Genomic DNA, 72,089 nt, shown 5'->3' on the forward strand with positions numbered 1-72,089 from the left:
AGACCACCAGATTTCTCTGATGGCAAACCCTGGAATATGGGAATGCTCTTTGGCTTGTTGGTGTACATGTTCTCTGAATAATCTTCTCATATAAATAAACTATCTGGACTTTGAGTCATTCAGGAGCTTATCTATGTAATGCAGAAGAGGCAGAGCAGGCAATGGAGGTCCTTGTCCTTGTACATGAGAGCAGGAGACCTAGCGTCCTTCTGAGGCTTCGGTGGAGCCATCTATGGACAAGAGATTAAAAGACTTTGGGTGGTTTAAAGTTAATCTTTTTATTTTAAACTCTTGGGCCTAGTTTGGGGGATTTTGGAGTTTTTTTTGTTGTTTTTTTTTTTTTTCTGGTGGAGTTGCTTTTTCAGGGTGGCGGTGTTTTTCTGTTTGTTTCCTTTTAAAGGACAGGCAGGCTCACAGGGATGAAGCAGCGCCCCGAGCGCGCCACCAGCCCCTCGCCGAGGGCGCCACAAAGCCAGAGTGCCCGAGTGCAGGCTCCCAGCTCAGCCTGCCCGGGGCGGTGCATCGATCAAGCGGGGCCCGCGGCTTCTCTGTGTCCCATCCGAGAGCGGCGGGGAGCCGGGCTACCGCGCACAGGGTCCGGCCCGGAGGGCACGGGGAAGACGGGCGCTGAGGACATCGCTCCTGCAGCTCTCCGGATCTCGCTGTCCCGCCGGTGCCCCGCGCCCCGGGGAGCCGGGAGGGCCGGCCGTGCCCGCGGCGGCGGGCGGTCGGAAGCAGCAGCGGCAGCCCCGGGTAATCCGCGGGGCCGGGGCGCGGCGAGTGGGTGGTCCGGGCGGCCGGAGGCGCGGGCTGTCCCCCTGCCCCGGCGCCGGGCCCGGCCCGCTCCCGCTCCCGCAGCTGGGCCGGAGGCGGCCCGCAGACCGCTCTCGGCACATTTCTTCATTTCTCACTTGAGTGCCCTTCTTTAGTTCCTTTTCAACTGCCCACTTTATATCGGCTTCATTACACCACCGCTCCATTTGTGATGTAAATCGGGAAACTCAGGGAAGTTTTTCTTTTGGCCTTGTCTACGGAAGAATACCGAGAGGTATTCAAAACGTATTAACACAAATCAATGGCACCAATAAAAGCAAAATCTCCTTAGCAACATAATCTTGATTGCAAAAGGAGAACTGAGAGCATTTAGCAGAACAGTGGCCCACATGGAATACGCATTTGTCTAGAAGAATGCAGCACAAAGCCTAAAAGAGAGATGCTGAAAAAATCCAAAATTAACTCACACTGAACAGTTACTCTTTTTTTCAAAAGTACACAATTGGCTACATTAAATCTATCGTGCGCTTTTCTGCTCAGCAACATTGTATCTACCGCTTTGCAAGCCCACATTACAACACCCGGAATGCTTCACAGCGCCGGGCAGGAGCACCCCTCCCCACCCGCACGTTGGGACATGGGCATGTCTGACACACCTCTCATACATGCTAGAGACATTATACACACGCACTTTATAAAGAACTGTCAAGACTTCCATACTAGAGTAACCAATGAGCTTAAAACATTTAATGCAAGGAAAAGCTGCCGGCTGATGAGAACCAAGGCCAGCCTCAGCATGGCGGAGAGCACAGACTTAGTTTTTGTTCATAAGGTTCAGGTTAACCAGCATTTCATATTGAATGGTCTGAAAAACACGTGAATTGCATGGATGAGAATGATTCCTTTCTGAATAGCTGGCGTTAGCCTCAACTAGATGGAAACACTATCTTGTTTGAGAACACACGCGAATAAAACATAAAAGCTTCAAAAAAAGACACAGCTTCAAAAATCACCATTCAACCATAATGATAGCACATTTAATAAATCCTACTATCATTAGGGCTTGAAAAGCTTAAAGAACTCCAAATGCAAACTTAATGAAAAACCAGTCTGAAACACAGCAGGCAATGCCTGTAAATTGGTAACTCCAGTCCTAGAATCACCTAAATTACCCAAATCGTTTTCTCTCCCCTCTCACCCACCCCTCCATTTAGACTAAAAGTATCAACAGGAAGTAAGATGAGACCACTGCACAATATAGTAGTTTTTCAAGTTTTTCCTTTTCTTCCTCTCCCTACCACACCCTCCCTCCAACACAGATGAAAAACTGTAAGGCTTAGAAGATAGGTTAAACAATTATTTTATTAGTTTATAATACATACAACTTAATAAATGCTTTTAAAAAAGTTATATTGGAGTCCTTTCCAATTCTGGGTCAGGTCAGGAAAAACCAATGTCAATGTATTAAATATTATTCTATAATTCAACAATAGATTAGCCTCAGTAATTTAGCAGACACGGTTAAATATTCTTAAATATGCATATATACAACTGTGCAGCCTTAAAAAAGTCCTTTTATTCCTATCTTCTCCTCCCAAAGCAGTGCACCCTGTAAACACAGTGCTGGCTTCTAAGCTTTGAGTCTCTCACCTGGACTTAGGATACTTGAAGAGGAATGTTACAATAGTGGAAATCACAGCAAACCTATCTTTCTAAACTCTTTGTGAGAGGAGAGATGCCCAACAGGCAAAATTAACATCAAGTCTCTCTATAAGTAGCAGCTTCTTTAATTTCCAGTTTTAGGTTAAATTATTGCTTACACATTTTCTGCTTGAAATGGATTTTTAACATACTCCAAAATATTGAGTTTTAAGTTTTCCCTCTTGATGGCAACATTTTTTCAGTAACTTATTCACCATTACTGCTTCATACCTTTAATAGGTCTTTCCTAAAGACATGCAGTCCAATGCAATTCTCTGCAAATTCTTTTAATGCAACATGAGTTACACATGGTCTGATTTAGCACACAACATTTAGGCACTATTTTGTAGTTTACTATTCTCTTTCAAATTTATGTTTGTAATAAGTTCATATTCTGGTTGCCAGACTCCATCCTTCATGAAAACAAGAATCTGGGTTACACTTTTCAAATCAGTGTACTTTCACATTCCCTGTTATCTCACTGAACCAAACTGTTCATTGACAATATTAACCAGTAGGTACACTGCATATCCTAACAAGTTAGAAAGCCTATTGCTAGCATAAAAGGATCAGAGATACACACTTGGAGTGGATGAGTTAGATATTTATATCAGCACAATGAAACCAGTTTAAATATACAGCCACTAAAAATATCAGTTACATTGCATCAGGATATGACTTTTTGAAACATTTCTAACTGTGACTTAAAAAATGTTTTCATAAACTTAAAATACTGTAACAAAAAAAAAAAAAAGAATCTTCAGCTGACTACTAAGTCTAGTTTTCAACATGAAGCAAAGTAACTTTCATTTATTAAGCTATAAATGAGGAGCAAACAACAAGAAAAAAGCATGTTTCAATAAACATTATAAAAATCTATTTGTTCTCTCAAAGTGAGCAATTGTCAGTGGTTCCCTTCTCCATAAAAACTACAATTAACTACAAAAGTCTTACTTACCTGAACATAAATTGTACTAACTGGATCCTACATATGGGCCTTAGATATACTGTCACATGACAGGAACTGTCTGGACAGGTCAAGAATTTTCTTTGGAAACAATTAGTCATGCATTACAGGCTCCAGCTTAGGAAAAGACTGCTCTGCACTCAGCGCTGCTCTCATCAGCAATTCCATTTTGGTCTGGCCATTTAAAATTAAGAGATGCTGAGTTTAGAAGAAGTTTACCTTCTGCATTATTATTCTGCATGATAACAGAATTGTCTTATAAACTAGAGCATAACCAAAATAAATCAATCACACACCAAAATAAAAAAGTGAACAGAAGTTGATACACAGTCTACATAACTACTGAAATGGACTGCTAGCTTTTGCTTAACTTGCAACATTCAATACCATTTCATTCAGTTCAAAACTATTTTCTGTCATACTCACAGAACTCTAAACCTAATCCTCAAATCCAATCTTTTGATTGTTGCTTCTCCTAGTTCCTATGTTTCACCTTTTGCCTCACTATATTGTTCCTACTGGTCTGTTGTATTTTGAAGAGCCAAGCATTTATGAAGCCTTTTTCAAGAAAATAAATCTTAATGAAATATTAATGAGCTAAACAAACCAGAAGACTTTTTTTAAAGGACAACTTTCATGAAACCAGTAAAATGTCATTTCATAAATATGTATGTTACCCAGGTGTTATGTGGTAGGGATACGTACATACATCAGCACAAGTGTCAACATATTTCATGCAAGGAATTGGGGGTTTTAATTTTTCAAACATGGTTTCTAATTCAGCCTACACTGACTGATATATCAGAGAGATGATAGTACAAAAAGTAATTAACTGCAAAGTACTGTTACCAACAAAACAGTCCAAATAGATATCTAATTAAGAATAAATGCATGGTTTTAGCAGTGTCTTTTCTTCACTTCTAGAGTACTCTTCACCCCTTGAAAGTATTCTACTTCCTTAAGAAGAATGATACTGTTTTCTTAGAACACCAGTATCCCCTGATTCACCCAGCCTACAGAGAAAACTTGACAAAGAATAAACACAGGAGTTAAGGTAGCACCATTAGAAATAATCACTCCATCCAAATCAGAAAAAAACCCCTTCATTTATCCTTATCCAACATACTTTGACATTCAGCAGCCTGGTAATACAGGGTAAAAGAAGCTCTCATAACTTTATATTGATAACATTCATAATGGTCATGCATATTACAATCAAGTTTCCAGGGTGACATTTGCAAAGTAAGCCTTCATGCAGACAGGCATTGAGCTCATTAATTCCAAGTTCGTATTTCCTATTAGTCCCTGAGAAGTTAATATTTCTACCGACAATATGGCTATTAAAGGCATTATAATGATCATACACTTAGCTGTTTGTCATGGAAATGCAACATGGCTATAGGGAGAAGCACAGAAATTACAGCAAATTAGCAGTGATGAATACAGATTTCTGAAATGCTTTCTTTTCATAAGCAAGGTTGCTGAAGAGCAACATAAATTATTTTAGTCACAGGTACAAAACTAGCCAGAGCCACTTATCCTTAATAAGTCACTACTATGAATCCAAGACATTTGAGGCTCTGAGACCTTTCTAATTGAGTGTTTCCTTTACACAAAATCATCGGGATTTTGACCTAATGCAGGGTCATCATGATCTTTATTTTAATTACTCAACAGCAATGCTGGGAGATTTTAAAAGAACCACGGATATTTTTGCTTAACAACTCTTTCACCTCTTCAAATTAAAGTGATCTCTTTCAACTGTGCAGAATTCAAATGGGGGTTTAGGTGGACAATTAGCATTATTGCCAGCTGCTCAAAACCCATAAACTAGGGCTCCAAAACAAGGGGACCAATTTAAAATTAAGACTTTGGGGTGGAGGGTGGACGGAAGGGAAAAAATATGAGTTCTTTTTCGTTGGCTCCTGGCTTCTAAGCAAGTACAGATTGCATTTTAAAGCTCTTCCCACAATCTTTGGGGCTAAAAAATGACTTTCAGAAAAAAAAAAAAACAAACAAAAACTGACTTTTTGCCTGTGTCTGAGAGACAGTGTATTACATTTAAACATCATCATCTTGAGAATTACAAAAACATATAATTTAACAAATTGATTCAGAGATTATAATTTACATCTAAGTACTGTAAAAAGCTTTTACAAACTATTTTTCTGGGGTTTAAGTATCATGGGAATTTGTGGATTTGCATAAATAGTTTATTAAAATTGCTCTTACTGACCTATTACAAAAAATTTACTGACTTCCTCTATCTCCATAAACATTTTCCTTTCTGGTGAAGTTTGTCAATCCCAATATAAACTTCAAGTCACAACTATTTAACAACAGATGAGCTCTTCAGAATTCTTCATGTAGGCCCAGAGAGAAAGTCCTTCTCCCTCAGAACTTATTTCCACCTATGACTAAAAAATTTAAAATAATTTGTTTCTATTATATTACAGTAAGTAAGAAATCTTTATTCACCAGTTAAAGGCAACTATATCTAAAACTAATAATTAGCTCTCACAGGGATTCATTGATGCCTTCACCATTAGTTCAGCAGGCTAAAGATGAAACAGGCATAATTTGCTAAATTATTATTATCAACTTGATACTTAACTATTCAAGGAAATTTGAAATTGATAAGATTATTTGTAGGAACTACGGAGTTGCAAGAAGCTAAACAAGTTAGTATAATGTAATAGTTATTTTAGCAAAGAGTAGGCTGTGCCCTGGAAGTCCTACTATAGCTTCTGGTCTGCTCAAACTGTGCAATTTCGTTCTTTGCCAAGTGACAGAAAAGGTAATATATGTCTTCTTACTAGCAATCAAAATAAATAGATTTAGTATTTCAGAAGCAACATCAAAAGAAAATCCTAACAACTGCCGCAGGCATTAAACAGTTGATTAAAGCTCCTGCCATCTTCTATTTCCATCACTAATGAATTGAAAGGGATTGTATGAAAATGTTTTGCAACATTCATACTAGGTGAGTGTACTACTTCTTCAGGAGAGTACCACTTCTGAGATAAAATCCATCTCTCAATATAGGCATTTTCTCAAATTTCCTGATTATATTTTAAGTCAGAGACATTGTATTAATAAAATTTCCAAAATACTTTTTGAGGGAGTAAGTCTGGCCTCCTTACAAAGGGATTTAGCTTTTTAGTTGCTCAGAGCTCTACTTTGGACCTCTATTTTATTTTTTAAAGAGAAAGTCACAGGTAAAATATAGAACTGCCTGCTAACCAAGCCTATGCTGATGCACCTTGAAGTAGACAAGATCTTAAGCAGCACTACTGGTGATGTGGAAGTTTTACTGATGGGATACTCTGTAAACCTGTAAGCCACGCTCTCTTCACTGCTCTGGTCTCAGCACACATCACACCCGAAGCAGCTTTACTGTCCCTGGGTGCTGCTGGCAAGGTAGCTGTGGATGTGGACAGAACATACTATGGGAAGTTTGATAAATAAACTAAGGCAAATAGCTGCTATGAATGTATCAGAAGCCATATCCTCCACTAGAGTGAAGGGATAGGTTTTCACATCAGTGGAAAACTGCATCCATGACACAACTTATCTCTATAGAAAAATGAAATTTTTTATAAAATTTTGGCCTCATATGATCCAATATTCATTTTGTTGAAAGCTGACACAAAAGAAATCAATTATATTTCTGGTCATAAGTAGTTATCACCAGTTATCACTTCTGTTCAATTCCAACCTCTCCTCTGCACGTCCAATCTCCCCCATCTCTGCTGCCGTCAGTGTTAGGTTTCTGTATCCCCACAGGCTGAAACTAGTCCGAGGTTCTAATTGATACTTCTGGGTGAGAGTGCAGCAGACCCAGATTTGTACTGAAGAAGAGGTTGAAATTGATTTTTAGAAAATTATAAGCAGTTACTTTGTAGAGAAAGCATGGGTGGCACTCAGAAGACTGAGGCCAGCACAAAACTGGTATTTGTTAATGAAAAATCATATTCTGTCAAGTCAAAGAAACACCCGTGTAGGCTTGTATGAAAAGCATAGCTGAGCTATTCTAAAAGTGAACAGCAGGAATCCATAGATGAAAGCTGTGCAAAAGATGAATTTTGGGAACAGATACAGAAGACTTAGAATTAAGAAAACTTAAAACTTTCTAGACCACTCCCACTATGAACAATTTAAGAATATAATACTCACTAGGGAATATTTGACAGAGAATAAATATTTTGAAGACATAGAAAAATAGTTCACAGCATCAAGGTACCTGTAATACATTACCTTGAAATAAAACTTGTATTTAAAAGATTAAAAAGAGAAGACTATTCTTGTAGTGGTATCAACTTTTCATTCATACAAATATTAAGCAGAGTATATCTGTATTTTTAATATATTCACATTATTGCTTGCTAACACAACTGTACAAGGAACATGTTCTTAACTTACATCAATTTTGTGTACAGTAATTTTAGACACCTAAGTAAATTTTACAGTTATGAGAGTTGCAAGTAAAAAACCCCAAAAGCTATGTGTGAAGATATGTAAAAACTAAAGTATAATCAGAAGAAACTAAATACAACTGGCCTGACCCAAGCATACATCATATATCCAGTTAAAAAAAAAAGTCTTACACTTGTGCAGAAAATAAACTTTGTAAACCAAAATGAGCAAAAGAAAGGGTGCAATAAATAACTGCCTAACACATTTAAACATACACTGTTGCCCAGTGCACCCTGCTTTGATTACTTTAATACATGGTATTTGCATATGGAACTGCACTGCTCAAGAATTCAATAACTTTTTTCCTGCGTATGTGGCCTTAAAATAAACAAAAACAACCATGAAAGGTTTTCTTGGGCAATTAAGTTTTACTAAAACAAGTCCTTCTGCACCCTGTGTACAAGATCTGGTAAACAGTATGAATAAAGCTGGCACATGGCAATTGACTGAATTAAAACAGCTACATTATAAAATGCAATAACAATATACTTTTGTGATCTTGAGTTCTACTAACCAGATGCATGCAATGCTATCGGTGATTCTTCTAGTCTGAGCATAATAATTCCACTTGACTGCCTTATTTTTTTAAATTTTTTAAAGCCAAACTTTTTCAGAACCAGTTGACAGGACTTCTTCATGAAAAGCATAGAGATTTCTACTAACAATATCTGGATTCCAAAAATCACAGTTTCAAAAAGAACTTTGTCTCCTTCTTTTGCTGGAAGAGACTAGTCAATATCCCAAAAAGAAATAAAAGTATTTACAATTGACTAGTCACTGACAGAAGCTTCCAAATATCTTAGAAGGAACTTAAGCAACTTCAGAATGACTGAAGGAATTTACGCAAGGTACAGTCAACCAGTTGTATCATATAGGGATAAAAAAATACCTGTTCACTTGTATATTATTTTCAGCTGTGTATTTATATAATATATATATGTACACACGCGCGCGCACACATATAAAAGACTCCTTTGAAAATCAAGATACATTAATAAACAGAAGTAGCAAAAGTAAAAATAACTTAAGTAGTAATTAACATTTGTATGAAATTACTTTGCAGAGTTTGACCAAATACACTTAGAACATACTCTTATTTTAAAAAAAAACACAAAAAACAACTAACCAACAAAAAATAAACCAAAACAAACAAACATGAAAACCCAAAACAAACAAACAAAAACCAAATTAAACCACCACAAGATTCTGTAGAACCAAAGTTATGTCACTACCAGGAGAGCACCAAGCAAGGCACCATTGGAAAGACAACATACTTGAATAAGTCTCTATAAATAAATTGAATGCTAATCCGGTCGAAAAATCGGTGTCTTTGGTAAAAATTCTATAAGGATGACCTGTATAAAAAGAAAACATATGTATTAAAGATGGCAGCAATCCTATTATCTATCACAATTATAATTCACATGGGTTTGGGTTTGGTTTTTTTTTTTAGTATAGCAAGTTGTGATGAAAAACAAAAATCATGGCATCTGTCTCAGGTAGGAGACCATCAGAAAAGTCATGTATGATAATTGGTTTGGGGTTGAAAACCAATACTCATGGAATAAAATTCAACTGGAAAAGTTTGCCTACTGATATGAAACACATAAACTGAAGTAAGCTAATTATGTTAAAAAATTATTATGCAGTATTTATTGGGAAAAAATTACAAAAGAGATAAATGCACTCTTTAAAAAAATAAACTAACAAACCTCCTGAATGCACAATGCATGAAAAGTTAATTTTCAATTGCAATTTCACTTACTTCAGAATTGTTGCCACTTAATACAGGATTCTAAATCATGTTTATAGTTCAATACCCGTATAAAAAAGCGTATCAACTTTTGCAAAGCTCCCATATCTACAAATGTTCAAGTAGTTAACAAGAACTTGACTGATAGTTTTGTTCTTATGGTCTCAATTCAAATTTAAACTGCATTTTTCTCAGCTAAGTACACTATAGGGTCCACTCCAGAACGCAATCCAAATCTTTAAATAGGAAGCTTGAAGAAAATGTTGACTTGTGCACGTTCTTTCTTTGGAGACAGTCATAACACAGAAGCATGATCTGATTTATAAACAAATAAATGCATCTGGTACATAAATAAGGATTTTATTTACTTGTAAGGGAAACTCACCTGTTTAAAAAGTTAAAAATTATTTCTCAATGTTTGTAATTGTAAAGGAGACTACAACTTAGCTGCTTAGAAAATAAAGACTTCTATCTCTGCAAACTAATGAAGCCTCAGAATATAAAAGTCTCCAATCTTATTTCTAAGGCAAGTACTTTTGGAATTACAAATCCTGACATTAGGTAGACAGGTTTATTTTTGAGATCTTCAGAAGTAATGCAAACTGCTCAAAATCCACTGATCACTGACCTGAGTCAACCACTGGATTCTGTAGAGATACCAGGGCTTCTGATTTTCTGGCAAGTTTTCAAAAAGGGAGCAAGAAGTAAAGCTAAACCACTGTTTTTATGCCAAAGGTAAAATACTATCTTGTCTTTCTTAATTCAATTAATTATTTATTTAATTTATCATCTACTACAGTGGATTTCAAACCTCAGTTTGGACAAGTACCAAGTTTTGGGTACAAGAGTCTAATTTTAATCATCTATTTAGCAAAAGTTCAGGATAGGCATCTATTATTTAAATTTAAATCACAATCATATTAGAGGCAGTTTTTAAAGACACCAGCAAATCAGTTCACTGAAAGCGAGAAAATGTCACTCTGAGGTTTTGTAAAAATTTTCTCATTAATATACCCAAAGATAACACCCGACATTTCACAAATTGAAAATAAAATCTTGGACCTTTATCCTGTGAAACTATATGCCCATGCATATATTATTATAGTAAGCAGGGTCAACTGATTTGAAGTTATATTTGAGAGAATGAATATTCATCTGTAAATGTTGGTGGGCCATAGTATTTACAAACTCACAATATGTTTTTTCCAATTGAATCTGCAGAACACTGAATTTGACAATGTTTCCTGCAGAAAAATAAAGTTTTCAGCAAAATACAAACATTTCCTTTGGGCAAAGCTTAGGTCTATTTTCTGAAATTTGATTTATTCCATTTTCAGTCACACCCATATATCTAACCTAAAAGATTCAGTAGAATAAATTTTACAACAAAGTACTTATTCAGTGAACTGAACAGAGCCATTCTGTAAAAAATGCTTTTTGAAGACCTTTTATCTCAAGCAAGAGATAAGATCTAGTGGAGGGACAGGGAAAAGGAGAGGACTAAAAGATAAAGATAATATAATTTTGAATTTTGAATCACATTAAAAATTTTTATAGATATTATAGATTTGTTATTTTATAGAACAGACAAAGTGCTGTGTAATGGAAGATCACAGATAAGTTAGACCTAATGCAGTAGATATTTCTCCAAAGCTAATCTTTATTTTTAAAACGCTAACCTTCCTACAGCCTTTAGTAACTACTAAAGCATTAAAAGAAATTATGGAAATTCTAATGTTGTTTACATTTTATCAGAATAATTTCATCCTATCCTATGTTCTTCCAAGTTATATTGAAAATGGAAATAAGAACAGGACCAAAAAGAAAAAGTTGCAAGCTAAACAAACTGAAATCTTACACAGGACATCATTCATTTTAAACCACGTAACTTCTCACTGTATATTTCTAAGACGGGTTTTTGGAGTCTCAGCCAAAGACTAAAGTAGATTAAAACTCCAGAGACTGACTTAAAAATATTTTAGTGACACCAATTGGAGATAAAGATACTTTCAAGATAGTTGAGGTAAGGGGCAGTTAAAATCTAAAAAAGGTTTAAAGGTTAAAATCTAAAAAAGGAGCTAAAGGTTTCTTAAGCTCCAACAGCTTAGTTGAAAGGTCTTCTTCCATACTTTTGGACTTGATTAGCATTATATAAAATAGCCATATCTGACTTGCTGCGTAACCAAAGTTGTGGTTATTCTTTATACAGCATCTAAAATTTCACACTCCATCAGCACATGTTCAAGCTATTTTATCTTGGCAATTAATTTATTATTTTTCAGAACACAGTGAAGCGTTGTTTTCAAGTCATTCATAACTTTATAAATCAGTCCTGCACATGAAACCATGCATCTGTGAACCGTAGAAAATCCTTGCACTCAGGCGATTAAGCTCCTGACACCTTTACTGATTAATAATCATGAAAAGAATAAGATCAGAAGCAAAATAAATGATCATTTAATAGAGAAACTCACAAAACAGCCCTTTAACTTACATATTCCATCATGTTATTCGTTTCACATTTCCTTTTGCTTAGTCTCCAATGCAAGCACAGCTAGACAAGGAGGAAAGAAAAAGAAGAAAAATGAGCTGTATTTTATTGCAGCACACAGACTAGCCCATTTGTTCACCTTTCATATTTTTCGTTCAACAAAAGCATCTGTTTCCATACTGTGCAATTCAAACTCCAACAGTACGAAGCTGCTCCCTGCAGCACTCACCTTGTGGTATAACCTATTGTTTTCCCATTCTAATAACTTCTCAATCGATCTTCGTGTCTGGAAGACAAATGAGAAAGAATTTTACTCTTGACTGGTTTTAGAAAAACTTTGTTTTGCAGCTGCTTTTGTGTGAAAAGGAGAGAGGTACAGGACAGTGACTGAGTACAAGGTGGTCTGTAGTACGATCAAAACTTGTCTGGTATTAAACAGTATCTTGAACAGAAACAACTTTTTGTGATAGCTGAGTAAGTACCTTCAATCACTTTGGAACAAAAACTATTGATATGTATGCTCTCTAGTTCTTATGGCAGTTTTAACTTTAAAATCACAGAAATTGCAAAGTGATCTAAGTGTAAAAAGCAGGAACACTGCTCTCCCAGGATCAGTGATCTAAATGTACTGCTTCTAAAGTCAGCATATAAACTCACAAACGTTGCAAACTATTTTGCAGTGCTGTAGGTCAAGTGCAAATACACAATACTCTAATGAGGAATTTTTGTTACATTTACATCCAGATTTTAGAGAGTGAAAAAACAAATGCAGAAAGTTACAGTGAATTCTGCAAATAAGCATTACTAAGTTTGTGATCTGTATAGAGAGCAAACCCAATATTTAGGATTCTAAAGGAAAGGTTTATGGCCTGCGTCATCGACACTTGACATTTCAGATAGAGAATCCTGAAAGCTGTTCTGCACAGCATTTTAAGATTACGCATGCTAAATTAAAGGACATTCTGTGCTGCAAAGTTTCACAGTATTTTGAATATAATTATTCAGTCATATTTACATTTGGGAAATACATACTGACATTTATGGTCATTTGACTGCCAGAATATATATTGCTTAGCTCTAAAAGGGATTTGCTACAGACAGTGAATAAAAAGAGGATAATTCATGGTGCCAGGTGTTAAGATGAGACCAACAGAACTGCAGGTGCAAAAGGACGGAGCAATGACAAGGATCAAATACAACTTAGTGCAGCTGCAGCTTCCTCACAAGGCGGAGAGGGGTCAGGGGAAAGGATGAGAAAGCATCTTGCTGTTTTTGCTACAAAATACTAATACAGTAAATGGACCTTAACAAACCAAACTAAATGCTGTCATGAGAAACAAAAATGTCTGAGTAAAATAAAAATTAGACAACAAATTGCTCATTTCCCCACAAATATTAACATCTTGGTTTTCAAACATCCTCTAGTTCAATACTGAAGCAGTTGTGGGGAAACCCAGCTAAGCATGTACTGTGGTCACATGATTAAAAATTAGATCATTGCTATCAGTATTCATAACAGCAATTTTTTTATTATGTTTTATTTTAAAATCACAAGCCAAGGAATTATCAAAAGGTGGACATACCAGTGACTAATTTATCACATCAATTGGAAATTGAGTATTTTTGGGGTTATTCTTATTATTATGTTTTTAAAGACAGTGCCCTTTAACAATAATCAGTAGACCTCACTTGTTTCTTTGTAAAGATAGCCTTTTAGAGTCTGCTCTCCTTTTAAATGAAAATAGGGCAGCAGTTATGGTCACACTTTTGTTAATTTAGTTGCCAGTCAGCTCCAAATCAAAAGAAAATAAGGCTGCAGAGTGTAATTAACATTCAGTTCAGTCGTTTTGTCCCTTGTCTAGCCCCCAAGCTTTGTTAAAATTGCCATCTGAATGCTGAAGGCTGTAGGGAAATCGATTTGATTCTAATCGCACCATGAAAAGAACATGATCTAACTGCTTTCAGCCCTCCGTAAATCTGTACTAGGTCTTTAGCACAATGCAACTTCCAATTTAAAAAGCACTGAATGTCTCGTCAATGACTTTGTGAAGAAAAAAGAACAAGGAGCAGACATAAAAATTCCAATAGTTGTTTAAGCATTAAAGTTCATTTGCATCACAGCAAACCTGAAAAGGGCTGACCTCTCAAACCGCCTCTCAGGTCTATGAAGTTGTAGCCTTGACAAGCTCACATTGACAGAGCTCATTGACTCTGAAAGGCTACTCTATCAATGGTGAAAAATGGCAATAGGTTCTACTCTGAGCAGGCATCTGCCTGCCCACCCGCTGCTAAACCAATGGCAAAACTGATTCAAAACCTGAATCTACCTTGTAATCTTCCTTTCCAGGACCTTTTAATAATAGATTAAGATCACTATACAATTTAATTTCATTGTTTGCCCTAAAGACTGTGAAAAACATGCAAGCTTTTCAAATTCCAATAAAATTACATCTATATTACAATACATAAATATAAATAAGAAATTGATAGCTACTATTAATTGGTTTATTCAAACAAGAAGACAGCTTAAAGTCATTTGACTAGCATGAGATAAAAATACATGCAGACTCGAGACCATGATTCTTTATCTTCCCAGGGCCTTAAATATTACTTACCCTTCCTATAGTATAATCTGGAATAGTCATTGCTCCCAAACACACCATATCACTAATACAGAAATGTTAATGAAAATTAGACCGTAAAATATTTCTGCAAACCTCAGAGCTTGGAATAAAAAAGAAATTCATTAAACAGCATCACACAATTCACTATAGTAAGTTTTCTTCCTACTTGACAGGTGAAAAAAAGCACTTGCACGTGCAGCTTAATTAATCACTGCTCTTGACATCTCAATGATTTACAGTGAGGAGCAGGTGAGGATATACAAAACCAGAAAGGAACACTTGATTTGAGTGTAGCATTTCCAGCACACTAGGATGACAAGCTTGTATATTCTATCAATGGTGTACAGAAAAACCCATACAGCAAATTATTTGTTAGCCACAACAAAAGCACAAATTAAGTGGAAGAGAGACTTGCTTATTAGGAAGATTTAATACTATCCAGCTTTTCATTTTTTTTTCTTAGAACCCAGTCCAATATTTAAGCAAAGAAAAAACCTGCAATTCAAGTACACTTTTCAGCATACCAAGGATAAGAAAATAAACTTTGTAATATATTTTACGAAAAAAATCAGAGTCCTCAATGCTATCCACAGAATTTTGTGAATCAGACCTCTTTGACTATCTAGATGCAATGCTTAATGAAATATTTTTGCAAAATAACTGATTCTTTAAGATATTAATCTCTAACAGTGTCTTATGAAGAACCAGACTCCCAAAAAACTCTAGCACAGAGTACATGTTCACTAATGCTTATCACTCCTGATTCAGTAAAATAAAGTTTTTCCCTCAAACATGGAAGAAAAAAAAATCTAAGCCTAAATATGAACTTTCCATGCAAAAACAAGGATAGCACTGAATATATTACTAACTGCAAGACATTTCTGTTACGCCTTTGCAGTGTCTATCCAGTCAACTCCAGATGGAATTATGATATGGACAGGAAGGCTGTGCAGCAACAGGACCCCTCTGGCAGTGCATGGCCAGGAACACGCACACTGCACTAAACTGCACTAGCAAATGGGCCAAGGGCCCCTCAAGTCCTGCTGTAAATCAGTGAATGACTAGTACAATATTAAACAAAAGGATCTTACATGACTCCCAAAATGGTGCTAATTTGAGAACCTCCCTTTGTCTTTATTATGTGGGAAAACAACATGGATAGCAACAACATGATCCTCCACCAACAATTGTATTTGTAGTTGTTTGGGAAAAACCAAAGACTCTCTATGTGCATTTGATCTTTGACTTCTCATCTGAAAACATACATATGTATATTTTGTGCCCTATTAGCCCAATAAATAGCATGAGATTTTCAAACTCCTTCATACAAAACTTTACCACAATCAAGTATTATTGGTTTTGAATATCACCCTGAACAAATATACCTTATTCTTAAATTTCAAAACACAAAGAGATAACACTAGGCAGACTTTTGTTAGCTTCTCGAATGGCCAGAATTTGTATTATACACCACAGAAAAAAGTCAATGGATCCTGACAGAGGTTGGAACTATAGTATCACCATATTACACTCACTCAAAGAGAGAAATTGCAGAAGCAGGAATTTCTATTAATTCTGACTACAAAATTTATATCCAAATAATTTAGCTATCACTACAAATGGTGAAATAGAAAGTTAGATGATAACTGAGTCACATATGCTCAATTTCAACATGCCAGAACATCCCCCAAGCCAATTTTGAGCCCCATACTGGTACCACAAAAATGCCAAAGCTGTACACAAAACACACTTAACTGAATGATGTACATCTGTGCTGAGAATGTTCTCATCTTTGAGACTATATCTCAAGTAAACCAATATAAACTGCAAATTGGTAAGACTGCCATGTTGCTAAGGAATTCTCCATTTGTGAAGGGAGAAAATCACAAAGGTGAAACCTGAGTTGATTTCAGATCCTGACATCCTGGACTATCTTCTTTAGTGCACAGTAGTTTGAAAAGGTGTCTGTTCTACTACATAGGTGGAGATCTTTAATAACTTCTCCTATTAGTAGCTAGGATATTTCTTATTTAGACTCTGGGAGTCCTCATCCCAGAAGCCCCTTCAGCATCCATGCAAGTAAGCAAGTGAAATCTATACTAAACAGAATGAAGAATATCTGGAAATAAATGCAGCAGTCTGGTGCTTTTTACAGGATCTTGAAAAACTGTCTTGTCCAACAAGATTGCTATTGCTGCATTTGCCTTACTAGATCGATTACTTTGTGCAGAAGGTGAGTCAGCCTAAAGCACAGATCAAAACTCCACATCACACAGGGAGAAATACAATCAATAGAATTCTGGAGCAGGAGAACTGATGACATAGAGTTGACTTCATGAAACTTCACATTGTGGAAGACAGCCCTGAGGATATGGTCTCACAGGATCCATAAACTAACTCATTTGTACAGGTCTCAACTGTGGGTTGGTACATCACAAACTTAAAATTTAGTGAACCAAATCACACCAATTACTTTCTGGAAAGGTCTCTTCCACCAAACTATTTGCTGATATAAAGAGAAGCTCAGTGTTATTTCACACTACTGCAGGTAACAGTTTTTAATATCTAAACTCAAGATGATTCCTCAGTTACCCTTGTTGCCTTGATTGTCAAATTCCTGGAGTGTATAAGAAAGCAGTAAAGCCATTAAACATGTGCAGGATAGAGAAGGTGTGCAGAAACATACAGCCTATGTATATTACCCAGGAGTAAAATGAAGAGGATATTGAATTATCACCAACGTACTAACTGACAGATACTGAACAAGTATTTTCCAAAGGCATTTTGGTTTGCAGTAGAAACATTCAGCAGAGAGAAACTATCAAAGAAAGTTCCTAGGAGCTGATTCAAGTCTTCTGTAAGTTACCTCTCAAATACACAAAATCCTAAAGATTCAATATGCTAACTGATATTTTAGCCACTGGATATTTTAGCTGTCCTACAAGAGCTAAGTCACCAACTAAGTGATGCTAGCTACTTTCAGTAAGGAAGTAACATTGACTAGAGGCATCCATTTGCGAAAGTTTCATAATATGGAGAAGCCTTGTAGCAGAAATAGTCTTGACGTTGGCAAAAATAACACACTTCCCTTAAGAAGGTCTTAAAATGTGGTGAAAAATACATTTCACAGGCAGACAGGTGTTCAACTGATCCATGAAGCATCATGACTACACTTCATGCTGTTACTTGAACTTTTAAATAAAGATTTGCTTGTAAATGTAATTCGTTCATTCTAGGATTAAATTCTAGCTCTGATTCTGTCATCATAACGCAACAAAACCCATGAAGCTCTGATCCCACCAAGGAAATTATTCAAATCTAGCCATGACAATCTAAAGCATCCACCTCCTGCTGAAGGACATTCCCACCGAAAAGGCCACAGAAAATGAACATGTAAAATGGAATTGGCTGTAACAGGATGAAAATGGGATCAAATCTCCACCAAGTAACTCATCAGGTGTCATTCTCTGTGGGAAATTTTACACTGAACATGAATGAAAATTCCACCTCCATCTCCTCTTTTAAGGTTAGAGAGATGTTAATTTTGGTCCCTGTCATTTATTTCCAAAATATCCAGGAGTATGCCACAGAAAATAGTTCAAGGCCAATGTAGGCTGAGAAGCTAAAGGATCTCTGGTTACATCTCTATTAAGAAATGAAACTGTGCCCAGAAACACTCCCATTCATTTCAAGCCAGCTGGCAGGGAACAGCTTACATCTCTATCAGTAAGTTTTCGTAACCTCCAAACCACTCATAGTGCCTGAAGCATTCTGATAATGCCTATGAATTGTTACACAATACAGACCCAGAGCCTGCCAGGGACCCTCCTAAAAATACAAATTATAAAGCACCAAGTCCTAGAAACATTCCCAGGTTTAGTACATAGGAATCCTTAGATTCCTGCTGTTAGTAGTGACTAAGGACAGTGGCCAAGAATGGGAGGGAAGCCTCATGGCCAGAAAGACTGAAAGGCAGCACGACTTGACAAAACTCCATAGAAGACTGTAAAATCCATCACTTCACCAGTCTGCATGCTGAAGAGAATGATCCCTTTTAAAGGGACAGCTCCTACAGTCCTTTGTACATCTGAGGCTGAATCAGAAAAACACTGGCTGATCCTGTAGCTACTTTACCAATTTAGAAAAAAATAAATCTGGCAACTTAGTATTTCCCATTATCACTATTGTTCTAGATTCAGTCATTTATTCCAAAATTCAGCAAAAAATATTTTTAGAAGCTACAAAATTAGAAGTACCTGGTAACTTCACACTTTACATGTGTTTGGTATGGTACAAGATTTATTAACTCCTTCACTCTTCTACTTTGTAGAACTGCCCCCCTCATCCTCCCAACTGTTGTATCAGCAGTAATGGATCATGAACTACTGTTTTCTTCATTAAATAACTTTCTTTATATATAGTGCTTGAGTTATTGAGAATGCTACACTTCAACATAAATAACATTTTACTGTGATTTGTTTTAATAAAGTGTAAAAGTGAATACTTTCCAGACCTAGGGTACTTTGAGAAAAAAATCTAGAGGAGAGGCACAGAAGTGTGTCACTACTTCTCATTTGCCAGAACTCCATTCTGGTTTTCTGTTTTACAGTAACAACCCAACAAGTTATTGCTCTGTCAAGTGCTTTCTACTTAGTTTAATTTTATCATATAAATTTCAGGTAATTTTGTGTTCTACTTCTTTGCTCAACAGTGTTTGCATATGTTCCTTATTTGGGATTATCTTTAAGTTGCTAAAGACAGAACCCTAAAAATGTTCCTTTCTAAACTGGTTTCCAAATCTTACAACTAACTAGACCATTTTAGCATGCTCTTTCAAAATAGCTCTATGCAAATTTCACCCAACTCATGCTTGCAGTTTCAGGAACACATCAACATGGACAGGAAAAGCAATATCAAAAGCAACACTAAACCCAAGTACCGGCACGATCTCTTTATATACCTTAGCCATCCTTAACCATCATAACATAGAAGAGGCTATAATACAGAAATGTTAATTATACCCAGATTGTTTTGATTAATATTAAAATGTTCAGAGACATAATTCTAATTACAAGTGCAATTAAATTTTAAATACCATTTAGAATATTCACGATACATCCCAGAGATACTCTATATTTAGGATTTATATAAAATCAAGAAAAAACAAAATCACAAATTTAACTTCAGAATACATATTTTTGAACTACTAAAAGGTTTGTATTCGATCCATAAAGAACCAAACTAGTATTCTGTGATCTCCTTTTATCTGTAAGTATGCTTCATGCCAATCTTATTGCCCTGTCCTCCACCAAGCAAGTCTGCAAATTAAAAGACATGGTAAAACTAGCTGCTCCCACACTCCATTGTGCACCAGATCTCTATTATAACCTTTAGGAAAGCACATTAAATATCTGGTAAGCTTTTGTAGGTTGCTGAGAAGGAAATGAAATCTGATTTCAGATATAGAAAAAAAAAACATACAGGTATAAACATGATGATTTTACATTTATTTGTTCTACAAGTTGAGCTGCTTGAGCATATGAATAACTTAGTGACTCTTCTGACAAAAATTATAGTGAATAACATCTAAAGCAAAATATACCAGGCCTGAATCTTATGATTTTTTGAAGCTTCCTTTCATAGTTAATACTTAAAAAAAAACCCCTCCAAATACATTTGAAAACAATGGTCAAGAATGCATATTTGATACATACAAGTTCCACTTAAAAAAAAAGTTATATTAAGTTGACTAGAGCCAACACAGAAATTCTATGTGTTCTGTTTTGGATAACCATAATAAATGCATTACAATTTTAAAGATTCTTCTAAATTGAACTATAATATAAACTGTCTAAACACTTCAAAAACAAGGCACCTTTTGTCTTAAGTAATTGCCTTGTGGAACTCCTCAGAAAAGCATTATGCCATTAAGAGTACCACCAGTCCAAAGTCCCTGGCAGATGGGCATAGGAGAAAAACATACATTTTCTTCAGTTTTGATAATAAATGTAATGTATTGATAAATTCAATAAACTGATCTAATGTGGTCTAACATTAGTATCATCCACTGACAAACAAGACTATAAAATTTAAGAAAATTCATTCCAGTTCCTCCACCACATATTTAATTTATACTTTGGAAGTTGTAATTAGCTATGTTTATACAGCACTCTGAAGATGTGAACTGCTATGAAAGTGACAACTAATGATGAGGCTCAAGCAGCATTCATCAGCTTTGTGTAAATTCACAAACAAACAAATCACTCTTGAAAGTATTAGTCCAGATCACACGGTTAAATATCTAATTCTATTCATTTTAAGAGACTGCCCATGAAGCATTTGAAACATGCAATTTACTTGTGCAATACCAGCTTTTAAGAAATCTAGCAGTACTGCAATGCTATCATAGCTTTCATTGTTACTGTTTCTGTTGAAATTATATATCCTATTTACCCATCAGGAACTACAGCATTTAGTTAATAGTGAAAATAAGTGCCAATTCATTTGAAAAAGTGGCTTCAAATGGGCACCTCAGCCTGCAGTGCTTTTTGAATTATAATTCACTATGCCATTCTTTTTATTTAAATAACAACAACTTAAAGACTAAATGTTCATTTGTACAACCTGGAATTTGTCCCAGAAAAGACGGTGAATTCTACGAGTAAAACTGCTTAAGATCATTTATGATCTAGATCTGCAAATGAGGGACTGTACTTCCTGCAACTTTCTTGAAGCTTTTATTCATTAAAATAGAATCAAGACCACATAAAAGGAGAGAAGCAATAAGATACTGAATCAAATAAAACACTTATTTTACTGCTCAAGAGTAGAAGGCTTCTTCCAAATATCTCAGTGCAAACAGAGAAAGGAAACAACAAAGACTCCAAAACCAGCACTGAAAAGAAAAATTCAGTGAAGGGAAAGCTTTCACTGCATGGAAACACATTAAAATTATGTAATTAACAATTCAACTTATAAACATTTGTTGCTTAATTAATTCCTAGTTTGAAGCACCTGCTGATTTAAGGGGACAAAACACTACCTTATTTTTCACTACATGAAAAGAAGCATGTATTCCCATTATACACAAACTTTCAATAATTACACAATTTGTACTTAGATTTGTGATAACTTTCTCATGTTAGAGCTTTAAAAGTCAATGAAAGGCAGTAAAAATACAGAATGTAGAGAACCACTAAGAAAATTATTCTAACTCTGAAGCTGCAATTGACATTTTGTCCACATGAACCATTAAAAAAAAACCCTTCTCTGAAAAAGAGCAGTAAACTATACCAGCAATTCAAGACCAGGGTTGACTGGTTCACTCATTAAAACAGACGTTTCTGAGAAAAATTCCTCTTCTATATTAAAACTGTTGTTTCATTTACTAAAATCCTTGAGAAACCCTCCCACTTATTAGCTCACTATATCTGCAATTCAACAAAGCATATTTATTAGTCTTCTATTTCAGTAGAAAAGGGCAAATATGAAAACTTGTATATTTTTGTTATGCAATTAAAACATGATCTGCACAAATTTCAGGATGGGAACACTCCCATCATGCTTTCAGAAATCAACCTCTCTAATAGTAAAGTCTTGGGAGTCTATCGTGATCACTGCAGCAAAGGATATAACACAAGTCAGCTCCAAGTAACTCTCCTTTCACTGGGAATCACTCAGAACAGGGTTGAGCTAGCAAAGCTCTCAGGGTAACACTTCTTAGACAAGTGAAAGTAATGCAAAAGAAGCTGCCTTTTATTTATTGATCATTTGTTATACTTGTTTTACAGTATGAGTACAAGTGGGAAATAATTCATTGTATCTAGAAATTAAAGGGAAGAAATAAGCATACATCATCCATACACCATCCATACAGAATCCTGGCTGTTGTGACTATACTTGTGGCTGAGACCAGCCAGGGAAAGGATAGCTAAAGAAGCCAAAGCATGGAAGATAATTTGATCAGCACCAACCTCTTCCAAGACACAGGTAAAGTCTGACGCAAGCAGTTTGAGAGGTCAAATGTGAGCAGCCCACACCAAATACGTTAGTCTTATGTATCAGCAAAACCACAGCACTAGCAGCAAACCAACGTGGTAGTGGGAGAATATGAACTTGCTTCTTGTCACAGTTCTACTGGAATCTACTGAGCAAATAACAGACTGGAACCCAGATGAACCAGGTATTTTTTACAACTGCTGTTTTTGTTGAGCAGCTCCAGGTAATTCACAATGCAGTTTCTCTTACTTTCTACACTTCTAGGAAAGCACATACTGTTAGTTTCCTGCACTTGTCACAGCACTTTGACATAAACTGATGGAAAGTCCTAAGATTTTTCCTTTATGCAGAAGCTTGTAGATACAATTCAATACTGATTGGATTATTATTACAGGGTTCAAACCCTGTAATTCCAGGTAAAAGAGATTTGTATTACTTCGTATTTTCCTGCTCTAGATCTACCAAGACCAAGTTCACCAATATCTATACAAGCAACCCAAGTGGCAGTAACTTTTCACCATTTTTCTGTAAGTAAAAGTAATAGCTCTGACTAGAATCATTAAAAATTCTTCTGCTTGTTTCCTACGCTAGAATTTCCAAACATGTCCTTGAAAAATATTCCACAGTTTTCCCCCTTAACTCCTCCACCACAGAAAAATGTTCCTTCTCAGCTTTTTCCAGGATTAAGAGTTAGGAGCTTGGGAAAGCAGACTCCCTCCTTTCCCTTTGTCTTTTAGAACACAAGTTAATTCTCTATATACATTCTTCAGATGTCCAACAGGCACCAAGTTCTGAGTTTTCTATCTGAGAAACAACCCTGTAAGGAAACATTCATTTGGCAAGCTGCTGACATGGACAAGTGATGCTGATCTGAAATCTCCACATTGATTTAAATTACTTTTACTCTGGAAGAATAATCAAACTGTCATCAGTGTCTAGTGCCACTGCACCACCTACAGTGGCATGATATACTCTGTTTAGGCAGCTGAGTCCTAAGTTGCACTAATGCTGGACGTCCAAGTGCAGAAAAAGATGCAAAGATCCATACATGTCTTCTGGTACCAACCTTAACAGGAAAAATGCAACATTTACTGATAGTCTGAGCCACACTCTAGGATGACTTAGACAAGTCTGTGTCCATGCTCCTGCTGTTCATAGTCTTTCCAGGACTCTTCTCTCATTATGCATTCTACATTACAGCAACAATGACACCATTATCCTCCTTCCAGCCTCCTCTGACCAAAGTATCTGTGGTTGGGGCTTTTTTTTCCCAGATTTATCCTTTTGGAAGGAGCTTACCATTTTACCTTATCCCACACCTTCTCTAACGGTGGCTTGACCAGGTTCCCACACAGAACCTCTCTCCTCAGCTTCAAACTGTTTTCTGACTCCAGATGCTAGAAGCCTTTGTATTTTTTCTGACACTGTTTGACACTGTATAAAAGGTTGATTATAGGACCCAGTCTAGAAGATGAGAGCTTGTGCCATCAGCCCCTACCAAGTTACATCCTGTTATCATTTCCTCCTACAACACAGTACGTGAGAAAACTGGGTCAAACTTCATACCAGCAGAAGCATTCACATTTAGAAGTTAAACATGGACAGTAAAAATGGATGCTTCTCTTGTGTTTTTACCTACAGTGCTAGGCCTTGAATGGTAAGAGTCTTCTCTGCAAGCTAATGAAGTCACCTGCTTATCTGTTGAAGCAATCACCAGATTCCAATTTCTTCTAGCAGATTTTTGGGCTACGGATATATGATCATGCTACAGGATACTTACCAGCTTGCAACAGCTTGAAGATAAAAAACTTAGGGTTTGATATAATTCACACTGACACGAATATTTTTGTTTTGGTTAGTTTCTCCACAGACTCCAACATCACCAGGAGGCTTTTCTACTTCATTTTGTGTACAATTAAAATTAGCCTTAAGTAATCTCTTGAGGGGACTAAGCATTAAGATCTTAACACAGATAGTCAGATGATACAAAAACGCATACTGGTTTTGCTATAATCAATGTTCATCCCATAAATCTTTTTTTAGAATGCCTTTACTTATTAAGTCTAAAAAATGATGATTTTGATAAAGAAAATCATGACAATGTTCATATACCGAATTGTACACAAGTTGTAGCATTAAGAGGTATAACACAAGAGAGAACATATACAAGGCATGATATGAAATGGAAAGATGAACAGTACTAAATAGTGAGGAGGCACAGAGACTTCTTGCAAAGTAGTGAAATAGAACTAGCCAAAGACAATTTTTACACAGACAGAAGAGGTGGGAGGATAGTCTAATTAACTGCACTGAGAAAAGGAGGTGAAAACCAGGCATGTGTAATGAGCTTCTGTTGTGAACAATGCCCTAAGTGCCAAGTGTACATAGACAAAAGTATTTTCAAGTTCTCCATGTTAAAAAAAAAGCATCTTACTCATCTAAGCTTGGAAGAAAAATTCAAAAAGAAAAATCAACTATTCTTTTTTAAAACTGCTCTTTTAACAAAAAACCATGTTTTTCTTTGGGGCCATAGTTTAATCAGATGCTCCTCAAAAACAAACTGCCACTCATTCACTCATTCATCTCAAGGTATCACAGAAAAGATGCAGCTATTAAAGAGTATATTGAAAGTTGGTTCAATAACAATAGTAGCTTTACAAATGGTTCTAAGAGGCATTCAGCTATACTACCTCTCATTGAGTTACAAGCTCAAAGTCCTGACTGGTATCTCCTGTAACTTTTGTAACTTTCAGTACAGCTGACAACTGACACCAAAATGTAAAAAATAAAAGTGATTTAAGTAAGTTCCAGCAACAGTTTTTAATGGTGAAGGAGGGAAAAAAAAAGAAAACCAAATTGAGAGCAAAACCAGTACAATTCTAAGTATCAAAAATTATATTAGTAATTCAACTTACTCTTTTACTGAGGCAGATAACTGGCCACATACTACAACCTAAAGTGCAGCAGCAGCAAAGGCATCCACATAGTAGCCATCGCACATTAACTGGAAGATTCTTCTTAAGACAACTGTTAACTCTACTGATGCTGGCTTTGAATTCTTCAGGTGCAACCTACAAGGGAAATGAAAAAGAAGAAACAAACTAGGACTGCAGCACTGTACTTTTGCTTTTACAGTACCCTATACTTGGAACGCTTGTTTTTGTAATAAAACCTGAACTCTGAATCAAACTTCTAATCAAAGATACTCACCTTTCCAGTTAAAGATGAAGGAAATTCCGCTTCAAATTTGTTACTTAGTCCAAACCTGCAAAAACAAAATTTAGATTGTAGCAAAATTATGAATAACCCTAATCCATGCCACAAATTACAAGCACCTCATAATACTCTCAGGGTCTGTATCAGTAACAGCATTAATTTCAGGAAAACACTACTTGTTATTAAGAGAAATTCTTAAAATTATACTAACAAACAAAAATATACCATTGTACACAGATTGAAAACCATCTTGCCCATAGTATCTTCTTATAGTTCTCTTGATATTACTGACTCTTCCCCAAAGTCAGCAAAACCTATAAGTAATAGTGGCAAACGAGGTAAGTGAAGTACTTCAGGGGAAAGGGAAACAACTTAAGGCCACAGTTGGAACTACCTCTCTCCTGCACCAGTACAGATGTACCTTGAAGAAAAGCTCATCTAGTGCTAAATAACTGTTCTAAGCATAAAAATGGAATAAACACCAGCTTGATTTTCAGAAAACAAATACATAAGCTTCAAAACATAAAGTGCTAAGTAACAAATTAAGGCGTAAACAATAACTAACTATAAATGTAAAGTTGTGAAGCAGTTTGAAATGAGCTGGAGTTATTGAATCTACTGGTTTTCATAAGATTTAAAGGTCAGAAGAGTGTCAGCTTATCTATTAAAAATGTTTTCTACTGTACAGTTGTTTGGTTGGGTTAACAAATAGATGAAACTCAAAGAAAATCTGCTTATTTTCTGGCATCTGGGCTGGACAATAACTTCAAGTAGAGACTATACAGACTATAAAATCATTAATGTGACTGGCTACTAATTTGGTATACAGCAGTCAGTGCAAAATTTAAGTTGTAATTTTAAAAATTCTGAATTTAAATAGAGCAGTCTATCAGATACTACAAACAAAAATCAGACACTAAACTGCTCAAGACTTGAAATATTGGCAGCAACACCTATCACACATTGCTGCATTGTATGCAGAAAAGCTTAGCTGAGCCTTGACAGCTGAAGATTTTAAACACATAATTTGCTTTCACAATATGCTATCGAGCTGCTAGGTACTTCCCAGAGTTTTAAAGTTGTTTTTCTTTTTCCCACTGAATGGAATGATCTGCATGCCAATGGAGAACTTTGTCCAAGTAATCAAATAGGCAGTTATATGGTAAGCTACTGTGGAAATCTCATAAAAGCCATTGGACAAAAAGTGGCAGGTGAGTTTCTTTGTAGATATATAAAAGGTGGTGAATTTTGAGTTTTGAGATTCCTAAACTATGCTTATGTGACACTCCACTAAAGTTTGACAGGTACAGCTCACAGGACAGATCTTTTATCACCACTCATTCTCTTAAACATCACCTCAATGCAAGCACCAGTCACCAGAAATAGCAATAAAATACTGGGCACCACTGGGAGATGATTAATGTAATTTTGACTCTCCATGAAACCCACATATTCAGTACTGGGTGCAGCTCTGGTATCAACATTTCATGAATGATTTGGAGTTAGAAAAGGCAGAGAGAAGGAAAGCTAGTATAATAAAGGGAATAAAGCAGCTGCCTCAATAGACTAAGACTGACATTAAGCTGGAAAAGAGAAGGCTGAGAGGGATTAAAGTGCAAAGTTTCAGGAAGGCAATGGTAAGGGTTCATCCACAAATCCCACAACAGAGAGCACTGACTGAAATTAGTCAGAAATTGGTTTAAAAGAGAAAGTGCAGCTAAAAATGAAGTGCAAGTAGATAAGTTCTGGGTTTGTTTCCACTTGACACTACCGATGCTAACAGCGCCAAAAGATTTGAAGCAAGATTACACAAGTTCCCTGACAAACACACTAAAGCAAAGACAATGCTGAAGTATACATCACTCACATAGCTGCAGATGCCAGAGAGTACAAGATGGACACCAGGAACAGCCAGACTTACATGCAATCCATACACAGCAATACCCATTGCCAAAGTTTGCCGCAGCACACTGGGCTACGTAGTTTGAGGATGTAGGTGACTTTTTCATAGGGCCGTAAGGCAAAGTAAGCAGATAATTTTCCTATCACTGATTACAGGCAGTAGAATCATATAAATATAAAATTATTTGTTTGGAAGGAACCAAAAATCATCTAGTCTTATCTCCCTGTCACTAGATCAGGCTGCTCAAAGCTGCATCCAACCAACACTTCCAATGAACCAAGTGTTCCATCAAACATTTCCAATGATGGCACATCCACACCTTCTCTGGGCAACCTGTTCCAGTGTCTCATCACCTTCATCCTTATATCCAAACTAAACCTATGCTCTTTCTGTTTAAAACTATTCCCCATAGTACTGTGACCATAGGCCCAGGCAAAAAGTCTTTCTCCACCTTTCTTATAAGCCTCCTTTGCATACTGAAAGGTTGCAGTAAGATCTCACAGGAAACCCTACTAACACGGAAGTTATCTACCATATCTCTGTATTTCTAGCTAGAATTGTGGCTCTGCAAGTGTGTAGGTCTCTCAAAACTGGTGATATAACAAATGAGAATTGTTACACAGAAACACATATGGCAAGATTACTACTTCAACATAGAACAAAGGAAACTTAACTTACTGGAAACATCGCTACCATTGAAAATCTTGCTGAATGCTCCATGACAGGAGGACCATTCACCCTTTCTGCAAACTGCTGAGTGAAACTAAGGGCTGAGGCAAAAGTTATATAAATGTCAGAGTCATGCCCTATCAGTTAAGTGTCATGCCCTACTTAAAATTGCCAGTAAGTTGAAGTGGAAACCAAAGTCTGAAAAAACGCTTGGATTCACATACATTTTAGAAGCAGCCAAGCCTGGAGAATGACTCCAAGCTCAAGATACACAGGTGCCATCACAAGTCTCAAAACCGAAAGGTAACACCACTTTACTATATAATCAGTTTATTAAATCAGTATTTGTGAAGTATTCAAATGTTGACAGCTCCACCAAACACAAACAAATATTCATAAAGCTCACAAAAGTTATGCCTGACAAAAGCAACTCCCACTGGAAAAGCTCTACAGCTATCTGAAATTATAAACACTGAGACAGAGTGAGGCACAGAAACTTCAAACCTATGAAGTTACACTTGGTTGAAGTTGCAAGCAAAGAGACTGAGAGCCTGTACTCAAGGCTTGTGGTAATGTTTAATACACGGCAGGGTAGCTAAGCTGAAGCTAACTCAAACAGTTACCAGCATAATTTTGAGCTTGACACGTCAGAGTCTTGTCATCATATGCAGGTAGTAAAAAAGGGTGACTCCATACATTAAAAGCATACCATTCATTGTAAGTAGTTATGTGATCTCAGAATTTTCACTCTTGACTGCAAGCTGAAACTTGGAAATTAAAGTATTAGAAACTCCACAGAACACTCCTACATGTGCAATGTAAATACATAACTGCTCTGACCAAAAAAATAGCCAAAGTAAGCCTTAAAATAAAATATTGGAAATCAATGCTTTGGAGATGCATTTTCTCAGACAGCTGTCCTATTAGCTTTCTTTAGTAAAATACTGCATACTGCATCTCCAGCAACACACACCCTTCTCTGCTTGCTCTATGCCTTTCCACTTTACATCATGTCTTCAACAGATCCATGCTCACCTCATGCATGAGTACTTTCCTTACTCTTCCTAGACCTGAACAAGCATTTCTGAAACCCTACTCCACTTCAAAGGTACAGATAAATTCCTGCCCTTGTATACAGTGGAGCAAGAAATGGTGAGAAGTGGAAACTTTAAAGTACAGAAGTTTACAGTATATGACACAGACAATTTGGAACCTTTTCCATGCATGCAGCTCTGATCACCCTAACAAAAAAAATCGACACATGCAATCCTCTTGCTCCTTGTCCTCTCTTATGGAGCCACTAAACCATTTTTTCACTGCCTAAACTCTACTCTTTAGGTCCACATGTTCCCAACCCTTAAAAAAAAAATATATATTTTACAAATCTTAACATGCTTCATGATTCTCACACAGCCCTGTGTTCACTCATATGTCCTTGATACAGAGTCAGGTTGAAAAATACATTAGCAGACTTTAGTTTAATAATAAAGAAACTTACTTGGATAAATATACCTTTTATAAGTCCTTTCCCCCCCCCTCAAAAAGATATCTTGCATTAAGATATAAGGTGCTGTAACAACAGAACAGAAAGGCATTCATCAGCACATCCCAATGGCTCGCCACCATTCCAGCACTGCAAGAATAAATCCAGTATTACTAGTTAATACAGTCTACTATACATACGATACATGTCTCAACTGGTCGAGGAACAGGAAAACAATCACTGGGAAACAGACTGGAAAACACTATCAGGCACCTATCATAAATATTCTCTTCATCACGTCAAACACATCATGTACCTCTACTCCTACCATAATACAGATTTCAGAAACAAACATAAAACACCTTGGACTTTCAGTTCAGTTGTAAGAATCTCTATTTTCACAGTGCTTTCAAATTTTTGCCATTACAAGAGAGAACCTAAATTTTCAGCATGTGATGTTACTCCTGTCTACCAAGCTATCAAAACTCTGCTGGTGTGAAAACAGTTTAAATGAATATTTAAAAAACAATGTTAAAAAAAATATTAGCATTGCCAGCTGCTGGCTTTAAACAGTGAGTTTAAGGAGAAAATTTAGTGCTAAGCAAAAGTTCTACATCCTCAAAAAGCAAAGACTTCATGTGTTTTATTTGGATAACATTTAACTGCTTTCCTTTAACTGATTTTAATTACTCAGCTTAGAAAAGACTCACACACTTCCATTCTCTGTTGGATGAAATCAAGTAATGGTAAATGTCTTTCTGATGTTAATATGTAGTCATGGAATTGACAAATTTCAAACTCAACATTATGACTCCTATGTAAGATCAGAAAGGATATGACAACAGACTATGAAAAGAGAGCTTCTGTTTAAATACACACAGCAGAAGCAGTCAGCAACTCTTCAAATTGCAGAGCCAGGGAGAGATCAACCCAGTATTTGCTTAACTGCTGATCATTTTTGTCAGACCTTCAAAATGCACACATGCTTTTAGAGTGGCAAGACTAATTCATCATGAACACAGGACTAGACCTATTCCTATAGTCACCAAATGAATGTTCTGAAAGGGATCTAACTTTTAATAATAAGCTTCTGGATCAATGACCAAAAAAGTTATAGGCTGTACAAAGGTAAAATGGCTGATGCTATGTAGTTTACTGTTAACACTTGGCACAGTAAAGAAAGTAGATGAAGATCAATTGCCTCATTTTGGAGGCACCACTGGTATTTCATTCTCATTCAAAACCTAAAGAACAAGTACTTTAAGGAAGATCTTAAAGTAATAATGAGCTAGTAACTATTAATGAACAATTATCAAGTTAGCTGTCCTTCAACCACAAGGCCCTTACTAGTCCCAGCCAATGTTTCACAAGCTTCCCCAACATTCCACTAACGGGCCCTCATCGTGTCTTGCACAACTTACCTTCAAGTATTGAAGAAGAAACCAGTGTTTGCCTCTGTTTCAGTTATTTGTACTTTCATTTGCTAATATGCAAACTATTTAATTGTGGTTTTGCTCTGCTTTTCAGAAACAGACTAGGCTACTGGCTTATTTTCTGTGAATCACTGGTACAGCTTCTGTTCACAATAAACAGCCGTAAGTTGAACACACTGACTACATGCTTTTACTCTTTCACAGGGCCTCCTTGGCCTCCAGCCCCATCTATGTCCTTCTAACTTTCCAAATCTCTCTCAGTCTATCCATAACTTCCATTTTTAACTAGACAGCTAACTGCACTGCCCAGCTATTAGCATTTGTGTCAACCTAATAATAAGGCAACAATATACCCTAGTGCCAAAAAACTTGTCAAGTCAGTATCTGAAAATCAATAGAGTTTATGAGACTCAGAGAAGTAGACCACAGTATCTTCAGCTTTTATGTCTGCACTACAAACCTAGTTCTGCTGAACACTGAATACAAAAGAAACCAAAAGTTTGTACTACTGTGCCTTGTCTCCAGGTTTGTATTTCAGCTTCTGACATTATACATTGTAACTGACAACTACTACACTTCAACAGAGCGAGCCTGACAAAACTGATGGAAGGAATGATACCCTCATCTCTTACATTATGGAGAAGTACTACACGAGCTCATGGTCACTTGCTGCTAGATGCAGATACCAAAACAAAACAAAGTTGCTTCCATGTCAAACACAGTGAAACAACAGACACCAATCACAACATAATTTTACAGATAGCTATCTGAATAACTGATGCCTCCTCTTTGTTAAAGTCCTCAGAAGTATATTAGCAGCCACAAGTTAAATGGGAGTGGGTAACTGGCACATAAACAACCATGTTCAATAGTCCAGCCGGTCATGTGCTGGCACATACCTGTTACACAGAGGAACTGAGGCACCTTACTTCCTGACAGCTCATCATTTTGGACAAATACTTCACATTCCTCTGCCAGTCACTGCCCAAGCCAGTCTTGTTTCCTCAGCGCCTAGTTAGTGGTTTGCACCGCCTGCGAGTTTCCAGGCGGCTCCCAGCTGCCCAGTGGGGCCGACAAGAGCCCTCTAGCAGCTTCACGGACGTAGGGGAAGGGCAGCAGCCCCGGCCCGGTGCCGCCCACGCCTACCCCCCGACCTGCCCCAAGTTGTACCCACGAGCTTGGCGCTCCCAGCCGCCCCCGTCCCGCCGCCCGGGCCTCCTCCACCGCCCTCCCCGGCCGCGCAGGCCCCGGCGCGGCCCTTACACGGTGACATGGCCAGAGCCGCGCACCACCACCGGGTCGGGGGAGTACTTCAGGAGCTGCTCCTCCAGCGCCCGTTCCTCGTCCTCCTCCTCTTCGTAGATCTCATCGAAGTCCGCCATGGCCGGGCCGGGGCGTCCGATGAGCCAGAGGAGCCGGGGCGACGCGACGGGAGCCGGCCAGGGAGACACGCAGGAGGGTCCGGCGGGGGCGCCCCGGGGCCGGGCCGGGCCGGGCCGGGCGGCAGCGGGGCCACGGCAGCGGCTGAAGCGGCGGCGGCTCCGGGCGGGGAAGCGCCCGTCACCCTCCGCGGGGGGAGGGGGCGAGGGGCGGGGACGGAACAACAACAACAACATCCGGCCCCGGCCCCGCCCCGCCCCGCTCGCAGCCGCGCCGGCCGGGGCGGGCCGTGGGCGGGCTGGCGGCCGCCGCGGTGTGGGGGGCGTCCGGGAGCGCGGCGCTCCCGGGGGCACGGAGCGACTGCGAGCGACCGCAGCGGTCATCGGGTCCAACCCCCTGCTCGAGCAGGGTCTTCCTAGAGCACAGGGCATATGATTGTGTCCAGAGGGTTCCTGAGTATCTCCGGTGATGCAGACTCCACAGCCTCTCTGGACAATCTGTTCTGGAGTGTGATCACCTGCACAGTAATGAAGTTCTTCTTCCTTCCACACTGCGGTAGAACTTCCTATACATCAGTTTCTGGCCGTTGTCCCTTTTCCTATTGCTTGGCACACCTGAGAAGAACCTGACTCCATCCTCTGACATCCTCCCTCCAGATTCTGATAGATACTGATTAGGTCCCCTCTCAGACATCTCTCCTCAATGCTGAACAGGCCCAGCTCCCTCAACCTTTCCTCACAAGAGGGAGGAATCCCTCTGCAAACCCTTACTCATCTTTGCTGCCCTCCACTGGACCTGCCCCAGGATCTCCATGTCTCTCTTGCCCTGAGGAGCCCAGAGCTGGGCACAGCACTCCTGATGTGGCCTCACCAGGGCTCAGCAGAGGGGCAGGATCAGCTCCCTCAACATGCCCTTCCCAATGCAGCCTAGAATAGCGTAGGCCTTCTTGACCACAAGAATTTAACCCTTTTTGGGGCATCCATGAAGCCCACAGCTGAGTGTGGGGGTTGGTGTGGATGGTGTGTTCGGACATCTGCTGTGAGCTGAGGGCTTGCCCACTGGTCCCTCTGGCTCAGCGCAGGGAGATGTGGGGAAAGGCTGACCTGCTCACAGGAAGGCTGAGATCAGGTAGTCTGCATTTCCTTTAGTGCTGTCAGTTCCTGGATCTGCCATTCCTGTGGCAGCCTTGAATCCTCCACGGAAAGCAGCATGCTAAGGCCACTGTTTGCCGAGCAGATGAACAATGAATTTGCAGAGGAACAGCCCCTTTAGGACTACATTGATGAATGCTAAGTAGAAAACCCTAAAAATGGCAGGGATTCTTCTTCTCTCTTGGCAGTTTTGGTATTTTTCATAACCTAAACTTAAAACAAACACTGGAAAATGCCAGTGTGAGCATAATGGCCTTAGCAACAGGTAGGCTGTCAGCTGTTGTGACAACAGTGGAAGGCAGTGTGACACGGGATATAGCACTAGTAGGATGACATTTTAAAAAGGGGGAGAGGATCTTTTTTATTTGACAGAGTGGACTGGTGGATTATGTACTTGCAGCAGTATCTAATATATAATGTCAAAGGGTTCAGCCTGAAACAGTTAAAAAAAAAAAAAAAAGGCAAATCTGCTTATCATAGAATGCCTTGGGTTAGACAGGACATTAAAGATCATCAAGTTCCACCCTGCCCTGCTGTGGGCAGAGACACCTTCCACTAGACCAGGTTGCTCAAGGCCTTATCCAGCCTGGCCTTGGACATTTCCAAAGATGAAGCATCTACAGCTTCTCCAGGCAACCTGTTCCAACGTCTCATCCTCACAGAAAATGTAAAAACTGTGTCTTTCCCTCACGGTAAATAATTTCTTGCTAATGTCTAATACATGTCCTTGTAGAAGTCCCTCTTCATCTTTCATGTAGGCCTCCTTCAGGTATGCAAGGCCACATTCAGGTCACCTGGAAGCTTTCTCTTCTCCAGGCTGAACAACCCCAATTCTCTCACCTTTTCCTCCTAGCAGAGGTTCTCCACCCCTCTAGGGTGGGGAAGGCCCTCTGGCCCTTCTCTGGACTCACTCCAGCAGGTCCATGTCCTTCCTGTGTTGGGGACCCCAGAGCTGGATCCAGGGTTTCCTTCCAGGTGGGGTCTCACCAGAGCAGAGGGGCAGAATCCCCTCCCTCCCCTGCTGCCCACAGGGCTCTGGATGCAGCCCAGGACACGTTTGGCTTTCTGGGCTGTGAGTGCACATGGCTGGATCATGTCCAGCCTCTCATCCACCAGCACCCCCAGGTCCCTCTCAGCAGGGCTGTTCTGGATCTGTTCATCCCCAGCCTGTGTTCATACTGGGGCTGCCCCAACCCAGGTGCAGCACCTTGTGCTTGGTCTTGTTAAACATCTGGAGATTCCCATATGCCCACTTCTAATGCTTGTTCATGTCCCTCTGGATGGAATCCCACACTTCTCAGCTTAGTGTCACCTGCAAATTTGCTGGAGGTGCATTAGATCCCTTTGTCTACGTCATTGATGAAGATATTAAACAGTGCTGGTCCCAATACGGACCCCTGAGGGAAATCACCACTGATGTCCATGGGTGACCTCCACCCTCTGGGTGCAACCATCCAACCACTTTCGTATCCATCTCACAGCCTACCCCTTAAATTATCTCTCTCCAATTAAAAGAAAAGGATGTTGTGGGCTTTTACAGGCTTTACAGAAGTCCAGATAAATTACATCTGTAGCACACCCCTTGTCCACTTTCATGAGTGTGAAGGGAATTATACATTCCCTTTTACTTTCCTTGTACTTCATATACCTTTTTTACAATAGCCTCCTTTTCACTAATCTTTCATCTGAAACCTGCAGTTCTTTTTTCCTGGCTTGTTTCAGTATATCATAGAATCATAGAATGGTTGAGTCAAAAAGGTCCATAAAGATCATCCAATTCTCCTGCCATAGGCAGGGAAACTTCCACTAGACCAGATCACTCAAAGACCCATGCAAACTGCCCTTGAACACTTCCAAAGAGAGAGTATCCACAACCTCTCAGGGCAACACATTCCACTGCTTCACTACCCTCACAGGAAAGAATTTCTTCCTAATATGCAATCCAAGCCTATCATGTTTCAATTTAAGGCCATTTCCCCTTCTCCTATCACTACACTGTAAAACCATCCTCTCCAGCCTTTTGTAGGCTCCCTTTAGGTACTGGAAGGCTGCTGTGAGGTCTCTACAGAGCATTCTCCAAGCTGAACTCCAACTCTCCTAACCTACTTTCAATGGAGAGATGCTCGATCCCTCCAGTCATCTTTGTGGCCCTCCCCTGGATTCATTATACTGATCAGTTTATTTTCTGAAAGACTACGTTGCCACTTATTCTCCATTACTCATAAAGATCCTCATGGTGTATTTCTCAGGTGTCAAGTGTATACAAAGATGTGATGATGCTTACTGCTCTGTGTAAAACCAGTGTAGAAACAGTGTGGTTGTGAAAGAATCCATGACACTGGCTTTGCTGCAAAGGAGAAAGCAACATTTTGTGCTGTCACACTGGAGAAGTGTGACAATATTTCTATCATGAGCTTCTTGTAACAGGTTTCATTTTATAAATAACAGAATTCTACAGAGTAACACAGAATTTGCCTGAGTAATAATGCACTTTCGTACTAGTACACAAAGCTCATGGGGTTTTAGTTACTCTTCTTACATGTCTCCCACAGAAATTGCATTTAGCAGGATTGATGGCTCATTAGTTCTGTCGAACAGTCCTGAAATTGAGTAAGTGGACTAAATGTGGACAAAGTGTAATACTGGCAAAAGCAAAGGGAAACCCAGTGGTTTCAGTGAAGCTATGCCTCCTTGTTCTACCTCACTCTAATGATTAATTTGGTAACCAGTTTGTTTTCAGATACCTGTTTCACAGTAGCAGATGGATAATCAAGGTTAATGTTGTGCAGCACAGCAGCACCATACTGAAAGTCTTGGAAATTATATTGATGACTTACCTACATCCCACTTCAGCCCTTGGAGCAGTGCTGCAGGGACCAGCAAATGTTTGAGGTCCCAGATCCCTGTGCTTTGTGGCATGACAGGCTTGGTTAGCTCACTTGATGGATTTGAAATAAGATAAAGAGAAAGAAAGTCCCAAGCCTCCCAATCTCAATTTAGGTGTACATTACTTGCCTAACAAAGGCCAGTTCCACAGTCTGCAGTTTCCAATTGTTCGGTAAGTAGCAGCATTTTATATATGAAGACCTATGGCAGGTAGGATGTGGAAGTTCTAAGGTTCTAGACTGAGGTGCCCATGATGCTTCAGCGTGTGTTCACAGCACCTAGTGTGCTCGAAGCCTTCAGCACTGGACTCAGCAGTACCGGACTGCCCTCAGAGGCTGCAAGGAGACTCCTCATTTTGTGCAGCTTGTTCTACCACCTGCACTGAAGAAGGCAGACCTCTCCTTTGTTTCAAGAAGTATCAGTGAGCTGTCACTTCTTCTCCACTGCTGATGTATCCCTGCTATGTGCCACCCCTGCCACCAGCCATGTACTTCCAAGTCCATGCCTTTACATCACAGTTTGCTTGTGACTGTTTGGTGTCTACTCTGACAGGCATTCTGGGACTCCCACTTACAGTTCATTATCCTTTCTTTGGGAACAGTGAGAGTAATGCCAGGCTCATACTGATTGCATTTTTAAGCAACTTAACTCTCGTTATATCTAAATAAAGATGTTAGGCTTAGAATCCAGACCGGGGAGCATTGTGCTGTTGTTCCAGGTAGGAATGCCCTCCCTCCCCAGTGAATTTCCTTACTGCATTAGGGGAGAGCTGATACCATGTACAGATCTCTCTAACAGAGGTACTCACTGTCCTCAGAGTTGCTCTGTAAGAATTGCATACTGTAATCTAAAGGAGACTTTAAATAATTTCTTTTTACGCAACTCTTTATTCCAGTTCCCCATTTTCTGATTTCTGCTTTTTTTTTACTTTCCTTTCCTTTATTGTTTGTCCCTCTCCTTTTTTGTGTTTCTATCTCAGCTCCCCCTTTGTAATTGCTTCTTTCCCTGCTTTCCTCTGACATCTTTCAGTTGTTACTCACCTCATCCCTCCCATAGTCTTTGTATTGTTTCTCCCTGTCTTTTCCTTTGTTAATTAGTACATTGTTGGGACTTCTGAAGGAAATTGTTTCACGCAACAGGGCATCAAAGAGCAAGCAGCAGGTGCAGGCGTAACCTTGTTCTTTGAACTCCTACCACTACTCAACAGCAAAGCAAAGCTGGCAGGAACAGCTTCTCTTTCCCTGATTAATTAAGAAAAGAGAGGTAGCCAGAAGGAAAACAAGAGTGGGTGGTGATAGCAAGGGAAGGGGGCAAGCAGGGATGGAACTCAAGCCAGAGAAGAGGAGATAGAAATAATGTACACTGCAGAGGAAGTTTAACAAAGCTACAGACCTGTAGCAAACCAGCCATTTACAGCAGACCTCTAAGGGCATCCACATCAGACTTTTCTTTTCTTGGTGACCTGGTCTGCTCTGAGACCTGGTCATCAGTCCCTTCCTTTGACACAGAGCCCCTCACCTCAAGCTTGACTACTCTGTCCTGCTTAAATGTCCCATTGCTCTTGACAAATCTGGATAAAGTGTATCTGATAATGTACGTTTCTGCTAATGGTAAATCAAATAATTTTTTTCAAAAATTGTTTACAGAATTGCAGAAACATGGAAAGGCAAAGTCAGGAACAGGTACATAGCTAAAACTCACACAACAGAACTTACTGTTAGTCATGGCATTGTATTTGTTTGTCTTACCAATTTCATTATGTCATTTCTTGCTGATTAACTGATTATTTTGCAAAATCCCTGTAAACCCCAAATAAAGGAACCAAGATTTTCTGTGCAAAAATCAAAGGGAAGTCTTGGCACCAAACCACTATGGTAGGTCATATTTCTGTTTCTGAATTTATGATACAGGATTGAGTGAGCTCTTAGAGTAAAAAGGTATGTTGAATAGCTCCAATTCATGTGCTTTTTTATTAGTCTTTTTTTCTTTCTGTCAAGCAATTTATTTTATTTTCCTTTTGGTCCAGCTTCCTATATTGCATGAGGTTAATGAGAGGAGTTCAAAAGATGCCTCTGTATAGAATATAGTATTTCTGAAAGAGACTCTTTATATCATAAATAAAGTACAGAAAGCATAGATTGCCTGTAAAGAGAAAAGCAGATGCTTCCTTTACAGAATTCCCTTAACATATAATAACAGAATTCCCTTAACATACAACAAAACAAAGAATGGAGTCCTTGTAGTTTCAAATCTGTTAAAACTGTGGATGGGTGGGGTTGGATACTCCTGATCTCTCAAGGACCAAATGACTACACATTTCTGAAGGCAGAATCTCCAAATCCATAAAGAATTTGTGATGTGCTTGAATTAAAGACCTACTTGGGCTTCACATAACCTACAGGCAGGATAAACTCTTGGCTGTTTTTGGCATTACACTGGGTTTTGTTTTCTTCTTGGAGGACTCATTGACATGAAATGTACACAGCAATTTGTTTCTTCTCTATCTATGAATATTAGAATCTAATTCAACATGCTGCTTGTTTTGGGTTTTTATTTCCTATAATCACATCAATTAAACAGAAACACACAAAAATTTTTGTATTTGATTTAAGATTAATCTAGCATTGAAATTGATGGGGTTTTATTCAGTGCTGGGAGACCGAAAGCATAAAGTCCACTAAAGCAAAATATAAACAAAATCATATAAACATGCAAATGGAACAGCAAGATCTAGGTTTTAAAGACATTCTTAAAACAGCAGATGTACAATATCAATCCTTTCTTCAGATAGTCACTATAAGAACAGTATCTGCTGGAAGTGCTGAAAACAAGTATAAAGGAGTAATGAGGGCTACGTCCTCTGCTGTATGTATTAGAGATACAGACACTGTAACTTGGGTAAAGCTGTGGTCACCTTCTATTCTAAACAAAATGAACTAAAACGTCCCCCACACCAAAATGCCAGTGACGAATGTAGGTCTCCCCCAGCTGCTATTGGAGTGAAAAATCACACCTCCCTGAATACCAGCACAGATTTTAAAGTAACGTCTTTATTTTTTCTTGTTTCTTTGTTTTTACATCATTCAGTGTCTTCTTTTAGTTTATATTTATTCTGAGGACAGCTATTTTCCTCTTAGTAAATATGATTGAATGACTAAATTGTTTACTCACTGCCTTAAAGAAACAGTGGGTGACTACTTAACTACTGCAACTGAACTATAAATCTGAAAGTCACTGTAAAAAGAAGTGGCTTTTATATGATGAAATTGTTAAAATAAGATCTACTAATCTGTATTAAGGTGAAATGCCTTCATGTAACATATTTTAGAGAATTAGACAATGCCTTTGTCCATTTTTCCTTGAGAATAGAAAGCGCTAAAGTTTTTATCCTGCTTAAAGACAAATACCTTCTGCTATGCCACCCACATGTACCCAATCTGTTGGAAAACTAGAACTATGTAGTCCTTTAGGATTGAGAACATAATTCTTTGCCTGTCAGATTATTCTGATAAATTACATTATAATTACTTCCTCATTAGTTACTGTGACAAATGTTGATCTAAAGAGAACAAGGAAGGATATCTTTCATTTAAAATCATCAAATCATGAACAATTGAGATTTCCTCTGAATGCTTTCAAGTTCCCTAATATTTGGGAATGCTAACATGTTCATTCCTATTGCATATAAGCAAAGAGAGATTTCTAGCACCAGTCTCTTTCAAAAACATCTATTTTTATTTCCGTTTGAATATCTTTAAAATACCATGCTTTCTGCTTCCAAGTAGATATTTTTTTTCTCTCTGATAGTATTAGGCATCATCCTTAAATAATGAAAAAATAGATATTATTATTATGAGTTGTTTAAAGTGAGAAAAATTAATGTATAGTGGAATATATTACATTCCTAGAGCATGATTTCCTTGAGGAAGGTAGAGAACAAATAACAATTCCAACCTCTATGGTAAAGCATGAGAGAGGGGAAAATCTGCAACATCAAAAGAAACTTACTTTCCTTTCAAAGCAAGGGAGACATTGGAAAAGAATATCCTTTCCTCAGGATCCAGTTCCTTCAAGTTCATTTTTGACTGCTAGCACTCTCACCCTAAGCATTGCCTGATGCAGCTCAGTGAAAATCTGTGCTTTATTCCATCACTGTATGAATGCTACAGTTTCTTGATGTGCGTGTGAAGAAGCAGCAGAGGAAAAAGTTGCATGTCTGATTCAAAAGCACTTTGTGATCAGATTCACTGCAGCTCCTTTAAGACATTGGAGCAGAGTTTTGCTCCCCTCAAAGAGACTAGAGAATCAATTCCAGCCTGCAGCAGAGAATTAAATCAGTGGAGTTTGGGTAACTGATCTGTTTGTACACAATGGCCAACTTGTACCAGAATGTCATTGCAAGCAGGAGAATAACCCATGTAAGTTCACCCACAAAGGAATGGGAAAGCTGCATTAGGCTACCTCTGCCCAATGAGTTTTTAAAGTACAATCAGATTCAGCAGACTCTTTGCAGTTCTTCAAGTTCCTTATGAAACACTGTAAAATACTGCAAGATGCTGAAAAATAGGAGATTTTGGATCAAATCTCAGTTCTGCAACTGTCTTGCTCTGGCACCTTGGACAAAATAAATTGTTTGATTATGTACACCTTTCCCACAGTGGGTGAATTACTGGCAGGACTCTTTATTCATTGGGATGCTCCCAGGGGTTTTTCCACTGGGTAATATCTTAACATACAAGTGTTGTTTCTATGTGTGCATCTAGGAAGTGTGATCATGGCTTTTATTTTTATTTCTTTGGTATCCTTGAAAGACCTTTTGTAGCTCTGGAGAATGAGCTGACCTCTTTTGTTCCCCTAGCCTGAAAAAGGTCATATTTTGTTTAACTAACCTTTGAAAACACCAGGCCAAATTCTACTCCCACTGCACCATTCAAAATAGCTGCAGTGTTATTCTGTCTCAGAGCTCTGAACTGAGAGTTGTATTTTACCCAAAACTTTCCATTTTCTGACTTGTAACTGGTCTGTCATAGTACATCTGAGAGTGCAGACAGCCACACCTCTTACACACTGTAGTGTTACTTGTATTCTAGACACTTACATGTTTTAATAGGAATATTCATTCCTGGGCTCAGCTGAAGTGTAAAAGAGAGAACACAGACTGCTAATGTGGACATAGTTTTGTCTGAAGTACTCAAAACTTTTGACTCATTTTTGGCTGTTTTTTTTTTAATCTGGTCAATGTATCATAGTAAATTTTTTGCACAATAAATTTGTAACTTCTACCTTCATAGTTGCATCTTCTACCAGTTTAGGTTCCAATACTTCTTCCTTCTTCAGAGGCTTCATACTGTTTTAGATTATTTGGTTGATTTGGGGGAGTTTCTTTCATTTTAATGTGTTGGGGTTTTTTTCCTAACTTTATAAAATGATTATCAAGACTTCTATCATTTTCTTTTGATTATATTTTGACATAGCCTCAATATTATAGCATATTAAATAAGCTTTGAACTAATATACTTAGACAAGGTCATAAAGCATGAGAAATTATTTTGTTTCCATGATTTTTCAAACAGAAAACTTCAAATTTAACTTGGACAATGTATTAATGAGAAATAAGAGGCAGACTATGCAAATCTTTTTGTAGGTTTTTTTTGTATTTTTTAAATAAAAATCTTCATTTTTGTTTCATTTGGAAGTGCTCATATTGTATCCTTCTTCTATATGTTACTTTCTTCATAGGAAAGCAGGAGTGGGGTACTTCTAACCTGTATTTCACTCAGACTCTGCTTCCTGAAACTTTTGGGTTTGTTCCTGTATTTTAAATTGGGGCTAAAAATACATGTAAAAAGATGAATGTGGTAAAGGGCTGCTTACAGCTACAGGCATTAGATATTTGTTTTCACATAACAGCTGCTCAGGCAAATCTAAGACTGTATTGAGAAAATGGAACTGAAGAAGGGAGAGGATTGGTTTTTTTCTTGTAGAGCTTTACAGATTGTATCAAAATCAGACCAAAGTTTATTCTGACATATGAAAAAGTCTGACCATTTTGTCACATATGGCTTTTATTACATGTCGTAACAACAAGTGTAAAAATGGGGGAAACCCAAACAAAAGCAACAGTTCCTGTTGGAGCAGAGGCAGAACACTGAACAGGCAATGAACAGGGACGGTATAGGGTCGAGGACAGGAAGGATACAGCAGAGCACTACTTCCACACTTGCTCTAGGTCTTCTGTGGACCTTAGTTTTTAAGTGTACAAATCCAGCATATTTTTTAGACAACATATTTCCTAAAATAATGAACAATTAAAAATCAAGTCAGTACTGTTTCAAAATGGATGTTAAGATGACTTTGTATGTGTCTTCAAAAAAAATCCTGTAACATCAGGGGCTGTTATATAACAGTCAGAAGTGTGTCAAGTTTTCTCTTAAAAATACTTCTATTTCATATTCCCATTGGTAAATCCCACAAGCAGTTCCAGAAGCTTATTTCTCTCATACTTAGAAGGGCTTTTTTTCTTTTTTTCCATGCTAAATTTCTACATGGCCAGAGTATATCCACCTGTTTTGATGATGATACTCTTCTTCATATGGAGTAGCTCTTCTCTCTTGTGAATATTTACCTCACTGGTTTAAACAAAAATCATATTTCCTCTCTCCGAGTCTTCTCTTCTCATGGGGTTCCATGTTCCTCTGATATTATACTTCTAAAGCTCAGTTCACTGGATGTGCTCTGATTTAGTTTTTTTCTGAGATGGACATTGAAATCTGTCTGCCATCACTGATGAGGTTTCTCCACGCACAGTGTCGTGTGCTTTGACCATCTATGTGGGTTTCTCCATGTATGGTTGACGTGCTCCAGAGTCCACACGCACAGTATTTCTGTCTGCTTAGTGCAAGGGCCTTGCCTGTTCTGCTCTGTCATGCCTATCACCTGACCACTCTACAGTGATGTTTTGTACACTTGGATAAATGTGTCTGGTTCATTAGTGTCACATTCAGCCGTGGAGCTCCCACCTTGTTGTTTGTCTCTGTGCTTCTCCCAGTATGGCACTCCAGCCTCCCTCTTTCCTATGAATAGTGAAGTTCTATTGGCTGTGGCAAGGAAACAAATTAAGCTAAGTAATTCAACTGCTTCTGAGATGTATCCTTGAAGAACTCCATCATAACTGTTTTCCTCTCTCTTTTCTGAATTTGGAGGAGTTGTATCATCTCCTTAGGTAATTACCTATCTCCTTAGGCGATTCCTTCATCAGGCTACTGTTCTTGAACTGTACCACATCCATACTTTCATTACAGAAAAAATAAAGAAATTATAACCATTTTATTTGGTTTGGTTGTGCTAATTAAACTCAAAATATACACCATTTTCTGACTCTGAAATAGTTAGCTCCTACAATATGATGATATGTTTGATGACCTCTTCATTTTTCTCACAAGCAGCATTGAATGTCCATTCCTGTTAACCTGCCTTTTAAAAATGTGGTACTTCCTCTGGTAGAAAATTCAAAAGACTGCTTCTTGGTCACAGAATGCTTCAACCTAACCATGACACCTAAGGATCAAAATTCATGAGGTCTGAATGTCAAGGAGAGAAACAGAGTGGGATGTTTAGTATTACAGAGAATCTCATGTTTTATTGTTAGGGCCTGTTTCACTCTAAAGTATCACTCTTGTTTTGATTTGTGGTACATCACTGTAAAACCAAAACAGATTGTTATTGGTGTGTTCTAGAGTCCACAGCAGCATTGTGAATCGTTGTTCCAACTAACATAACCTTGGGGTTTCATCTCCATCTCCCAACTCAGAAATTCACTGAGGCTGCTGCAGGGGTTTAACTTTATTCTCTTTAAAGATACACCATCACAGCTTTCTCTCACACCTATCATATGTAACAGCTACCAATTTTAGCTGTTAGATCTGTAAACAACAGCCAGCAATGAAACCAGGGCCCAGACCCCCTGTAGTGTCTGGCCTGATGCTGCCCCATACCTGAAGAGTACTAGAAACATGGCAGACAGAGAAATATCAGACAAGACTGTGGATAACAATCTCACTAGGTATTTTCTTATTCAGTCTCCTTCACATGATCTCTTGTAGAAGGGCGCTCTGGTGAGGAGACACAGACAAAAGATTTTTGCTTCCAGACACTGAAGGGAAACCATCAAAATGCTAACACTCTTTTTAAGAAGGTAGAAGAGGGAGAGAATTGAGGCCTACATGTGCATATATATGAGCAGACCTGACTGACTTAGGAAGAACCTTGCAAATTTCCCCCTCCAAATAAAATATATAACAGAATTAAGCCTTCTGTCTGTTCTTTATATGAAAGACAGTTGTGTCTGTGGGCCTGCAGGTGAAAGCAAAAGGCACTAAAGAGTGGATGAAGGCTGCTCTTGGAGCTCCTTGGAAACACTCAGTCAAACACAAGGGATAATTAATAGTCCCCCTGGAGGACTCATGTAGAAATTTGCTGCTAATCGTGTGAATTAGTAACTTTGTGACCAGTACAAACAGCCGGGAGTAGCATCATCTCTCCAAAGGCTGGAAGGAGTTGAAAGACATAGCGGGTTTCTTCCTAGAGAGAGGTGGCCACTCCTGCTCCAGCTGGAGCTCCGTGTGCCGCCATCCGCCACTATCCCCACCCCAGGAGGTGCGAGGGGACACTGGGGCAAAAGGGGCTGGCAGTCCCGGACAGAGCAGCCGGGGGCCTGTCCTTCCTGAGTGTCCCTTCATTCCCTCGGAAACGGCCCCGTTCCCTGCGGGGGGAAGGGGGTTGCCGTGCCAAGTTCTAGGTGGGGTAATTTATGACTGGGGATGGAGGCAAAGGAAATCTCTCACGGAAGGGAAGGGCACCGGGGATCTGCATCTGCAGGGAAAGGTGAGAAGCTGCTTTCCCTCTCCTCAGCCCGCGGTCAGCCCGCAAACCCTCGGGTGAGCCCCCTGGCCGCTACCTGGCTGCGAGCCGGTCTCCGGGGAGGGGCTTCACGCCCCTGCCCTCTGGGGCCGAGGAGGGAAAGGCGGATGCCCGAAGATGGGCAGAGTTCGAGGAGTGGTGGGATCTCGGCCTCGACTCTGCCCTGTTCCCCCAGGCAGCGAGTACAGGCGGACTGAGCGCTCACATCCCCGGGGCACGGTTCCCGTTCCCGGCTTGGCCGCCTCCAGCTCCGGCCCCTGCCCTTAATGAGATTCTTTGAGATCCAAAAAAGCGAGATTTAATGTTACATCCTTATCTTTGGAGGAGCTCGGTTTTCTTGCCGCGGCGACGTCACTTGTTAAACAATCCGCGGCTGAGCCCCTGAAAAGAGAGGCATTGCACCCTTCGTGCTGAATACGCTTCTCAGTGCGCATAACGCCAAGGCCTTTTGATGTCTCACAATGCGTGTTACGCCCAAAGATTGTCTCTTTGGACAGATCTACAACGCTTGGCTTCATGTTTGGAAGTTAAATGGACAGCGAGGTTGTAGAAACTCCCACGCTTGAAGCTGGCGCAGACACTCGGTACTTTCGCCTGTTACTTTCCATGAGTGAAAGCGGCAGGGGTGGAGGGAAGGGGCTGCTGGTTTAATCCGTGCTCTGAGGCAAAGGGAGGGGGGGAAAGCAATCCAGACTTTTCCTCTCTTTTCTTTTCTTCAGTTTATTCTTTGGCAGCCTTAAAATAAGAGCTATGTGCAAAGCGTGCGCCCTGCCTAGGTAGCTTGTGTCTGGAAGTCACTGGCAATGTTGCTGCTCCATGAAATCAAAATTTATGATTATTCAAATGTTGGGGACTGTGAAAAGAGAGGAAGAAAGAGAGAAAATTAATATTGCAGCTGTTCTTCTGATTAATGAGAGATAATTGCTCATGAAAAGTCACCCCTGTGGCATTTTGTTGTCTCCTGGATCTTTGTTCTTTTCCACTATTATTGAGGACTTTCTTGAAGACTAAGCGGTTCTTTTCAATTTTTGGTATTCAGAAAGTGTTGCTTGGTTACAGATAATGGAGAAATCTCGGGCTATATTGGGTAAGATGTGCCACAGACAGCAATATCACAATGCCACTTTCAGAAAAGGATGGATACAAGTTAACGATGCGCTTTCAATAAAACATTAATAGACTTGTTCACGCTTTTATAATGACCTCCTTAATGGGAGCTGGGGGCAAGTCCTGAAGATTGCGTTCACTTCAGAAAGGCCAGCGTCGGGATTGCCGATCACTTTGGAAACTAATAGGAAATCAATGTCAGAGTAGCGATTAAATGCGATTATAGCGCGGGAGCCCGCGGCCCCTCTCTTACCCACGCAAAACTTTATTTTGAGCGGGACTTTCCCAGTACGGGAACTGCCCCAGCCCGGGGCGCAGCCTCCCCAGCGCCACTGCATGTCACCCCGGTGTGGTGTTTGCGGCCACGGCTGCTCTGCAGGTGCTGTTTTGGGTTTGTTGCTTTGTTTTTGGGTATTTATTTGGGGTTTTTTGATTGGGTTTTTTCTGGTTTTTGTTTTGTTTTGTTCTGTTTTTCTGCTTGATACGTGTCCCCGGGCTGCGGCGCTTTCCGCTGAGGCAGCTCCTCCCGTGAACTCCGCGGAGATGCGCGCCTGAAAGCCAGCGCTTTCTCCGGGCGGGCATAGCTTTTTCTTCTGCCGGGAGCTGCCGGGGTTGGGGGAGGGAAGGGAAAGAGTTGCTTTTGTCATTTAAGCCGTGAATCTCTTCTACATAAAGGTGTTAGAGACATCTGGAAGAAAAGAGGGACCAGCACCCAGTCCTGCGCTCGGCGGACCAGGGGAGCGGCTCTGATGTTCTTTTTGAACTGCTCCACTTTCAAAAGGGGGCAATTTCGTTACATTCTCATTTGTTACACTGTCTTGAACTAAAGGCAGACAAAGCTATACTCTGTCACCCCGAGCAGAATGAAGGGAATCAAAGGATTTTCCCTTAAAAGGACTAATTTTCTCCTTGAATTATGAAAGTAATGGCTAGGTAACAGCCTGTGCTCTGTACCCAACTGCTTAATACCTTCTAAATCCTTCCACGTGGCTCTCCCAGTCGTAGCAATTAGAGCTCATTATAGGCTCATAAGAGCTCTCATTTCGGGGATTACTTAATGGACAATGAAATTTTATCGGACAGAATTATTGAAAAATAAAATTGTAACGAGGCCGATGTGATGTGGGCGCACGCCTTGCATCATTCCGCCTGGTTTGGGATGTCTTTGCTTTCAAATGACTTCTTTTCTTTCTCTGGCTTTCAGGGGTGGGTTTTTCTTAGTGATTTTTCTCTCTCTCTCCCCCATCTCTTTTATCACTGCGTTTGGTTTATTATAACAATTACAAATTGCAATTTTGATCCGACTCTTTCTCTGTCTGCCTTCCCTTACGACAGCCCCCTCCCCAGATCCACTCTATCACTGCAGACAGCTTTTTCCATAGAGGTTTGGGGCTGTACTATTATATTTTTAATTTTCCAGAGTAGCCTTTCCTAAAGGAAAACAAAAAGAAAAAAAATTAAAAATTAACATAAAATGCAGGTATTAGTTCAAATCTTCTCCAGATGTACTTTGCTTTAAACTGGAAGAGCCGAACCAAAAAATGCCATGCTTGTGCACGGCGACCGTGACAGAATCTGACGGGCCCCAGCGGAGCTCAGGAGGCAGAGCCCCCGGGGATCCCCGTGGTCGCGGACCCCAGGGCCTCGGCGGGCGGCGGTCGCTGGGGCTCCAGGGCCTCGGCTGCGGGGCCTCTGCTGAGTCCTGGGCAGCAGTTTGGGGAAAAGTAGGTGAGGTTGGAGCCGACCCGCCTAAACCCCGCGAGCCCCTAATTGTTGTCACAAGACGCGGGATTAGCGCATTGCTGGAATAGCTGTCTGTTTACACTCAGGAGCCCCCGCCGGCCGGTAAACACTTTCTAATTGAATTCTAATCACATTCAAATAGCCACATAACAGACCTCAGCTGCAATTCATAAAACTTTAATTGCTATCCATAAATCCTCAGATCACTGAGCGCGGAGTGTCCCTAAAAACGCTGTTGCATCGTGCCTGCCCGGGGAGGTGCGGGGGGAAAAGGGGAGCAGGGCTGGGGGAGAGACAGCCCCTGCACAGGGGAGCCTGCACAGCGGCACTGCCCGCGGCGGGATGGCGATGTGCATGAGGACGGGGACGGGGACGAGGACAGGACACCACACCACACCACAGCCGGTCGAGACCGGGCCCCTCTCTTAGCAAAGCTTGAGTTGCACTGCCGAGTCTTGCTGGTTCCAGGGGCGAGGAACTGCCGACTTTATCAGAAGGCGGTTTTATTTTGCTGGGTTTAACAGTGGGACACTGGGTTTGCGGGAGGGATGGTAGGATGTCCGCGGCCCGGCCTTTGCGCATGATAACCGCTTCTGAACACGTTTCGGCTACTGCTGCGCTCCCGAGTTTCTGTTCAGCCTCTGGTAATCAGGCGTAGTCTGTGTTTTCTGCTTTAGAGCACAATTGTCACTTTACTTTCCTGTGTTAAATGGGATGAGATCCGCAGTGTGTTTTAAATGCCGCTTCACGTCTGCTAAACAAGAACGCGATAGTCCTTCTATTAACGATAAGTGTCTTCTTAAACTCCCATAAAACAGGTCATTGGAAAATCGCGTAATATGCTGCGAATACCTTGGCTTTGTAATGCACTCTGAAATGCTTCGGAGCCACCGACCGTATTTAGCTGTTTATCCAATTTTACTTTGAATGATTGCTTCAGCAAACTTGGTGGAGATCAAAGAATCCCTCCCTGACATGTTCGCTTTTCATTAGCGCTGCGCATTGCGGTCCTGGAGAGGCCGGGGAAGTTCGCTTGGAAGTTTTCCGTTTTGATACCGTTTGGCTGAGAAGTGTCCAGATACTTGAAGGCTTTGTCCGTTGCAGTAATTGCCAATTTGGCAAGACTCACTTGAGGTGAAAAGGGCGAGAAAAAAAACCCCACCCTATGTGCATATGTATGCACAGACACACAAACGCGCTCCATCCCTAACCTTATATCCATGGCTGCATCTGTGTACCTGGCTCCTGTGATGCAGAAAGGGCCTCCTGGAGGAGTCCTGAGTGCAGCGTGGGCCGGACTGGGGAAAGGTGTTGGCCCCAGGCCTCTGTGGGATCCACGGCCCTTTGAATGTTCTTTTACTGGGGGTGAGGGGGGCGGAGTTGAACCGCTTGTTTCAGGGCATTACCTGCTCTCACCTCTCTTTCCCTCCCGGCGAGGGAAAGGAGCGTTCTCCTCGGGGAAAACCCCCGAGCAGAAACTCCTTCCGATTAATTTTATCCCCAGCATCCCGGGTGTGTTGACAGGGGGACATGCCTGCGAGCGCGACGTGTGACGGGGCGGCGGAGCAGCCGCCCCCTCCCCGCTTTCTCTGCTCCTATAATTTATTTGAGGCGGAGGCAAAGGAGTGAAGTCATCGGGCAACGAGCAAGCACGCACACTTTGCCCCCCTCCCCTACCCCGCTTTGGTCCCCCCCGGCAGCCTCTCCTGCCGGCCTGGGAAGCCGGGGAGATTTAGATCTGCGAGGCTTTCAGCCATCACGTGTTTAAATACTTGATATAAAACCCCGGCGCAGGGGATCCAGGCGGGGGGACTTTAAGACCGGCCCTCTCCAGGGACCCTTTTGTTCAGCTCTCAAACATAAGCACCTTCTCGAGTCGCCAGGGCTTCAGTGGCAACTTGGCCGAGCAGGAAAACCCGACTTTGGGAGAGCCGCCCCCGGCCTCGCAGCCCTCCGCAATGTCACGCTCCTTCTATGTCGACTCCTTAATCATCAAAGACTCCTCGAGGCCGGCTCCGTCCCTTCCTGAGCATCATCACGGCCAGGACTTCTTCATCCCTCTCAGCATGCCTTCCCCCCTCGTCATGTCGGTGTCGGGCCCGGGCTGCCCGTCCCGAAAAAGCGGCGCCTTCTGCGTCTGCCCGCTCTGTGTCACCTCGCACCTGCACTCCTCCCGCGGCGGCGGCGCCGGCGGGGCCATCCCCCTGCTCAAGAGCCAGTTCCCCACCGCCGCAGGCGAGGCCCAGTGCTGCCCGCGGAGCAGCCACGCTCACCACCCGCCGCAGCACCCGCCGCCCGCCGCCTCGGTGCCCGCCGCCGCCGCCGCCCTGGGACACCCTGCGCATCACCCACCTGCCTGCGCCGCCACCACCTACAGCGTCAGCGACCCCCGGAGGTTTCACTGCCTCGGCATGGGTAGGAGCCCTGCGGCCGCCGGGGAATGGGGGGCAGCGGGAGAAGGGGTGTCGCCAAGGGAGAGCGGCTGTCCCGGGTCGGAAGGCTGCTGGGGAATGTCTTCTCTCTTTCTGTCTGTCTGTCTCTCTCTCTCTAGCCTCCCTTCCCCCTTTTCCCTGTCCCGCTGAAGTTCGCATTTCTCTCCCGTCCAGGAGGGTCCGAATCCAGTCAAATTCAGAATGGGAAACGGATGAGGACTGCTTTTACTAGTACTCAGCTCTTGGAGCTGGAGAGGGAATTCTCCTCCAACATGTACCTGTCCCGGCTGAGGAGGATCGAGATAGCCACGTACCTTAACCTGTCTGAGAAGCAAGTGAAAATCTGGTTCCAAAACAGGAGGGTGAAGCACAAGAAAGAAGGCAAAGGCACCCAGCGAAACTCGCACGGGGGCTGCAAGTGCAGCACCAGCCAGGGGCATTACCCCCGGTCAGAGGATGAAGAGTCTCTATCCCCCTCATCGGCTACCGAGGATAAAGAGATCTCCCCGTTATGAGATCCGCTTGCCGCCGGGTCCCTCCTGCTCCGCTCCTGCCTCCGGGTCCCAGCCCGGAGCGAGGTGGCGGCACGGCGACTTACCTGGCACCGCTCCCCACGGACGGCAGCCCGCTAACCTGCAGCGGACTGGCCCTCGCCGCTGCGGAGATTTGTCATCCATTCTCAGTAATAGAAATAGATGTATATCTATATATTTTTTTTCGGAATGCAAACGTTTTAGTCGTGGGAGGTCAACCTAGGCGTTACTTATGTAACCCCAGGAGAGGGCACCTGCTCTTTCTAAAATGTAACATGGGACAGTGTAACATAGCCCAGGGTGTCTTCCTCTGTATCCCCACAGGCAACTTAAAGGAAAAAAAAAAAGAAACGCGTTTCAAACCGAAAGGCGAGACATTAAAGAAAAAAAAAAAAGAAAAAAAAAAAAGAAAAAAAAAGAAAAAACAAAAAAGAAAAAACTCCCAAACCTGAAAAGCAAATTAAAAGCTGTAGAGAACCTACTGGACGGACTTAACAAAAATAAGAAAAGACATAACGATCGCCCGTTTGGGTTTGGGACGGCTGTTTGTCTGTGAATAGTTTTATATAAAAATTATATTTATATTTATTTAAATAAATGAAATCAGACGAGAATTTAAGTTTTTTCTTCTTACCCCCCCGACTCCCCTTCCTCCCATGAAGTGCCAGCCCAGCCGCAGAAGAGAAGGTGCACTGGCTGGGCAAGGTGCTTTCTTTTGCAGTCCTTGTCCTTCGTACGGTGAAAGCATCGCTGTATATGTGTCAGATCTGCGTAAAGAGTGAAAATAAAAGCCATCGGCTACTAACAAGAACATGTTTTCTGTTCCCCTGTGGTTCGGGACGGCTGGGGGGCGAAGAAGGGGGGGACTCCGCTCCGGCCGGAATGCAAATACAGTCGGTCCTCTGAGTCCAGGAGCCTTGTGTTCCTTCCCAGCCGGAGCCAGGGCACGCCCTCCTGGCGACTGACAGCTTTCTCCCGTCTGCTGGCCCGAAGGCACCGCGCCGGGGACAGGCGGCTGCCGCTGGCCCAGAGCCGCCGATCGCGGCGCGGGGCCGGAGCGAAGGGCTGTGCGCCGGGATCCCGCACACAGCCCCCGCCCCGCCGGCCTGGGAGCTCCGGCTCTTCCCTCACCCAGGGGGCTGGCTGCACACGTCGACCCTTCACCAGGCTGAAACTCCGCTTATTATTTTACGGGTCGATGTTAAGAAGAGATCAGGGATTTTTTTCCCCCCTCAGCCGCCGAAGAGCGTTAGCTCTTTTCGGTGTTGATTCCATTAGGCGCCTTGACCAGGCTTAGGGAGAAGATCTGAGTGCAAACCCGCTAGGCTGAGACACGGTTGAAGTTCTCTGCAATCTGCGTCGGGCAGCGCTCAGCCACGGGTCCCGTCCTGCCTCTGCCTTGGGCAGCCCATCCCTTGGTCAGCTCCTTGCAGGAGAGTTACAGGTGGCTGATGAGAGTGGGATGGACCTGGAGTTAGTCAGTCCCAAATGAGCCCCTTTGCAACATTTTTCCTAGTTCATGCAGTACTGGCAGACAGCAAGTCTATATACAGCAAGCAATATAAGCAAAACAGAAGTGCCTTTTGCACATTATATTATTTCTCTCACCTTTTCTTTGGATGGATTTTCACTAATTCAATATACACTTTTTTTTTTTTATTCCAACCTCCGAAGCAATCCTTATATTTATCATATTTTATCCCTAACTTCGGAGCTTCAGCTCAGAGGTAGGTCTCCAATTTGACTTGCCTGCAATCACCCTGGCTGCTGAAGAGAGAGGCAGCCCCAGCACAGTGACACTTGCACTGCTTGCCTGTCTTGGAGGAGAGGCCAGGTGCATGGGCAGGGCTGGGGTAGGATGGAGAGAGCCTGGTATGGGCACTGCCCCACAGCTTGGACCAACTTGGGGCTTGGGGCAGAGGCAGAGTCAGCACACCCATGTCTAACAGGAAGGGAATGGCAGGACTGACGTTTCTGGCCTGGACTTAGAAAACAAATACAAAATCTCACTGGTCCATACCGCTACCATTTCACTGCCTGAGCTGACTACAGAGGCCAGCAGCCCGCGTGCCAGCTGAGCTGCTGGGGATGTTGGTTACCACAGTCCTCTCACTTGCCAGGCTGGGGAGACCAAAGAGCCAAAGGCTTGAGGTCCTTGTGACTCCTTACCAGGGGCACTTCATGGAGGGTATGGCTGAGGGGATTGTCCCCTCTTCCCCTAAAATCTCCTGAGGTGGAATCTGGAAACAGTTGATTCTCTGCTTCAGCTCACCTGTGTCTAACTTGCCTCTATAATCACAGCAGGTCTTTTCCAACCTTGAAGCTCTGGGAGGAGGCATTAGTTCCACAGAAAGTACTGCCCACCCTCTCAGCAATGTCATCCCATACTGTAACAGGAGGGAGTCAACAGGCCTGCAGCAGACTGGGAAAGCAAAACTTTGCTGGGCAAGAAAAAGCATCACAGTCTCTGAAATCTAAGACTGCAAAACTCAAAGATACTTTAAAACTGCAAAGATACACTTGATAAGAGTGTATGTGTTCTCAGTGTAACTCTGTGGAAATATGCACCTCAGTGAATAAAGTGGTATTTCCCTCCATTTCTAGAAGAGAAACAGTGTGATTTCTCTTCATTACAGTATTTGGCAATTTCTTTTAAAAATAAGAAAAATAAGTTAGTTGATCTTGTAGTAATCAATGCTTGCATGTGTCTTTCAAGGGTTGGGAGGCAATTGTGGCATATTATCATCATCATATACAAACTGTCATTTGAACAATTGAAACAATATTTCATTTTATTTCAAAGTAAATGTTTCATGTAAAAGAACTTTGGAAAAGAGGAATGATGCAATGGTTTGCCCTGACACATCTCAGAAGGTAGATGCAGCCAATTTGACCTGGACCTGGCAGTCCAAGTCAGTAGACAGAAGCACCACCAGAAGTTGAATGTACTGTAATTTGCAGGAAATGTTTTGGAGGGTTTCCAAATCCAACATTCAACATTTTGAAATTTAGGGGAATTTACATTTAAATGTGTTGGGTTTTTCCTTCCACCCCCCCCCCCCCCTTCTTCTTTCTATCCTCTTTTTTCCCTCCCACAAAGTGTGAAGCACCATTTCCCCCCCTCACTCATACAGTGCCTAAGACAGACAATATTCAGCTCCTGATGGAACCACTCCTGATACAACTTGGTGGCAGAGGAGTTGCCTGTGTCCTGGGTGGATTTCAGGTGTGGAACAGCTCTAGCCCCCCAGCAAGTGGAAGGTTGCACAACTAAAGCATGAACGTTTGCACAAGTGATGCGAGTCGTGCTTGTGTGAGTGATCCTGCTACTTACCTTCTGTAACCTGTTCTGTTAGCATCCCTCCAGAAAAGCTTTCCAATGGAGATATTTATTTACTAACTGTAATTCTACTTAACTCTTTTCAATGAAAAAAACATCAGAAGAAGAAAACATCCATCTTGAGGAGTTTCTCTGTCCCCGTTCTGCATGGCTGAGGTCAGACTCACGGCCTTGTCTGGTTGTGGATCCCCTGGTTGAACCTGCTCCCGTGTCCTGATCAGAAGTGTTAGCCCACAGGCAGCACTGGCCATGGGCTGCTGGAACTTCACAGTGCCAAGGACACGATGCTCCCTTGGCTGCTCTTTCCAGCCCTGCCCTGAAGTCCCCATAGACACTGCTGAAGCCTTTCCCTACTGTCTGAGCTCTTGCCACAATGTCCGTGGCCAGCATCTCACACTTCTCCCCCAGACTAGGATAAGTGGAGGCCCTTGGGTCAGCTCCTTGCTTCCACACGTGGTGTAGCTGGGACACAGTGACAGGTACACTCCAGAGATTCCCGGACTGAAGGGCTCAATGTTCTGGCCGGCTGCACATGCTCCCTGGGGGATACGGAGCGGGCTGGACCTCAGCAGTCAAGCCCCAAGCGCTCACGGAGATGGGGGCTCACAGTGCAGGGATCCAGGCCAGGGAACAGCGGTGAAATTCTCCTTCCTCAGTACCTCCGGTTGGAGCTGGGGCAGAGAGGGCACAGTCTATCTAATCCTGCTGCATTCACCTCTAGTTTATCCTAATTTCCTACTCCCGCCCCTCCCGCTGACCTAACCCCCATGGGACACGGCCTCGGGTGCGGCTCCCGAGTGCTGCCCTTGCGGGCAGGGGCGGCCGAATCGGCGGCAGCGCTGCTCGGCGGCTCCGCTGCTGCCCGGGGCTCTTTTTCCCGCTTGCACGGTTCAGTCGACGGCACAGCCGCAGGACGAGGCCACGGCCAGAAAGGATCACCCGGGAGTTTCTGTGGTACCCACGGGGATAAGATGGCCAGGACGGGGCGAGTCCTATTATCATCGCCGTGGGCAGGGCGGGGAGCACTTCCATTCTGGATCCGGAGCCTAGAGATGACCTCATGCAGTCCTTCGGGAAAGAAATCCGGCCAAAAAACCTTTTTTTTTTTTTTTTTTTTTTTTTTTTTTGGTACGTCTTCGCGGATGCTCGAAAAGCCTGTTAACTACGATAGCGGGAAGGGCGCCCCGCAGCCCCTGCGCACCTCCGTCAGCTGAACCGGGTCTGGGTCGGGGCGAGAAACCCCGGGCAAGGCTGGCAGCCCGGGCCCGTGGTCCTGGGTGGGACCCCGGCCCTGGGAAGGCGCCGTCGCTCTGCCGGGCCCCCGCCCGTGGCGGAACGCCGTGCGCCGGGCAGCTGCCGGGGAGTCCCGCATGACAGCGGAATAACAAACAGCCCGAACCCACTGTGCCACTCGGAAAACCTCGGGGCGTGTGTCCGCGCTGCAGAGAGCTCAGCCTCGCCGTGAAAGGGCCGATTTCACGCAGGATCTGCTCCGCGCCCCTCTCCGCCCCCCTGCGCGCTTCCCAGCCGGCCCCGCTGAAGGCGATGAACCGGCCCCGGCCCCTCCACGCCTCCCCATGCCCCGACCCCAGCCGGCGTGTCCGGGGGGATTTAAGCTGTTGGAAGCGAACCCAAAGAGATCGGAAGCGTGTGCTGTGTGCTCTGGAAAAATAACTAGTTTCAGATTAATGAAGGAGTGACAATTTCAAGGCTAACGTTGGCACTGCCCAAGCCAGAGCGTGGGGAGCTCGCCAGGCTTTGCTTTATATTGTCTGCTTTTCTGAAGAGCAGACAAAGATGGATAGAGAGACATTGAAAAGCAGGAGGCGTATTTCAAACAGTTCAATAAAGAGGGTTGTCACTTAAAGACAAGAACCATAGTGCTTTGATGACTTTGTATTAGCCTTACCGTTTCAAATAAGTGACTCTACTCTCTTTGCGGAATTCACCGAGTTTTAGTAGATGACACTTCAGTGAAGCCGCTTTAGACAGAAATGAGTGCTCGTAACTGCGGGGCAAATCTTCTCTTCGGGAGGGTTTTACATAGAAGATTGCCGACCAGGGGCTTTTTTATTCCCGTCCCTAAATTAAGGAACCTCGGTAAAACCGAGGTTTACAATTTGCGTGGAACCGCTGTATGAAATAGGGAAAAACGCTCCGCCTCCGTGTGAATGTAAAGAAAGCGAAAAGGAGACCTCGACACGACGGCGACAAACACTGCCTCCCGACAGAGCCCGGCAATACAGGGGCGGTCTTTCCAAACCAGTTCCTACAGCCTCGGAGGAAGCATCGGCACACAGTGCTGGAAATAAAGTTGCGTGGTCTCCGTGTGAGCGCAGTCTCTCCGTGGCCGTGTCCCCTCGGGTCCCCGGCCCTCCCCGCCGTGTTCTGGTGGGGCGATACCTCCCCTCCGCCCGGGGGCAGCCCGGGTGCCGCAGCCCCGGACTGTGCGCGGTGGGAAGGGAGAGACGTCGCAGCCCTGCCGGGGGAGACTTTGCTGCCAAACTCGATAATTATTTTATATATATAGAGATAATTATTTTATATATATATATATAGGTGTAAAATGTTTTTTAAGATGAGGACCCCCGACCGCTGCAGCCCCCCAGGCTTTGAAGGCACAGCGAAAGGGCTTCACTGTGGGTTTGAGAGAACCATTTAGTCACTGTTTCATTAGGCACTATTTGAACCTTGCAACATGTGGTAATTTCTGGGGCAAGCTGAAAAGGGGGGATTATGTAGGAGGGACACAAGGAAATTAGCTAACGGTTAATTTAACTCGTTTTCTGGTAGAATTTTCGATACATTCCTAATTGACTGAGGAGGCAGGTGAAGTCTTCAGTTCCAGGCAGACTCATTCACGGTGAGAATAAATGGCTCTTTTTCAACTCTCGCTGCTCACAATATATCATCAGGGAAAAGACATGCAGTGAATATGTTGATTTAGGGGTTTTTTATCATTATTATTAATGGAATTACACCCTGCTACGCAGGTGTGAGGGTAAAACCTATACTGCGATGAAATCAGATTACCAATGAAATGAGAATTTTATTAGCTTTCTATGTCATATAGACCTGGATTTAAACTGTCAAAACAAGAAACAAGAGGGGGGAAAGATAAGTCTGAAGAAAACAATGCCAATCAGTGGGCAGAAGTAGTAGCTTGGATTCCAAATGGCAATTAGCTGTAATTCACGGTGAATATTGACACTCCGTACTCTACACCATTTATATCAAATAGAGAATATATGATTAGCCCATAATGGCAAATCTCTTTTGAGTCCGGGGTTTGCCCATTAATCCTCACGGCACCAATTTGCTATGAAACCGGAACACTTGGTCGTAAGGTCCGAGTTTTAATAAAAGGTCGTGTCGGAAATAAACTCTGTCTGACATTCTTGCCGTGTTCGCCAAGGAAAAGGGATCCGGCGGGACCGGAGTGTCCCGGGGTCGTTTGGGAGCAGCCCAGGGAGAAGCGGAAAAGCAGCTGTGATCCTGCACCGGGCAGCTTCGGACAGCGGTGGGCTGCAAGTGACCCTGTGCGGGGGGCGGTGGGTTGAAGGTGACCCTGTGCGGGGGGCGGTGGGTTGGAGGTGACCCTGTGCTGGGAGGGGGAGGCTGCAGGTGTCCCTGTGCTGGGGGCGGTGGGTTGAAGGTGACCCTGTGCGGGGGAGGGTGGGTTGGAGGTGTCCCTGTGCTAGCAGGGGGGGCTGCAGGTGACCCTGTGCTGGGAGGGGGGATCGCAGGTGACCCTGTGCTGGGGGCAGGGGCCGCAGGTGTCCCTGTGCTGGGGGCGGAGGCGCTACCTGCGCGGTGTGCGGAGGTGTTGGGCGCAGCCAGGCAGGACCCGCCGTCGCCAGAGGAGCCCGCCACGTCTGCCAAGGGCCCCTTTGTAACCTGCTATAGAAAATGCTAGTATTCTGCATGACAAAGCCCAATTAAACTCGCTATTCAGGACTTCTGCAGCTGGTAGCCCATTGGGAGAGTGGGAGGAAACGCGAATATATTCATTATGCGAAGGGGCGGTGAAAAGTACCAACAACCGCGGGTCTGGGCTGGGTGTTGGGTATGTTTGTTTGGTGTTTTGTGTGTCATTCCCGTTATCTATATATGTGATTTGGTGGCAGGGGTGGTAGGAGGAAGAGGGGCGGGGTGGGCGCTGCCCTGGGCGCACGAATCCCGGCCCACGGAGCCCCCAGAGGGCCGGGTCTCGCTCACAGGGGCTGGAGCATCCTCCTGCAAAGAGGAGCGAGGAAAGCTGCCTGTCGATTAATACACTAGCAAAGCTGTCGGTTTTCTGTAAGAATTCTCTCTCTTTCTTAATTGTCACTCAACGGGGGTCAGCTGTGAGCTGCCAAGGGGCTTTCACGGACTGAGGGGCATGAAACCCCAGGGTGGACTGAAGGCCATCCAGACAAAATACTGTAGATCTAACACTAAGATTGACCCAGACAATTCATTTATTCATTTGCTTTCCAATTCTACCTTCCTGAGCCAACAGGCCATAATATATCCATAGCTGTAATTGGTATGTAAAACACAATTTCCCAAAGTGTCTGAGAAATAGCTTACATGTTGCAGTCATCTTACCCTAAAAAATCTGACTCCTGTAATAGCAGAAGAATTTTAGCTCAGACCTATGTGCCTCAGCCCACAAAAACTGCGTTTGGGACCACAGAGTCTTCAGCCCTGACCACCAATGCATTCATGTGACTACAGATCACTCCCTTTTCTTCTGTAGGAGTAAAACATGACAGAGAAAATTCCATTTCTCCATGATCCCAGTCTTCTCAAAATACCATGAAGCTTAAGCCAGAATGTGGTCAACCACACATGCAGAAGATGTAAATAGCATTAAGCCAAGGAGCATAAGACATGTAAAATGCATTTGAACAAAACTTGGTATTACTTTTTTTTCCTCCAGTATGTTTAGATTTTAACCAACCTACCACCCTTATTGTATTCTTCTAGAACAGTTTTCAGAGTAGTCATGACCTCATATCCTCAGTGTTGCTACAGAAAAGCAAGTAGGCATCTCCAGTTTAGGTACTGTGAAGGACAGAGACATTTCTTTTCATGTTTCCATTCCCTTGAAAGACCAGTCCTGGCTTTTGATGCATTTGTTGGACTGGATAGACAGGGATTCTATGCTGACTTGGTTTGAACTAGCAATCATTAAGGCACCACATGTGTCTTGGACATTTGTCACAGTTAGACGTGATTGACTCAACCAAATAGAGGAGAACAGTGTAGGACAGTCAATCTTATTTGTCTAAAATCTGTAATAACCCTGAGGGGAGCTAGAAGAGTAACAGAAAAAAATCGCTACTTGATGCCATTAAGATCAGTTTTAATTTTGTTGTTATCATTTTCACCCACTCCAATAATTTTGTTTTGAAATTACATTTTTGACAGTCAAATGAAAAGCCATAAGGAGGGGTGGTTTTCTGTTTGTTTGTGTTGTTGTTTTTCAGCATGGCCTGCCAATTTTATATTACCAGTTTAAAATCGTTATTGAAATGCTGCTGCTATTAAGAAAAGATCACAAGGGGTTTTGGGTGTTTTGGTATTGTCTATTTTCTCTTCCTAAAACATTTATCAAGATCTGATTTGTCTTCTGTAATTAACGCAGGACAGAGTGGGTTTAGGCAATGTACAATTTAATAATAGATTGTGGCAGTTCAATGCATTGGATTTTTAGCAAAAGTTGTTGAATTGTAGTAAAGTTGTAAAACTTTTTCTCTTTTCCAACTGCTGTTAATGAGTAAGTGATTGCATGCACAGAAAGTAGCTCTCAAGCTTTTTTATTTTTTCTTTCTTACACAAAGATGAAATATACTGAGTTCCCAATGCATATTACTCCAGACCAGTCTGCCTTAGCAATAGATTGCTTCTTGACAGAGTCTCCCAGTTTGTGCTAAAAAGAGCTGACCTTTTTATCTTCAGAACTAATTATCAGAATGAGTTTAAGCTAGGAATTTAGGGATGGAATTCAGACCTTGCAGATGAGCTGCCATTATAGATGAGCTTGAGAAGAAAGAAACTCCCAGCTAAAGATCTTTTCCCAAACAGGTGCTGAGTCCTTCAAACACCTTGATTTGTGGAAATATTCAGGAACAAGACTGAGATCAACACCTTCATACTTGGGGGATTTCTTTATTGTCTGTCCTATCAGCGTAGACAATAGGGCCAGCAGTTATTGGAGGTGTCTCCATGGGGTGGGAGGACATGTGTCCCCTGCCACAGTGCTGGCCTGAGCCACTTGAGGCTGCTGAGATTGGAGCAGTGCTGCTGGAGCTCACCATCCTGAGGGTACAGGCGTTGTGCCCATCAGACATGCAAAGGGGCTGATGCCACTTTTTGCATTGAGGGAAATCCTCTACAATAAATGAAAGTGAATCCTGAGAAGTGCAGGCTGCCAGAATGATGTGTGTCAGCCTTGTTTATGCTGGAATCTCATGACAGAGGACTGTGTTATTGCTGAAAAAAATGGCCTTTGCCTCTGGTCATTCACAGTTCTCTGGACTGTCCCATGTTTTGCTCTTTTTTCTTTTCTATGGAAACTTCTGCCCTTGCTTTCATTCCATTTCTTGAGAAATATACAAAATCAGAGGACGTGATCAGGTCATCCTGTTTACAGCCCTGCACCTACATGGGAGGAGAGAGCATCAGTCTGTATGACTGCTACACTTTTCTAATTGACATTGGCCAATAGATCTCAAGTACAGGGGGCTGAGCGGGTGGGGACAAGCTTGAGAGACAGACAGATGAAGGTTCAGACAGATCACTGTCATAAATTTAGACTCTTTAGAATATGAGATTTGCAGTATTATCTGCTGCCAGGACCTGCATTCCCATAGCTGCTAGGTCAAAGTTGAGATGGTTTAAATAAAACCTTCAGTGTAAATGGAGGCTTTGAAAGAGTTTTTTCCAGAGGAAGACCTCTGCTGTGTTTGAGATACAGGAATATCAGCAGGAACCATGGTCTGCCTGAAGCCATAAGGATGACATACTTTGGTGGTCCTTTGCGTATAAGAACTAGGGCATTTTGACTTAAAAAGAAAAGACTTGCACAAAATTACAGGAAGAGGAGAGAGTAAACAGTGCATATTTAGAGCAAAGGACAGTACTGATATGTTGTTGTTTTCATAACTGTTTTTTTCCTCTTGCTAGACTTGTGTTTAATTCTTCCCATACCCTAAAGAGAAATGGAAGAGATTCACTATTTTTTTCTTCATGTTAGTGTTCTCTCCAATGCCCTTCCCAGCAAGGCAAACTCCAGGGCATTTGAAGAAATTTGACATTTGAAGTTGAAGACTGTTATTTTGTGTAAAAGGTACATAGGAGACAGAGATATTTAAAAACTATTTCTGTCTTACCCTAATTTAGAGGGGCCAGCTTCAGCTTCCCCAGCCTCTGCAGCAAGCTGCAGTCCTCAGCCGGCATGTCTCTCTTTGTATCTTCACCTTGGTTTTCCCATTTGATCTTATTCAGGTTTCAGCTTATCTTGAGGGAACTTGTGAATCTACTAGGTCACATTTTGCAGTAATAATTTTTTAAAAATGTTCATAGGAAAGCAGGGTGTATTATACCCCAGCCTGTCTATAATATAATGCTGTCTTTCACAGAATTAACAACACAAAAACAACAGGTTTTTCTGGATTTGTTTTTATTCCCTTCTTTTTTTTTGGACATTATTTAGGAATAAGATAAGGAAATGTTTCTCTTTGACCTTTTAAGATCTTTACTCTTTGGAAACAAGGGGAATAATGTTGGGCAATGGTTTATTGTTCTTTTATCGGTTTTATACCCATATATTCTATTACACATATGCATGCAGCGTTCTTTCTACACGCTGAAAAAAACTACAGAAGCTATCAGGAAATTTTGTATTTGAAAAGATTATTTATTAATCAAAATGGTATACATTTGCAAAGACATTTTTTGGCAGTGGACGCCGGCAAACCTACAGAATTAACAGCTCTACAGATGGGCAACATCCAGGTCTGAAACAAGGAGTGGAAGAAGACATGGTCCAGCCAATTCGGAGAAGGACTTTAATGGGAAACTGTCATGGACCAACTTGCTCCAAGATAGAATTTGAACTAATGCCACCTAATGGAGAGTGGGAAACACTGCGGCAGAGGAAGTTTAGGGTCGGTTCAGGGGAGCTGGGTGGTTCCCCCCGGGCTCTCTTTGGAAGGTATGGAGAAAGCAAAAGGTGAAAGTTGAAAAAAAAAGTGGAGAACAAAAGTTTTCCCTAAGAAAAGGAGTATTTTGATTCATTGGTGGTTTTACTGTTCAAGCTGCCAGACTGTATAAAAGAGGGAACAGGAATGACCATCAAATCAAAGAGGGGATGGGGATTTGAAAACTTCATTGTTATTGTAGCTAGAAGAGAAAATGGCACAACATGAATCCATTCTAGGGGCAATGATTGTAAATGAGAAAGGGAATGGCACAAAGGTAACCCTTTCCAGTCCTAACAAGGTACACTTGTGTGGTCCTAACACCCTTTGGCTCTCTATTTTGTGTAATTCGCTGGTTTCTTTGCTAGAATGACTGCATGCTTGTAGCCCTGGAGCAGTGAATTAGCAAATACATTTTCATCTTTAGAAAACAGAAGTTTCCATTGTAATTACATTAATGCTAATCAAGAAATACATTTTAACTGTTCTACAGCATCATGAGAGTGATGCTACAGTGACTAAAGCAGTACTTTCGGTATCAGCCTGCTCCGTCCACTTAAGGCACTCCAGAAATGGGATGTTTTTGCTAAGATGAACTGTATTCTCAGCAAAAAAGGTCAAGGGACAAACATTTCACACCCTGAGCCTGGCTCAGATATGTGCAAACACAACAGGAGTTACAAACAAACCTTGAAGTGTCCATGCAAACATAAGTTTGCACAAGCAAAGCAGGATGTACACGTGAATGGGAGTTTGCTCACATGCACTAACTAGCTGGAGCAGAAAGCAGCAGGAAAGTTTTGCTTTAATTATTGTAGAAAGTGAAGCAGGATGGGGATATTTGCCTGGGCCACTTCATGCTGTTGGCCATTTCCCACCCTCTTGGGAAAGTGCTGAGAAGGCTTTGCTGGTTTGTAGGCACAGCTTGGTGGGTTTGCATACAGCTAGAAGAAAAGTGGGGCAGGAATTCAGGGGTGAATTGCAGTGAGGGTCAAGCAGATCCTTATGGAAAGCCTCCTGGGAACTGTTAGAGAGCTGTTGACTGTTAGAGAGCTGCTAAATCTTAAGGCCAGATTTGGAGCAGGGCTGCAGCAGAACACAGTTAAGTGTGGGCCAAGGTGAAAACCACGTCTCTCCAGTTACGTGGTTCTCTAACTCTCACAGGATATCTTTTGTAGAACATTTGAATTTGTTAACAGAATTTGTTAAAAACTGATTAAAAGGTTTTGTGGCTACTACAGATATTTATGTCTCTCTCTCTGTATCTCTCTATATACACTTAGCATATTATCAGAACACTCAGAAATCCCAGCATTATATATCTTCTGGCAAATAAATGATGATTTTAAGGGCTACTTATGGGGGAAATATACCTAGGTTAAGTTTATAATGCCAATTATATTTTTTAAAGGAAGATATGTACTACAGATAAGGAGATGGGATGGATGATGACTTCACTTTTAGGCTTCAGTTAGGTCTTCCGTCTAACACGAAAAGTATTTGCATACTTCTGTTTTAATTATCCATGCCAGAGGAATGAACTATTTTTCCTAATTTGCATTTTCCAATACTTTCTTGTACTTAATAATCTAAAAATGCTCCTTTTTTAGGACCCTATTGCTTTTCTGCTTCTGTGGAATTTGGAAGTTTCCCACCATGTATGTATAGCCACTGCTCTCATGTTAAATTTATTACCAGTATTCTGATTAAATTGATTATCAGTATTCTGATTCAAGGTTTTGAAGCACAAGAGAAGACTGGAAGTGCTATGCACTGAAATAAGTGCAAGTATTTATTTGAATGGATCACAAAGCGTTTGTGCATCCCAGCAATATGAGGGCAAAATAACTTTCCAGATATGCAGAATATGAAATAGCAGGAGTGGCCAATGTGTTGTCTAAGTGAAATGTATTCTCTCTGAAGGTTTATGTTCAAATGCAAACCTGAAGAGACTGATGTTTGTATTGTAGGTATCTACAGGAAAAGGAGCTAATATTTTTATGCAGCAATGGCATTGTCAGCAGTGCTGTTGGCAGCCCAGAAATAACAGCAGTGCAGGATAATTTCTATCAGCTTTCTTTTTCTATTCTTCTAAGGTTTCATTAGTCCAAAATTAAGCCTCAAGGAACCAAACTACTTTGCTGCATTTGGTATGCAGAGCAGACTTTCCCTTGATTCAAAACAGATCTCTGCTAAAATTATATGGAAATCTGTCACTGCTTTTACACTGCCAGAGTTGATTTTATTTATTCATTTAAGTTTCTCAGTTTCTCGCAGAAAGTGTTGTTTGTTGGAGCTTCCCCCACTCTGTCTCTTAGAGAACACTTGCTGACATTTCTTGTTCTTATGCTGAGCGAGGAGGATGAAAATAAAGCATCACCAAGTACAGATGATGAGAGACAGGACCAGAGACCAAGTTTTGCAAATGCTGTTGTCTGTGTTGCTCACTACTCAAGATCAGCCCAGTATGAAGGAGTGCTGGTGAACGCTGATGCATTTGTTTATACCCTTGAGCCACCTGCCCTTTTGCATTCAAAAGATCATCATTCCAGTATTCTGTGTCTTCCTATAGGTTACCTTAAAGTTTTGGAATAATGAAGTGTTTCACTTTGAGGAATGCCTGCTCCCTTACAACATGTTGCTCTGAAATTAGTGACAAAGTACTCTTTGATTTCATTGACTGCAGGGTCAGTTTCTAAGATAATACTGACTGTGTAAGAACTTTGAGCGTACAAACCCCAGATTGTAATGTCACACAGGACAGCTATTCCTCTGATATTCTTCAATGCACTCTCATACACTACTCCTCCAACCCCTATGTTTTCAAACAACAACAAAAAAGAATGTGCTTTACTAAATGCCCAGGGAGAGAATTTTTACATTGAATTATTTTGCACACTAGATTTTGCTATCATTTTGTGGGCAACAGACTGTTGTCTTTGAGATCCAGGTATCCTACTAAGCTTTACTGCAAATTTTTGGGAGATATGTGTATTTCTAGCATTCAGTGTGAAAACTTGCAGCCTTTCCCCTGAAGATGGTGAGGCACTATAGCAAATGCCCATTCATCCAAAAAAACCCCCAGAAAATACAAATACAAAGACTTTACATAGAGTAAGACACCTTTGGTGGAAATACAATTTTTTTCTGGTTTTGTTTTTTTCTTTCAAGTGGAAATGTGTAGGTTATTTTCTGTTAATACTGAATGGTAAGAATTTAAGCATACACCTGAAACCAATTTTCTCTTAAGCACAACAACCCAAGAAAAAATAACATGTAAAAAGCATGGGATTGGCTTACTTATTTTCCTTCATGGACTGTATTCAGGTCTGCTTGAATAAACTCTTAGACTGCCTGCTTGAAGTGAGACAAAATGAACTTTCACTGGCAGGGAGAAAAAATCAAAATACAAGCATTGGTGATGCTATGTTTTACAGGATGTCAGAGCTGCCTGTTTTTCCACATTTCCCCAGACTGCAAAAATGTGAGAACTGTCAAAAACAAGACAACCACCCACCCTCTGCTCTAAGTAGTGATAATAAAATGTTGTAAGTATGCCTCAGCATTTACACACATACTTCCTTTTTTTTGTTGTTGTTGGTGAAATAGAGCATACAACATTGTCAAGGGGATATTTTTGCTTTTAACATGCCTTAAATATTCAGCTGTGTTCAAATTCTTTGGAAAAGAGTCATTACACAGCATAGAGGATTTCAGCTTGAAATACTGAAAGAGTGTCAGAGAGAGACACACACACTTCACTGTAAGCAAACATTTCTGTCCCTGGGAACACAAAAGCTGTCCTGTTAATAGTGTTTCAAGTGAACCATTTTAGAGGTACTGTAGTGGATTTACAAGATGAGTTGACAGTGCTATTGTTAATCCCACTCATCAGTGTAAGTGTACAGGGATTTCCCCTTGGGAACCAAGTCCAACAGGCCTTTGAATCAGAATGCTTTCTTATTTGGTGATTTCTTTACTGACCTGGTCCTGCTTTAGCTTCTGCAGTAGGTTAGCTAAAGGCATGGGCTTTAAAGAGAAATCTTGAGAGCAGTTTCTAACTGGAGGGAGCAGGGGATTGATGCTCTTAGCATTTAATGTCCATTGCATTTCTTATCACTATGGCTATATGCTGGAAACATTCCCTTTTAATTAGAGAATTCAATATTGTGAGCACTCTTCAGAGGTTAAGTATGTGATTAAGTGCTTTCCTGAATCACTCTCTGGTGACACCTCTCTCTCTTTCCCTGAATGCAGATGCAACCAGCTCAGCTGCATATAGGAGGCTAAAGCTGGCTACTCTTAAGTTCCTTCTGGGTGGATATGACTGTAAAAGGAGGCTAGAAAGTTTTTCATTTCCAGATCACACACAACAAGTTCCATCAGGGAGTGTATTCCTCTCCAGATCTATCTGGTGTCATAAAAACCTTATTCAAATTGGCTTTACCCTTCCTTGGGCAAATTCTGCTGCTCATTATGCTACAGCTCTGAAGGCTGCAGCAGTGGGTGTCTTCTGCTCACGAGCTTGTCTGACTCTCCCACTTGCTTTCTTACTACTAAATGTTAACCCTTAATGTTTGGGAGAAAAGTAATTCTGGATGCATTCCTTGCCAGCTCAGAAATGATGATGAGATTTTCCTACACTTTTCCCATTTTTTTGGGCACAGGGTAGTGATGTTGAAAGAGCTGGATTTTTCAGGTGTGGGGTTTTTTTTTTTTATGTGTGCGGGAGGTCTATTTTCCAGTCCTGTCCTGTCTGCATTCCATATATTCATCTTCACCTCCATGAACTTTTAATGCATCTTCCTTCCTGGGGAAGGTTTAGAGTGAGTAGTAGCATCTCAAAGGGGTTTTGTTTTGGATCAGGTGATCTAACAGTGGAAATCTGGAATTATATGACTTAGGAACAGCAGTTATGGGAAGATGCATAGTCAGTCTGGTGTAGTGGCTAGACATTAGTCATTTGGTAGGCAAGAAATTAAATTCACTGTCCAGAAAATGTGGAGTAAGTGAGGTCAAGCCCCTCGCTCCTCCCAATTCCTCCATCCCCATCCAACCTGTACAATGACTGTTGGAGTGTGGGGTGTGCTTCAGAGTGAGCTCACCAGAGCAGCTCACACTGGTTGCAGTATGGCATGTATGTCAGAAAAGAGCAGGGACTGGGATTTTCTGGTCTCACCATCATGAAGTCAAGAGCTATTGAGCCAATGCTGCTCATACAGTCTTGGCAAAGAGCAGAGATTGGGAAAAAGATGGAGAGGCCTGATTGGTGTCTAGTGTGCTGTTTTGACAACTTTATCAGATAAAAAAAGGGAGGGTACTACCATATTTATCTAATACATTAACTTCTGCGAAGTTTTAGTTAGAAGCACCTTTGCACATGATATAGATCAGTTACACATGGAGGGAGCACATACAGGATAAAACATTACATACTCTTTTATTAATGACATTGCTTCTTCATTTTGATGTTGACCTCAGTTTCAGATCATCTTTGTAAGTTTTTGTATTGGGCCCTAGATTTACACTGCATGTATATTGTCCAACTGGAGGATTTCTTGATATTCTCTGCTTCCTTTCCTTAGACACTACTAATTCATGCAGCTTCCTGCAGTAGCTCAAATTTGGGAAACCCATGTTGTCCACCAGTAATTGGATCTGGCATGTTGAAAGAAACTTTCTTGTGATGGGCAAGAAAGAATGACACCTTTTTAATGGAAAAGAATCTATATTTTAAAATACAAACACATGTGTATAAAGATTTATTTTTCAACTACACATAATACAAATAAATTATTGTTTTCACAGGTGCTTAGTTTGGGAAGTCTCTCAGGTGATTTCCTGGAGTAGTTTATATAAAATGGCAGGTAATGTATATTTGCTTTGTTCTCTTACCTGATTCTCTTTTCATATATCAGGGATGCAGCAGTGGTGTTAGTTCAACGGGATTCCTCCTGATTTGGAGCTCATAGGCAAGAGTGGGATCTTTTTATGCTGAGCTGATGAGCATTTTGTTGAACTGCTCAGGAAAATATTTTGACTGATGAGAGAAAATGTCTATAATACAGCACTCAATATGTTCAGTTGGTGTTGCTGTCATTTAAAACAGTCAGCTGAGCTTTGACAACATGAATGTTTGTTATCTTTTCCCAGGAAAGTAAAAATCTTCCTTCATTTCAGTGGTGCAAAAACTGCCTGTCAAGAAAGTACTGTAATTTCCAGAAGACCATTTTCAGATTTACGGGGTTAAGTTCCTTACAGTTTGATTTAAAATATAGTTATAATGAACTGTGTGAAGGTTTCAAATGATGCATTAGAGCAATATTGCTTTTTGCAGTAAAATGACCAACTGTTATTTCCATTTCTCTAGAGTTCATAAGAGTTATAGCCTCTTCCTGGAATTTGGAAAACAGTGCTGATTCACTCCATTTTAAAAGCAACTTTAAAAGCAACTTTGAAGCACGGTGGGAAAATGTTGCATACCACAACTCCTTTGAGCAAAATTGCCACTGCTGCCTTTTTAATATTTATAAAGTGCAACAGCAGTGAGAAACCTGCAATCATAGACTTTCTTCTCACATAGAAACATAATCAACATTCTCAAAAAAGAACATGACTTGACAAAACCCAAGTTGGGGAAAACATTACCCTACTATATTGGTGTTGGTGTGTTTAGGATGGCAGGAATTTTTTTCTGCTTAGAAACCCATAGCAGATGGAGCACTTTTACACTTGCCTTCTCTCCTGTAAGAACTGAACTGCAACAAAAGAAGTCAGTAAAGGACTTTCCCAGTTTTATTTTTAATTGCTTTACTTGCATTTGATGCCTTTTTATCAATATGAAGTTGAATCCCAAATTCCTGACCACAAGCTGAGCTACAGCTTTGCTTCAGGACAAAGCAGTTATACCAGTGCAGAAGGCTGCAAGCATTGCCTGGGATAAGATGTTTAGGACTTGCTGCACTGTTTTTAAGGGAGAAAAAGACACAGAGACTTTTAGATCACAGACCAAGGCAACATTTCTGGGGTAAACTCCTGGGTGGCAGCTGGGTGACAGATGCTCTGACACAGCCACTTCACACTCCAAGCAGCTCCACCCCACTTGCATCTGCCCATGGAGCACCCCCCATAAAGCCATTCCTTTTTTTCATAGTCAACAGAGAAGGACCAAGTAAACCTAATTGGCTTAACGAGGTGATTTTGGCTAACCTGAGCCATTTGAGGAGAAACCTCTCAGGCAGCAATCCTCTGAGCAGCTGTGTGGACAGGACAGAGGCTGGTGGAGTTTCCCTGTGGGGATGGGTGCAAGGAGCAGAGGAGCTGGGGAGCTCCAAGGGCCAAGCTGCTATGATGCTAACAAACAATGTCCCTCAGCAGGTTTTATTAGCCTGGGCATGGTGCCATGCAGCTGAGGGGACAATGTGCAGCCAGCAGTGGCTCTGGGGTCTCTGCAGAATGCCCTGCTGGGTAGCCCAGACATCTACTTTGTGTTTTCTTCAGACCATTCATGCTACAGCTGTTTCTAAGAGGCTAAAAATGCCTCAGACTTGACAAGATGCATGGAGTTGAAGCCCAAAATGAGATTATTAGTTTGTCTGATGTGGGCTCACGTATATCTCAGGTTATTAAGTTTCACCTACTTCTTTTTTGGAGTCTGGAGCTGATCCAAAGCCTACTGCAGCCTCTGGAATTACTCCAGAAAGTTCAATGGGTTGTGATTCAGGCTTTGAGTCAAGCCTCAACTTTATACATTTTTAATTATTGAAAGGACTCTAATCCCCTTCTGCCTCCATGTGTTGATACAGAGACCTTATTTTCCACTGGTTAATGCTGGAATTTGTCACTTTTTGTAGGAAACATGCAGCATTTTCATTCAATGCAATCAAAATGTGCATTTTTCTAATAGATTTTGTGGGTTTGTTAATTGAGTTGTGGCACAGACTTGGGATGGGGCTGACACAAATTATGCCTAAAACTCAATGAGTTGTGAGCATAGAAACAGAAGTATTGTCCTTCAGCTTCAAATGACAGATCTCTGCTCCCTGTGCTGCAGGCGATGTCCCCGGAGGTGAAGGGTGAGTCATGCCCACAGAGATGTACCAGCATCCCTGTTCAGCTAAGTATTCCTGAAGCTTTGAGAAGTGAAAAAAAATCTAGCTGGTTGCTAAAGTAATGAAAAGCAGGTATTTTCCTCACATCGTTCACAAAAATAGCAAGTAGAATGCAGAAAATTTGTTTCAAGACAAAATATTTCTGCTTCTGGAAGCAGCTGAGAAGAAAGGGAGATAGAGAAATGACAAGGAAACTCACAAAACAAAGGTGGCATTTGCTATGTGAACCTGAGCAAGCAGAACGCGGGAAAATCTCAGTTTTCTGTCTGTCAGCAGCAAAGAGGCAACAAGTGTAGCAAACGAGGTCGGCACAGCACCAGCACCATGTATAAAATTATTTGAAGAAGCTTAGATGGTGAGTGCTGAAAAGGAGAAAGAAATCCTTGAGACCAGACTGATAGCAGCTGTGTTCAGAGCTACTTAAGAAATACCCACAAACTTAATTCCCTTTATCGTTTCGAAAAGAAGATAGAATTGAGTGCTGAAAGAAGAGTTCAAGGGCTAATTGTTTTACAGATATAAATAACACGAGGTCCAGATCATTCTGCAAATATGACTTCCAGTTTTGCCTGATTTAATAGCATTCTTTTACTCAGGGTGGTGTAACAAGATGATTCAGCACATGGCTGAGGTGTATTTAGTGAAATGCTAACCCCTCCACAGCACTTTGAAGGGCTGTGTGCTGGGAAGGAGCCTTCACAAGCTGATGCACTGACAGTGTGCTGAGCTGCCCTCAGAGGAGGGTACCAGCTACCAGGGAAGTTAGCAGGCTGCAGCTTTGGTTCCATTCCTGGTCTTTCTTGCCTGCTG

General features: G+C 41.4%; 2 protein-coding genes across 2 annotated transcripts; one reads left to right on the forward strand and one right to left on the reverse strand.

Annotated features, from left to right (window-relative positions):
• Positions 1 to 7,780: 7,780 nt before the first annotated feature.
• CHIC2 (cysteine rich hydrophobic domain 2) lies at positions 7,781 to 33,042 on the reverse strand. Its single transcript, XM_084205226.1, has 6 exons — positions 32,752 to 33,042; positions 25,995 to 26,049; positions 25,700 to 25,855; positions 12,392 to 12,448; positions 12,166 to 12,225; positions 7,781 to 9,273 (listed from the first exon to the last, which is right to left on the reverse strand). Exons 1-6 carry the CDS (start codon positions 32,868 to 32,870, stop codon positions 9,223 to 9,225), a joined length of 498 nt encoding a protein of 165 aa, XP_084061352.1. The 5' UTR covers positions 32,871 to 33,042; the 3' UTR covers positions 7,781 to 9,222.
• A 17,590-nt stretch (positions 33,043 to 50,632) lies between these two features.
• GSX2 (GS homeobox 2) lies at positions 50,633 to 51,621 on the forward strand (the record flags this gene model as incomplete). Its single annotated transcript, XM_084204090.1, has 2 exons — positions 50,633 to 51,089; positions 51,281 to 51,621. The coding sequence occupies 2 exons, from the start codon at positions 50,633 to 50,635 to the stop codon at positions 51,619 to 51,621; spliced, it is 798 nt and encodes a 265-aa protein (XP_084060216.1).
• Positions 51,622 to 72,089: the final 20,468 nt, after the last annotated feature.

The sequence above is a fragment of the Fringilla coelebs genome (assembly GCF_963513975.1).
Source record: "Fringilla coelebs genome assembly, chromosome: 4".
Classification (NCBI taxonomy): Eukaryota; Metazoa; Chordata; class Aves; order Passeriformes; family Fringillidae; genus Fringilla; species Fringilla coelebs.

Bases quoted from the DNA above. Each gene is read 5' to 3' on its own strand.
- CHIC2 (XM_084205226.1), bottom strand. From the start codon at position 32,870: ATGGCGGACTTCGATGAGATCTACGAAGAGGAGGAGGACGAGGAACGG. The intron at 26,050-32,751 runs GTAAGGGCCGCG...TTGTTTTTGCAG, and splicing joins GGCTCTGGCCATGTCACCGT to GTTTGGACTAAGTAACAAAT. The intron at 9,274-12,165 runs GTAAGTTAAAGG...CTTTTTATACAG, and splicing joins CGAATAACATGATGGAATAT to GTCATCCTTATAGAATTTTT.